This window comes from Chanodichthys erythropterus, chromosome 3 (assembly GCF_024489055.1).
Source record: "Chanodichthys erythropterus isolate Z2021 chromosome 3, ASM2448905v1, whole genome shotgun sequence".
Taxonomy (NCBI): domain Eukaryota; kingdom Metazoa; phylum Chordata; class Actinopteri; order Cypriniformes; family Xenocyprididae; genus Chanodichthys; species Chanodichthys erythropterus.
In genome coordinates, this window is record NC_090223.1 from 21,931,546 (window position 1) to 22,003,634 (window position 72,089).

The 72,089-nt window shown below is 37.6% G+C and overlaps 2 protein-coding genes and 1 pseudogene across 3 annotated transcripts; 1 reads left to right on the forward strand and 2 right to left on the reverse strand.

Moving 5' to 3' along the window:
• Positions 1–36,137: 36,137 nt before the first annotated feature.
• On the reverse strand, positions 36,138–47,676 carry sstr5 (somatostatin receptor 5). Of its 2 annotated transcripts, none has more exons than XM_067381349.1 (3): positions 47,298–47,676; positions 43,000–44,152; positions 36,138–37,616 (listed from the first exon to the last, which is right to left on the reverse strand). In XM_067381349.1, the coding sequence occupies exons 2-3, from the start codon at positions 44,089–44,091 to the stop codon at positions 37,536–37,538; spliced, it is 1,173 nt and encodes a 390-aa protein (XP_067237450.1). In that variant the 5' UTR covers positions 44,092–44,152; positions 47,298–47,676; the 3' UTR covers positions 36,138–37,535. The 2 variants fall into 2 exon arrangements, with proteins under 2 accessions (XP_067237450.1, XP_067237451.1); XM_067381350.1 differs by having other exon boundaries at positions 47,584–47,672.
• A 9,282-nt stretch (positions 47,677–56,958) lies between these two features.
• Positions 56,959–63,874, forward strand: mif4gdb (MIF4G domain containing b). Its single transcript, XM_067371743.1, has 6 exons — positions 56,959–57,030; positions 58,945–59,027; positions 59,121–59,230; positions 59,352–59,507; positions 59,644–59,736; positions 61,634–63,874. Exons 2-6 carry the CDS (start codon positions 58,946–58,948, stop codon positions 61,859–61,861), a joined length of 669 nt encoding a protein of 222 aa, XP_067227844.1. The 5' UTR covers positions 56,959–57,030; position 58,945; the 3' UTR covers positions 61,862–63,874.
• LOC137004134 (uncharacterized) lies at positions 63,691–71,676 on the reverse strand (annotated as a pseudogene).
• Positions 71,677–72,089: the final 413 nt, after the last annotated feature.

Here is a 72,089-nt window from a genome sequence, read left to right on the forward strand (position 1 = left end):
GAGCGAAGACTTTCTCACTCAATATATCTGAGTAATCGCTCAAACACACACGTCTGAACCTGTCAGAATCCCAGAGTACTTGTGCTCTGCTCTGAAACCTAGTAAGCTGTCTATGTAGGCAGCATTTTAAGGCAATATAGGCATGCTGTTGAGACAAAAGTTGTGCCAATAATTTTAATTACACTGCAAATGCTCTTTTGGCCAAATAATAATGCAGCATCACATTTAATTTCATGTGCAATGAAATGCACTGCAACAACTTCAATGAAAATATAAATCCACGATGATCCAAGAGAAATATAATATTATTTAAAAATTATATTAGAAAGATAAATTAAAAACATATTTTTTTTACATATTTTGTTTTTTAACTATGCTTTTTGTCTGGTACATTATACAAAAAATCTGTGATTTTGGCACCCCCTTCATTTGCACCCCGAATCCAGGTGTTACATATGTTGCATGTCCTCTCTCTCTTGAGAGATATGCTCATCATGTTTTCAGTTGTCTCAGCTTGGAGGCGTTTGTATATTGAGCATATTTCAGATGACATTTTTAAATCATAATTTAGAATCACCAAAGACAGGCCTATTCTTAACAAGGCGGTGATTGAAACGTGCGCTTCTGCACACACCTAGCATTCGTCACGCCAATTACTCCAAACTGCAGACTGCAAAAAAAAAAAAAAAAAGATTTGTGATATAAAAATAAATAACGACCGATTTTTGTCAGCCGATCGATACCAAAGTCCCTTTCAAGGAAAGTCTGTTCACTCGGCGGCCATATTTGCAATGCCTCCGGCCAGCTATTCCAGGCATCCAAGACCAATTCCTATCTATTTGAATGGGGGAATTCTGAACTCTCAAAAACTGTTTGGCGAACTCACAATTAAATAACATATTTCAAATCAGCAACAAAATCTGACATGAACTGTCCCATAAGTGTTGTCACTTATGCTCAATTAGCATTAAAAAAGCTTATTTTTCAGGCATGAAGAGTCAACGCGCATGCGCGGTCCTAATCGCGAGTGTTCAGTTTCTATGGGAACCGGAGCCTCTAATGGCAGCTGTAGTGACGCAATGACTTTACCAATCAGCGATTGGCTCTTTTACTTAAAAGGCGGGATGTATTCCGCCATATTGCGAGTTTCTCCCATTCACAACTAATAGTATACTACATAACTACTCAGAGGAATATCATATAAAATTTATTCGATGATTCACTCATGTAGGCTAGACTTACAAAACATGGTAATGCCAAAATGCAACTGACCATTTGCAAAGACCTGCCGCGTTTAGTTACTGTTGCTATGTCCAACAAGCCATACCGATCTCTGGCCACACATCATGTTCTCACGCAGTGAAAAATACATCTCGGAGCAAAGAGGACACTGACAATGCGTCAAGTCTCACATTTCAAATTTTGTCATTTTTAAATAAATTTAAAAAAAATACCGTTTTGTGGCTCTTTAATGTGTCATAACAGATCGCTGTAGCATTTCAGTTCAGGCGGCTCGTGAACTGACCATCTCTTCCTACTAGTTCATTCATAGCATCAAATAAACATGAATTAACATCACAAGGAATGTTGTTTCAATCGCGGAAAGACATAAATACACACCATTTTTCAAGTTCAAGTCCATCTACGTTAATCTGCTAACTCACTTGACTGCTTTGTCGGACAAAATGGTGAATTTGGTGTTATGATTGGTTAGATCATTGCCACAGTTATTTTTAATATGATAAAACTACTTGACATTTCTTTTTACTATTATCATAAAAATATACATACACTGTGTGCAGAATTATTAGGCAAGTTGATTTTCTGATCATATTTTTTTTCCAAGCACATTTTACCAATTCCAATCCACATCAATCTTAATAACTACTATTAATATTGTTTTTAATCATTTATAAGTGATATATAATTGTTCATGAAGGCTGGAAATGAAAAGCCTTATATTCAGATGTGCAGAAATATTAGGCAGGTTTTCTTTTACAGGCAAAATGAACCAAAAAAGAGATTTAACTCAGTCTGAAAAGTCAAAAATGATTAAATACTCATGAGAAGGACGCAATACTAGAAATTGCAAAGTTAAATTATGACCAAGGGACAGCTAAATGCTCATTGGGTCAGCAGGGTCATACAAAAACAGCTGGAAAAGAAAAGACACATGTTAACTGCAAAATAATTAAGAATTAAGTGTGAAGTGTGAAACCATCAGGAACCCTTTAGTCTTCAGCACCACCATTTCCAGAATGGCAACCTACCTGGAGTCTCCAGAAGTGCAAGATGTCAGGATCTCAGAGACAGGTTAGTTAAAGAATCCTAAAAAATGACCCGCTCTTAATAAGAATCACAAGCTGAAGTGTTATAAAATACATGAAGACTGTTAAAAGCATAATGTTGCATCAGTTATGCTTTTTTTGTAATTTGAATATGGAAAGTGTAGGACGTAGCGAAGCGTTTTGAACTGCGAGAGGCATTACACTTTCTTCGTAACTTGAATACAGAAGGCGGTCTGGTGGAAGCTAGTTATTTTAATTTATAACTTGTTAAATATGGATATTTTTCTTACACAAGAGCCATCGCTTCGCTTCAGAAAGCCTTTACAAGTTCATTAAAAATGAACAGAGACTTTTGATTTCATGTTCCTCTTTCTACCACTAGGGCCATTTGGAATTCCTAATGGCACAAGAGGTGCTGATAGTGATCAAGGCCTGTAGGCCAAGATTTGTGTACATCGAGGGTCTGCTAATTGTCAAATATTTACTATGGCGAGGGGAATCTTACATTTGGGTTTCAGTCACAGGGTCAAGGAAGGAATAAAAGACTGTTGCTCTGTCTGTTATTTTCCTCTAGATCCCTTTCTTGGGGCATTCTTTCCTTGCCTCCACTTTTCTTTGTCTCCTCTTCTTGGGGACTTTGCTTTCCCTCACTTTTTTCTTTCACTTGCTACACTTTCTCTCTCACATTACTAGTAAACATTACTAGATATTGTCATTAAACCCTTTCAATTACAAATGTTGTGCTAGGTTTGATTCTGTATTAACTTGTAAGTGCTACCTATTGCTATACAATATATAGACACACTGTGACTATAGCAAAGCTCTCCCACATATTTTGGTATTCTAACGGCACTTATTTCCTTCGTTGGTATCCACCTTATTCCAATGCCCCATGACACTTTGCGTGAATTATGGGTATAACTTCTGTTAAGCTGTAAACAGTCAGTGAAAGGCTCGCTTTATGAACCCAATAATGCGTTTAAAAAAAATAAATAAATAAAAAAAAGGGGTATAATGAGATGCCATTTTTCTTCTCGCCCTTCAACCAACAAACATTAAAAGGACATTTAAAAGTGTAAAAGCATCAACAAGGTTCTTTCAACAGGCCATGAAAAGTGTGATTCTTTCCACAGCAATAACAGACGGGTTAAATATAACTATAGTGATATCTGTATTATGTAATATATATTCCTTAATAAAAAATGTTAATGAACTTCAGCACTGTGATTTCCTTCATTTTTATAGATAATACATTGTATTTACCTGTGAAAATAACCCTGGAAAGAGACGTGAGGTTTTGAGGAGAAAAATGAGAGATTCTTCGTGCATTCCAGTGAAATATTAATGGGATATATTGGAAATTATATCGGGAGAACAGACCACAAATGTGCAGTATATGTTGTCCTTTTTCATACTATTACAGCGGTATGCAAAGAGACAAAAGAAAATAATCACGATAGAAAGCAGCGACTGAAAAGAGCTCCATAGATATTCTTGTTATAACGTTACGTTACAATACCAAGCGTTACGTTTTTTTCGTGATGTGTAAAAAATAAAACATGAAAGAAACATTGACAGCTCATTCAGTCAAACTGACGGTTAAAGGGTTAGTTCACCCAAAAATGAAAATTCTGTCATTTATTACTTACCCTCATGACGTTCCACACCCGTAAGACCTTCATTAATCTTCGGAACACAAATTAAGACATTTTAATTCAAATCCGATGGCTCCGTGAGGCCTTCATAGGGAGCAATGTCATTTCTTCTGTCAAGATCCATAAAGGTACTAAAAACACACCTAAATCAGTTCATGTGCGTACAGTCGTTTAATATTAATATTATAAAGCGACGAGAATATTTTTGCTGCGCCAAAAAAAATCAAAATAACGACTTATTTAGTGATGGCTGGCTTCAAAACACTGCTTCAGAAAGCATCGGATCATAAATGAATCTGTGTATCGAATCTGCAGTTCGGAGCGCCAAAGTCACGTGATTTCAGCCGTTTCGCGGGTTTGAACCGCGATCCGATTCATGATCCGATACACTGATTCTTAACGCTTCGATGCTTCCTGAAGCAGTGTTTTGAAATCGGTCATCACTAAATAAGTCGTTATTTTGTTTTTTTTGGCGCACCAAAAATATTCTCGTCGGTTTATAATATTAATATTGAACAACTGTACTCACATGAACTGATTTAGGTGTGTTTTTAGTACCTTTATGGATCTTGACAGAGGAAGTGACATTACTCCCTATGAAGGCCTCACGGAGCCATCGGATTTGAACAAAAATGTCTTAATTTGTGTTCCGAAGATTAATGAAGGTCTTACGGGTGTGGAACGGCATGAGGGTGAGTAATTTATTACATAATTTTTGGGCGAACTAACCCTTTAAGCTTTATTTTTAGGTCAACCTTATGATTTGAAACGATTCATTTCAGTCTTTAAATTAAGTTCCCCAAACCGGAAGTGCAACCCATAATTCGAAACGCATTAGGCTAGACAGGAACAAGGTGGATAAGTAGGAGTGGGTAGTAATAGATGAGAAATGTACAATTTTACACCATCATACTGCTAATGTTTCTTCGGATAATGTCAAAACCACCCTTACAAAGCATCTGCCAAATGCATAGACATGAATCTAAATAATGAAGGGGTTCGAGCCCCTGCAGGACTACTTAAAGAAGAAATATAAATGGATAGATAATGATAACACAAGGAATTGATTTTTGCTTCACAGTCTGTGATGACCAGCATTATTGCGACTATTTATAATAAGTTGAGTGCATTGCCTGCATTTGTTGCGACTTTGTGTTCTTTGGTATCATTTTTCTTAACCATATTGTCATCATGACAGTGAACAGCACTGACATTTCAAAAGACACTTTTTTCAGACTTTTTTCTTAGCATCCACATGCTTGTGTCGGTGCATATTTAGGGATTTCCAAGGGCTGTTCCTGATTCACATATCAATTTCAAAAGCAGAACACCACATGAATATGCAGAGATAAATTAAGAGCTCTGTTTTGTTCAGACAATGTGTGGAGTCCGTGTGACGTGCACGATGAGCTTTGCACTTCAAACACTTTCCCATCTGCCTCTCTCATTAATACTATTCTTTGAAAAGCATCAAAAACCCAAAGAAAGGTTTGACGGCTTTTATTTCCCTTTATTAAACCTTCAGAAGTGTTTATTAAACCATTCATCTCCTCACATCTCCCTTTATTGCTAGTTAGTGCGTTATTAATGATTGTTTAATGTATTCTGTCTCTCTTGGGCTCTGTGCTGCTCGTCTCTCTCCCCGCAGCCTTGATCTGTCCGAGCTGTTGCTGAATAAACACAGTGTTTTAACACCCCATACAAAAACTGCTTAATCTGAGGATGCATCTACAAAACAACAAAGTCAAGCTGACATGTATTGAACCTGAGTGGAGGCCACTGTGAAACCTTCAAAGAGAGACTGAACCAAGTGCAGCTATTTGTGCATTTGACAGGGTTTTTCATATTTCATTTTACACTGTTTATTAATCCTGGAGATTCAGGTATCCCAAAACTGGACCACTGAAACAAATTTCCAGAGCGTATCCCTTCTTCACTCCAATTAACATGCATGAAATTTTCTGTGATTGTAGAAAGCTCATGAATGAACAACGAACAATGCAAGAGGTGTATAGTTTATGATTGGTCATTTGCTTCCAAACAACTGGCCATTACATTTTAACATGGCATCATTTCACACTATATACCCACTGTGTGGTTGGCATCGCAAAAGCAAGGGTTAAAAATTATGAGGATTAAAAGTGAAGTTTAAAAACAACAACAAGTTCGTATTTGTGAAACTTGAGAACATGTTAATGTAATGAAAATCTGTAAATCAGATCTCAGCAGCAGATATTATCTCTAAATCTACATTATCCCTTAATTACAAGCTGTATTTGCATTCATCTTTGACTAATATCTTTTACTTCTCTTCTATTTGCCATTGTTTTTCACATCAGATCATCCAGTTAAATGGTGTTCAGAGTGAAGCATTAAAGAGGTCAGCGCTGCAAGGTTATAGGAGCAGCTTTGTTTGCTTTTCAGCGCTCGCGTCTGATTATATCTGATTTTCTAACCCTTAAGCTGATCTCTTTTTGGATGGTCAGATTGCCTCAGAATGAATTGGCTGGATGATTTACTACTACCTATTTCTAGTCAGTAGCAGGTGTAATTAGGAGGAGGAACATTAACATTCTTGGAGAGCATTTAATTAGACAAAAATTTAGACAAGCCCTTGAGTGCAGGATGATTCATCAATATTTTTGTTCAATTTTCCAGGAAGAGAAAAATTAAAATCTGCTTGTCATATTTTAGAGTGCATAGCATATAGCGAGATTCACTAATATACACTGACAGGGTGAATGTGATTTCACCAAGTACAACATGCTCCTGTGTCAACATCTTTGTTGATCCTGGAACAACATTTGAAAGTGAAAGTGACATGTGAAAGCCATGGTAACCCATACTCAGATTTTGTCATTTGCATTTAACCCATCCAAGTTAGTGCACACACATGTGGCACCAGCCTGACACTCTAACAATTAGGCCACGTACAATTAGGTTTTCAACCAATTATGTTTCATACAACCAGTTAGATCTGAGGGTTTACATGTCCTTCAAATATCAAGTTTAGGCTTACAACCAGGGTTAGGTGCTTCTACACTGATGTAATTTGCCTATTATTTCCCAGATATAAGGGATACGTTATGGGTTAGGGTTAGGTTTACATTTAAAGGGTTAGTTCACCCAAAAATGAAAATAATGTCATTTATTACTCACCCTCATGTCTTTAGGGTTAGGGTTAGGGTTACACCTGTAAGACCTTCATTCATCTTCGGAACACAAATTAAGATATTTTTGACGAAATTCGATGGCTTCATGAGGCCTGCAAAGGGGGCAATGACATTTCCTCTCTCAAGATCCATTAATGTGCTAAAAACATATTTAAATCAGTTCATGTGAGTACAGTGGTTCAATATTAATATTATAAAGCGCAGAGAATATTTTTGGTGCGCCAAAAAAAAACAAAATAATGACTTATATAGTGATGGCTGATTTCAAAACACTGCTTCAGGAAGCTTCGGAGCGTTATGAATCTTTTCTCTCGAATCATGATTCGGATTGCATGTCAAACTGCCAAACTGCTGAAATCACATGATTTTGGCGCTACGAACCGCTGATTCGACACGCTGATTCATAACGCTCTGGAGCTTCCTGAAGCAGTGTTTTGAAATCAGCCATCACTATATAAGTCATTATTTTGTTTTGTTTTTTGGCGCACCAAAAATATTCTCGTCACTTTATAATATTGATATTGAACCACTGTACTCACATGAACTGATTTAAATATGTTTTTAGTACCTTTATGGATCTTGAGAGAGGAAATGTCATTGCTGGCTATAGAGGCCTCACAGAGCCATCGGATTTCAACAAAGATATCTTAATTTGCATTTTGAGCCTTTTTGGGATGGCACCATAAGGCGCCGTTCACTTGCAGAATGCAAGCTCCTGGAGGGCACATAAGTCTGAAGTAGTGAGTTGAGGTATGGGGTGCAGAGCCAGTGGCAAACATCAGCGCCTGGAATTTGATGCTAGCTGCAATTTTCAACCAGTGCAAATTGATGAAGAGAGGCGTGACATGTGCTCTTTTCGGCTCATTAAAGACCACTCTTGCTAAAAAAGCATTACAGTAGTGCAGTCTGGATAGAACAAGAGCTTGGACAAGGAGTTGTGTATGGGTAGGGATAGGGTTAGGAATGAAATATTGTTCCAGGATCAACAAAATATGTTGATCGAGAATATGTTGACTTTGCAAAGAAAGTTGACTTTGCCAGAAAACTCTCTCTCTCAAGTTTGATTTGAGGCCTTTACAGGAATTCAATGTTTAATATCTAGTGTTTGACCTTGTCATCTTTCGATCACTATTACTATTGCTTACACTCTAAAAAACACTGGGTTAAAAACAACCCAGATTGGGTTGTTTTCAATCCAAGGGCTGGGTAAATATAGGACAGAACACATATTGGGTTAATTTTACCCAGCAAATTGGGTTGTTTATTTAACCCAGCATAATGGGTTGATTTAACCCAGTAATGGCTTGATTCATTTTTAATATAATCCTAGCTTATTTTTTCTTTAACTTCATACATTAATTAAAGGTCCAGTTTTTCGTGTTTTTTTTGAAGCTTTGATTGTGTTTATAGTGTGCAATATAACATGTGTTCATGTTTCGCGTGTAAAAAAACACAGTATTTTTCACATAATTTACTTATCTGTATACCGCTGTTTCCACTGTCATAAAAACGGGCTGATGACTTCCTTGTTCTATGAAGTCCCTCCTTCAGAAATACGTAACGAGTTCTGATTGTGCCAGCGGTTCCTGTGTTGTGATTCGACAGTAGCTTAGTGTTCCTTGCCCGGAAAGGTCACGTCTCTTACCATAACGTGGAGATGCACGCACTCAGTGTTATTGTAAACATGTCTTTAATTTTACCCTATCAATTTCAGCCGGAATCAGACCCGGTGATTGGACTGCGGGATGAAAATAACAGCGTTTCGACGACATAGCGACAAACACACTCTACAAACGCAACTCTTGTGTATTCCTGTGGGCGGAGGTTTTAGTGACGTCATTAAAGAAGGAAGTAGAGGGATGTAGTCCAAACTGGCCGTTCGATGTAGGCGACTTCTGTTAAATAAAATATCTCGCTTGACATTGAACATTGAGCTTTAAAATTTTACAGATTTTATTTATACTCTAACAACAACATTACACACTAACTAAAGTTTGAAACATGGGATTACGAAGAACGGGACCTTTAATGTTTATGGATTAAATTTAATCCTCTAAACCTTTTTTAAATACTCCAGACAAGCACTGGTTTGCTCGATAATTCCTTTATTTTCAATCATATTTTATATATTATAGCATATTTTAAATCGTTTTTAATGCATATTGCCTACATTTAAGCTTGTTTAACAAATATTATAAGTAAAAATTAAACATTTAGAAGTAATTCAAGTGTAATTGACCAGTCTTTGTTGTCCTGTTTCAAACAGCGCTGGATCTCGTGCCGGAGATGGTTCGTGTTCAGTGGGGGAACTGCTAACTTTAGACCGCTGCCTGCATTTCACTCTGAAACCATTACTGGCTCCATAACCTTTCCATAAATAATCACTGTACAATTCTGAGAACATATTTTAACATCTAAATATTCATAATCTGTATCTTTTTGAATAAGATCATAAGATTTTATGGAAAGCATCAGGCGTACATTTCCATCACGCAAAAAGGCCGACACGACACTCGTTTAAGCGATTCACATCGAGCCCCTGTTATGTTGCTTTGCATAAAATTAAATGATATACAGATCATTAACGGATTTTTAGATAAAATAGAATGTACACAAACCTGTACATTACAGAAGACATGCACCAATTTGACGGAGCTGCACTGCTCTCTCGAAGATGATGCAAAAATCCAGTGATAAATAACTCAACCCATGGGTTGTTATGTCTGACCCAGGATCTGGGTAAAACAAAAACTACCCAAAACTGGGTTATTACATCTGACCCAGGAGCTGGGTAATGTAAAATCTACCCAAACACTGGAAAAATAACCCCAAAAATGGCTCAACCCATGACTTGGGTATAAAAAATAGTAAAGAAAAAGATTTTTTAGTGTATGTCCAAATTTTTGGACTTAAGGAGAGTTGTGCTATATCCAAGTGATTAGACTTTGTAAGGAAAACAGACTTAAGTTGAGGTCACATTTACTGTTGCTTGGGTGAAATTTAGCGGACAAATTCCAGGCTTTCCAATAGAAATCCACACAATTGGGAGTGAAGTTCACTACTCAGATTTTGCTTATGTTCATGTTGGTCGTACAAATTTTGAAAGTGACTTCTATGTGAGCAGTGCTTCATTTCTAAGCTATTGACAATGGACACCGAACCGGTTTTTTGCTAATATGACCTCACCTTAAGGCCGTTTGAACCTGGCATGTTTTCTGCCTTTGGATCTTTTCAGCATATGTAAACATGGCAATTTAATTCAGATCCACACCAAAATAATAGGAATAATGGGAATATGATAGATGATTGTTTACTTGGAGTAGTATGCAAGCATCTTAGATGAAACGATATGTATTACTTGTCAGTGACATTGCATGTAAAGTGGAATTGAAATAAAATACATGAGCAGTCAGCATAGATACTTAATTGATAATGTGTATATAAATTAGTAAATACAAACCTAATTCCAAAAAAGTTGGGACACTGTACAAATTGTGAATAAAAACAGAATGTGGAAGTTTCAAATTTCAATATTTTATTCAGAATACAACATAAATGACATATCAAATGTTTAAACTGAGAAAATGTATCATTTTAAGGGGAAAATAAGTAGATTTTAAATTTCATGGCATCAACACATCTCAAAAAAGTTGGGACAAGGCCATGTTTACCACTGTGTGGCATCCCCTCTTCTTTTTATAACAGTCTGCAAACATCTGGGGACCGAGGAGACAAGTTGCTCAAGTTTAGGAATAGGAATGTTGTCCCATTCTTGTCTAATACAGGCTTCTAGTTGCTCAACTGTCTTACGTCTTCTTTGTCACGTCTTCCTCTTTATGATGCACCAAATGTTTTCTATGGGTGAAAGATCTGGACTGCAAGCTGGCCATTTCAGTACCCGGATCCTTCTTCTACACAGCCATGATGCTGTAATTGATGCAGTATGTGGTCTGGCATTGTCATGTTGGAAAATGCAAGGTCTTCCCTGAAAGAGACGACGTCTGGATGGGAGCATATGTTGTTCTAGAACTTGGATCTACCTTTCAGCATTGATGGTGCCTTTCCAGATGTGTAAGCTGCCCATGCCACACGCACTCATGCAACCCCATACCATCAGAGATGCAGGCTTCTGAACTGAGCGCTGATAACAACTTGTGTTGTCCTTGTCCTCTTTAGTCCGGATGACATGGCGTCCTAGTTTTCCAAAAAGAACTTCAAATTTTGATTAATCTGACCACAGAACAGTTTTCAACTTTGCCACAGTCCATTTTAAATGAGCCTTGGCCCAGAGGAAACACCTGCGCTTCTGGATCATGTTTAGATGTGGCTTCTTTTTTGACCTATAGAGTTTTAGCCGGCAACGGTGAATGACACGGTGGATTGTGTTCACCGACAATGTTTTCTGGAAGTATTCCTGAGCCCACGTTGTGATTTCCATTACAGTAGCATTCCTGTATGTGATGCAGTGCCGTCTAAGGGCCCAAAGATCACGGGCATCCAGTATGGTTTTCCGGCCTTGACCCTTACGCACAGAGATTGTTCCAGATTCTCTGAATCTTTGGATGATATTATGCACTGTAGATGATGATAACTTCAAACTTTTTTCAAACAATTTTTCTCTGAGAAACTCCTTTCTGATATTGCTCCACTATTTTTCACCGCAGCATTGGGGGAAATTGGTGATCCTCTGCCCATCTTGACTTCTGAGAGGCACTGCCACTCTGAGAGGCTCTTTTTATACCCAATCATGTTGCCAATTGACCTAATAAGTTGCAAATTGGTCCTCCAGCTGTTCCTTATATGTACATTAAACTTTTCTGGCCTCTTATTGCTACCTGTCCCAACTTTTTTGGAATGTGGAGCTCTCATGAAATCCAAAATGAGCCAATATTTGGCATGACATTTCAAAATGTCTCACTTTCAACATTTGATATTTTATCTATATTCTATTGTGAATAAAATATATGTTTATGAGATTTGTAAATTATTGCATTCCTTTTTTATTCACAATTTGTACAGTGTCCCAACTTTTTTGGAATCGGGTTTGTATAAGCAGAGTTGGTTGGGTCCGGATGTCATTTCAGTCATGCATAATATCTCAGTACAGTACAGTACATATAAAGGTATTAGTATTGTGTGTGTGTTTCATCATGTGGGTGTTGTTTACAGTTGCAGTAGACCTCTGCGTTGCCCCCCTATCCCTCTATGAAAGGAGCAATCTAAAGGTCACTGCCTCCCACATGTGAGGATGTTACAGTTAAAACAGTGCAGCTCCATATGCATCGTTTCATGTCCCCAGGGGGGGTTTCTTTGAGCCGCGGGCCCCTCTGGCCACACGCAAGGCCCTGGCAATGCAACTCTTTGAGGGATGAAATGATGAGGCTTGATTATAGAGTGATTATATCTGACACTAGCCAGGCATGAAAGGTGTTTGTTTTAGAGGAGCCTTGTTTTCGAGGTCCGGTTTAACATCAAAGACGAAGAGGACATGTGATATTTATTAAAAGGGAAAGAGCAATGGCAGGTCACTTTCATTTCCTTACTGTATGTCATTTTCTGTCTCAACTCGCTGCACTTTCTTATCTTCCATAGAAACAAATACAGCTAGACTTTTTACATTTTTCAAAGAGGTGTGAATGTTGCTTCGCAACACAATCTTATGAGAAAATTTAACTGTTTTATGTTTTGTGATTCATATGGAACTGTAATTTTTTACAAAAAAAAAAAACAGAAGTATGAACTGAAGGTCCAACACTAAGCCTGACTGTCTGTGGGGCTTAAGCTCATTGTACACAAATGTACAGATGTCATCATAAAAATTCAAATGAATTAGCCAACAATTTGGCAATACATAAAATAGTTACGAATTTGCATGACAGTGTGCTGGTGATTTCCCATGGAAAACTCATTGCAACTGATGTGTGGTTGCCATGGCATTGCCATGCAATTGCTAGGGTGTTCTGGGTGGTTGCTAGGGCTTTTCTGTGTTGTCATTCACTGGTCAGAAAGAGCTCACCTTTAAGTCTGTCTAATCAACTGTTTGGTTGTGATCTAATAAAATAAAGGTTTTCTGAAGGTTTTCTGTTACAAGTTTTCTGAAATTGTATAAATATTCAAATTAGGTATTATCTAATTAAATATGCTCCACTAATTTGCATACATTTCCAGAATAGGTCTTTAGATAAAGCCAGGTTCAAAATTCTTGTTTTATTTTGATGACATAAAGGTTTTACACTTCTTAGGTTTTGCACAAAAAAAAAAAAAAAATCACTTCAAGAAAACGGCCTATAAAGATATGTATTGTAATTGAAATCTACAGATGCAAATAGATAAAGCGTAATAAATAAACAATTTGGATGTTTTCTTTCCACTAGTCTGAAAGAAGACAAGTTATGGAAGCAAAATAGCCCAAAATTGAAGAGTGCCTGAAAAAACAAAAGAATTGCTTGCAGTGTCTTAAGTTAAAAGGGTGAAATAACTTCATATATTATTTTTTGTTGACATTATAGGTTGTACATCCAATCAAGCTTGGTATATTGGTGTAAAATGCATAATTTCTAAAGGATGTTTTCATATCCTTGCTATGAGCAATAGTAAGGATATGAACACTATGGTTTGCCAAGTTAGTGATGCTTAACTTGGCAAACAACACCACTAATGAAAGATAAATGGGCAATTTTAGCTTTTGTCTTTCCTACAAAGTGAAGGGGTGGTGTGGGGTTTGTCTGACAAATTTGAGGCTCTAAACAGAGCCCTGAAAGTCTCCCCCTCCAGCTTTTCCTTTGATTCATTTTCTGAATCGGGAGACATAAATGGATGTTCATTGACAGGTTATCAGTCAGTGGGACCGCCTCTCCCTTCTGTTCCCTGCGGTGAGCCTGCAGCACCTGTCTGCAGAAGCACACGTGCAGCAGATGCATGGACACCTGTGAGCACGCCCGGAGGAACGTTTACTATGTTCAACTTTCATAGCTCATGAGTCTTAAAGGAATAGTTCACCCAAAAAATTTATTTTTGTATTTTTTATAATTTACCCCCAAGCCATCCTAGGTGTATAAGATTTCTTCTTTCACCCAAACACAATTGGAGTTATATTAAATATCATCCTGGCTCTTTCCAGTAATGGTGTTGAATAGTGTCCAAGTTTTCGAAACTCCAAAAAGCGCATCCATCCATCATAAAAGTAATCCAAAGTACTCAAGTGGGTTAATAAATGCCTTCTGAAACAAAGTGATGGGTTTTTGTAAGAAAAATATCAATATGTAAAACTTTATAAACTATAATCACTGGCTTCTGGCAACAGCCGTACGCGCATTCACAAGAGTCGAGTTGTGGCGCAAGGGTGACTTCTGACCCAATGTATGATGTAGCTCCTCTTCTCTTATATGGAAATCTTCTGACTGTTTTTTTTTTTTAACTTTGCATTTCAGACTTTTAGATTCGACTCTCTCGCGAGACTCTCTCGTTGCCAGAAGAAAGTCGAATACTCCTAGGATGGCTTGAGGGTTATGGTGTGACGAGACAGTTAGCTCATGCGACGAGAAAAGACACAAGATTGAGTTCATTGAGTTCATTTTTCAACAGTATTTTTAAGTAATCCTCAATGACTAAATACATGACTAGAAAAATAGTCTGCAGGTGCATTTGAAATGTTTTAACTAATCATCATGTAATGAATGTCATTTCAGTTCTACTTTCTGTGTATGAATTATCATATGCAGTAAAAGACAACAATTCTCAAGCACTGTAAATGGTTTTGCCACAAACTCAACTGACTGGCTTCTCTCCTGTATGATTTCTCTTCAGTATGATATGAGTCTCTTCAGACCTTAGAACTGTACTTGATTTATGAGCTTTCAACAACACAACTTTTGACCTCCTAGTTGAACTCCTTTCCACAAATTGATCACAGAAATAAAAACCGTATAAATAAAAAATGACCACAGTTTTCTCTTATTAAGTGTAAACAATAAGTGCAACCATAATCAAAGTACTCTCTCAATATTCAAAGTGCAAATAGAGACCAAATTTTCTTCAAGCATGATAATGAGCTGAGAAATGGAAACTACACAACCCAAGATATATTTTATATTGGGAGATATTTGCATGCATCAGGGAGCCACTTTCAAAATGTGGGATATTGAAATAGCTTTGAATGCGTGCTCGCGTTTTACTCTGTTAATAGGGAGCGGCGGTGCTGAGCATGCATTCTGCAATATAAGACATACACTATATTGCCAAAAGTTTTGGGATGTACATTAACTTTAATGACATCCCATTCTTAATCCGTTGGGTTTAATATGCAGTTGGCCCACCCTTTGCAGCTATTACAGCTTCATACAGCTTCTTCTAGGAAGGCGTTCCATGAGGTTTAGGAGTGTGTTTATGGGAAGTTTTGACCATTCTTCTAGAAGCTCATTTGTGAGGTCAGGCAGTGATGTTAGCAAGAAGGCCTGGCTTGCAGTCTCCGCTCTAATTCATCCCAAAAGGTGTTTTATTGGGTTGAGATCAGGACTCTGTGCAGGCCAGTCAAGTTCCTCCACACCAGACCCGCTCATCCATGTGTTTATGGACCTTGCTTTGTGCACTGGTGCAGTCATGTTGAAACAGGAAGGGGCCATCCCCAAACTGTTCCCACAAAGTTGGGATCATGAAATTGTCCAAAATGTCTTGGAATGCTGAAGCATTAAGACTTCCTTTCAGTGGAACTAAGGAGCCAAGCCCAACCCCTGAAAAAAACCCCACACCATAACCCCCCCTCCACCAAACTTTACACTTGGCACAAAACAGTCAGGCAAGTACCGTTCTCCTGGCAACCACCAAACCCAGACTCGTCCATCAGTCTGGCCAGAGAGAGAAGTGTGATTCATCACTCCAGAGAACACGTCTACACTGCTCCAGAGTCCAGTGGTGGTGTGCTTTACACCACTGCATCCGACTCTTTCCATTGCACTTGGTGATGTAAGGCTTGGATGCAGCTGCTCGGCCATGGAAACCCATTCCATAAGGCTCTCTACGCACTGTTCTTGAGCTAATCTGAAGGCCACATGAAGTTTGAAGGTCTGTAGCTATTGACTCTGCAGAAAGATGGCGACTTCTATCACGGTACCACGCTTGAATTCACTGAGCTCCTGAGAGCGACCCATTCTTTCACAAATTTTTGAAGAAGCAGTCTGCATGCCTAGGTGCTCAATTTTATACACCTGTGGGCCATGGAAGTGATTGGAACAGCTGAATTTAATGATTTGGAGGGTGTCCCGATACTTTTGGCAATGTAGTCTATGTCAGATGCTTTTAGGCTCTGTTGTGCAACAAATCCTCTGCCATGGTCTTGTCAGTCATCTTGTCACTTACTCTTATCACGTGATCAGTTAACTCTGATTCCTGCTGCACTACATACGACTCACAGCTTGTGTTGGATGGGATAGAAGCAACCATTATCCAACTGAATTATATGGTTTTTATTTCTATAAAAAACAAAACGACAGTGGAGGCATAATGTAAATGTAGCGGTGGCATATTCTATCCTAATTTCACCCTCACACTCCATCATGGCAGTATCAATAGATAGCTTTTCAACTCGATGAGAAATCTCATCAAATTTTAATCTCATGAGATCTCATGGCATGAGATCTTGTCACCCCCTTACTCAAGGATGATAAATTAGGGGATAATTTTCATTTTTAGGTGAACTATTCCTTTAATGGTTGCGATTCATTTAGGCTCAGATGTTTTGGGGCAGAAACATCTGAACAACACTGTAAAATTGATTTTATTTTACTATTTCAGGCTTCCTACTTCAAAATTTCATATTTAATCCAATGTGTTACTTGCCATTTCTTTGTGATTATATGTTATACTAGCAATTTCTGAGTGAAATTGTAAGTCAAATTTGTGTAGAAATAGATACACAAATGTTTACAAAAAGTGAGAATGTTTACATACAGTAAGATCATATTGCTATAAAATCAATGTGGATAGAAGCTCAGATAATTTGGTCTCAGAACAATATGATGAGGATGTTTTTAAATCACATTCAGATCTCTAACTTTTGATGGCAGACTTTATCATCTTGGCAATTCTGAGCACATTTTGTGATGTATTCTGAAACTCTAGAGGAAACACAATAGATTACTGGGGCTTATTTCACAGAAGAAAATTGCAAAACTCTAGAACAAAATCTCTGAAAGTTTGAGTGGTTGCTGTTGTTTGCTTGAGTAGAACATTTCAAAAAGGTATTTGCCATAGGAAAAACTTGTTGTCCTCCCTTTACTCTTAAAAATAAGTGTTCCAAAAGGGGGGTTGCAGTGGTGAAGAACCATTTTTGGTTCCACAAAAAAACCTTTCATTGAACAGTTCTTTTGTGCAATGAAAAGGTTCCATGCATGTTAAAGGTTCTTCTTGGAACCATCACTGTCAATAAACAGCCTTTATTATTTGGAGTTTCTGAATGTTAAATAAGTTTCAAAAAGGTATTTGCCGTAGGAAAGACTTTGCTGTCCTCCCTTGGGTCATATACCTCATTGAGGGTGTTTAACACTCCTGTTCATCTGATTTAACTCCACCTGCGCTTCATCTTCAGCCCTGTGGTTCATTGGGTTCATGCAGTTCAGCAGTGTTGGCACACTAATCTCTCTCACCTCACGCCTTTCTACACTCTCTGCCTGACACAGTTTGATTAATTAGTATTGCATACAGCAGAGTGGTGGCCACCATTCCCCTTACGGCTCAAACACACACACACACATACACACGGACTCTCCCTGCCATTTCTCCTTTACTCTTTCTATCATAAAGATTTTATGGGGCACCAAAATGGATGATAAAATTTCCCCACGGACTATGCGGAGAAATAATGCAAAAAGGACAGTGATAATGATAAAGACATACTACTTCTTCTTTTTTTAATCATTCTCATAGCTTGTGATTTATTTGGTTTTGTGGACAATTCTACCTTATGTTTTTTAATCAGCTGGTAAAATTCAAAGCTGCTGATATGAAGCTTATCTTTATATAGTCTGTACTAATACAGTTAGTAATACTTCTGAGCCAGTATTGAAATTGTAATCACTTCTTGTCTTATTCTGCAACATGAATTTATTTTTTGGCAGACAGTTGAAATAAAATTATATGTATGTATGTATGTATGTATGTATATGTATATATGTGTGTGTGTTATTTTTTTAATTTTTTTATTAATTAGTAAATTAAATTGTGTTTCCTGTCTGTGTTTCTCAACAGAGGGACTTGCTAATGAAATAGCTTACTACACCATCTATTGGTTCATGGACAGACTGCAGGCAAACATTTGTGGATTTTTTTTTTTTTTTTTTTTTAATATGCTGCAGAATATAGAATACTATATTTCTGACAAATCTTTAAAATAAAAATTACTTTAATCTCAAACAAACCTGCAGATCACAGATCAATAGTACTGGCATGTTATGATTCACTGATTTTAGTACTTACATGGCAGATTATGTAAAATAAATATATTGATTAATGTTTACATATGTACTTTGTTGTTCCAAAATTCCACAGAGCCTGAATACTAATTTTTACACAGATCATTTCAGCCTCTCTTGCCCCTTAAAAATTGGCTTAAGAAACATTTATTAATTTCTGTATGACTGTAAGTTAAGATTTTACATAATTTTTTTGGTGTAATCAAATTATTCAATCATGCTACCCTGTAAATCCCTCTGGGGAAGAGAGTCTAAATTACTAAATTATTCCTTGTTATGAAATGTAGGTCACAATCAACAAAATTACTGTTGATAAAAGTGGTTGGCTTCACACATTCTTTCTGAGAAGAACTCAATATATTTAGTTAGATTTATTTAAAGCATTTTATAACCTTTATTTTATTGATAATAATAGTTGACCTTGAAACCCTTCATTTAAGAGAGGCTAATTGAAAGGTTGAGGGTGTGAGGTGACAATTACAGTAGAACTGGGCATAGCAATACAATTTAACAATTTACAATTTATATATGAATGTAACATTTATATCATTAACCTTAGCTAGCCATGCTGCATAACCTGATATTGCTGAGTTCAACATGTTCCTGGGTCAACATTTTTGTTTATCCTGGAACAACATTCAAATCAACCAATCAGATTTGAGGGACAAGTTTACAGATTATGTCAAGTTTAGGCTTAAAATCATGAATTGGTGTTTCTACATCAGTGTTATTCCTCTATCATTTCCCTCAGATATTATGGGTAGGGTTTAGGGGTAGGAATAGGGTTAAGACTAAATTTTCAGACTGGAATGTTCCAGGATCAACAAAATATGTTGACCAAGGAACACATCTAACTCAGCAATATCAGGACGTGCAGCTATTCTAGTTTACTTTTTTACTTTAAAAGTTCATACTTAAGATTCATTAAAATGACAAAAACACTAAAAGTCATAACTACAATCTACATTTACAGGCAGAATTCAGACAGAAGTTAAATGTAAAGCTTTAAAATAGTTCTTAAATATTCTATTTCATACAATATTTATATTTGCAAGTAATATAAATAATATTTCATACAATGTGAACACTTACCATAGTCTTACTACCTGTAGCTGATGCATTCAGATAAGTGATAAAATTAATTATGTGAAAAGTACTGTGCAATTAAATTAAGATATATCCCTTTTTCATATACCCTTTAATTCCCATTAAATTCAAAGACTAAGTGGGACATGTTTGCATCCAGATTACATTCGCTTGTAGAAAGACAAGATGTTGTTGCAATTGGGGCAGCGATGCTCAACATCTTTACATGAATCCATCCAGAAAGGTGCTAGACAACACGGCCAGCACCTGCAAAACAGACATGAGAATAAATCACTCATCCATCTACGTCTGTCTAATTGACCATACGCACAGTTACTTCCCGGTTTTCGTTAAACCAGCTTGATCTTTTTTGGTGAACTGTACTCGCTGTATATCAAAACAAAACAATGCAGTTATCACACTTGCCTAAGTTTTACTGATTGCAATAAAGATGAAGCCAATGTGAACGTTTGAATAAGTAACACAGCGTCTGTTTTTAGACAAGCAAAAGTTTTCCAGTACTTCAAATATTATTTTTGATGTGATGACCAAAAACATCATTTGTAGAGATTGTCCCCATTTGTAAAACCAAACATTTCAAGATGAAATCTTTATTTATTGTCTCATTTTAGCCATTTTCTGTAATTGTTTTTCCACTCAGTTTCACTTTTGAATAAATATAAAACATTATAAAATTACTAGGTTTAAAAATACATTTTGTCAAGGTGAAGTATGTACTATGAGTACTATAAGTACTCATAAAATCTCAAGAAAAACAATAACTTTTCTTGGAAACGAATTACACAGCGCAAGCACCGTGCAGCGCAAGCTCAATGATTTCGGCACACTTGTGAAAACTCACATTTTATTCAACAAATCTAACTAAAGTGCACAATAAATGTTTAATTTATAGTGTGTTGTTGCTTTTTTCACACAAAAGTCACAAAATGTATACATTTGAATGCCTAAATAACTAGGCCTGACTATTTAAGTGGCTTTATGAAGCAAGTATTACAGTATTGATGCTGTTAAAGCTACAGAGTACCGACACACCAACAAGTGACATTTCACCGGAAGTTTTCCATATTGTTGCAGTAGAGAATGTTCCATGCATATAGTCAGTTGACTTAAACAAACTGCTAAGTATTTTATGGTGTCCCATTATTATTAAAACTTTCGACAAGCCTATTTTATTTAATAAAGGAGACCAAGCACACTCTTAAAAATAAATGTTCCAAAAGGAAGTTTTCTTAGCGATGCAATAGAAGAATCAGTTTGGGTTCCCCAAAGAACCTTTCAGTGATCAGTACTTAAAAAAAGAACCTTTTTCCAATATAAAGAACCTTTTGTTCTTCATGGAACTATTGATGCCAATAAAGAACCTTTATTTTTAAGAGTTCATAGTATGTTCTATGGAATTATCAAGGAGTAAGAAGGTTGAATTTTACCCAATGAGGGCAAGGCAGCCGCAGGCCAGCCAGGTCATGAGTCCGGAGTAGTGATTTGTTATAGTGATCACTTGGTGCTTACAGTGAGGACACATAGTCTGAGCAGGTAATTCACGCAGGCTAGGGAGCATCACTGTGGTTGTTACAGCTGTAATGCACAATAAAGACAATCAACACAATAAACGATCCTCTGTGTTGATAATCGAACAGCTGCTGAGCTAGTTCTAGAATTGCATAGCAGCATTTTTCCTTGTTGCTATAGGAAGTATTTTATTGACAATCAAACAACTTAAATGGTAGCATATGGGTATATTTGGAGATATCAAGTTGAATATTTCACATCTGACTTTGAATGGAGTGTAGGATTACACTGAAAAAAATGCGTTGGATTTACTTTCAAACCATTTTCACTCAAAAATTGCTTGTAAATTTCACAAATAATTACAAAGAAACTGTTACAAGTATCACATTGATTTGAACATGAAGTAGGAAGATTCAAATAGTATTTTCTTGTAAAACATACTCCAATATTCATTAAATGTTAATCATTAAAAGTTTTTGTCTGAGATTGATAGAAACTAAAAGTAACTAAAACTTACTTGTAGTTTGAGGATACATCCCAGGGTTTGGGCCTTTAAAAGATTTTAAAAGGGTGTTATTGCAATAATATCAGTGATTTACAAAAGATAAAATATTATTGATTCATTTGGGGTACTGAAATAACTGTTTGAGATTGAACACTGCAACTTACTGGTAGCTTGAGGGTACATCCCAGGGTTTGGTCCTTTAGAAAAACATAAAAAAAAAAAAAAAAAAAAAAATGTTACTTTGATTGAAAGATTGCTAATGTAGTAACTATAAAGTCATTAAGTTTTCTATTATTTGACAGTTAAAAACTGCAATTTACCGTTCAGTTGAGGATATATTCCCTGTTGTGGACCTTTAGAATAGGATTTTAAAGCAGTAAAAGCTGTCACTGACATGAAATAAATTGTGTTTTACTTAAAAAATGTATATATAAAAAAAACAATAATAAACCAATAACTGATTACATGTAATCTAGATTACATAATCAGATTCCAAATATTAAGTACCTAGAAGGTACTTACCCTGAGGCATTTGACATCCATTTGCATACCCTTAAAACATTGTTTTAAAATACTCGTAATGCAACTACAGTTAATTTTGTATCGATTACATGATTACAATGGCAGTAAATCATTGCTGACTTATTGATTCTTTTTCATGTTTTAAATTTTCCTTTCTCAAGAAGCATATTTCTTAATATATCCATTCAGAAAGTCTTCTAGTTTTATGAAATTGCACACACATGCATCAGGTGGCTTTAAGTACATGGAAATTAGTGTGAAATAGTCTTTAACACCAGTACAGTAACGTGTATATTCTGTTTTGTTTTGGTTCTGTTTCCCTGTGAAGTTGACCTATTTTCCTATTGTGTGCCAGTAAATTACTGATTACATTCACCTGTAGTTCCCTTGTTTACCTCTGTGTATTTAAGTCCTCACTTTCCTTTGTTCAGTTGTCCATTCTACCTTACGTTACGTTGAGTTGTTCTGTTTCCATGTCTCCTGAGTTCTATGCTAAATAAATCAATTACTGCTGCTTATAGATCCTGCTTTCAACTTTTTTGCAACCCAGCTGTGACAGAAGAATGGACCAATTAAGATTGATCTTGCTGCAGAAGACTTTCTGTTATCGCTCTATCAGCAAGGACAGCCACTAAAGGATTATGTCGAGGACTTTATTGAACTGTATCATCAAGTTCGCTGGAATAAGACCACACTAAAAAGCTGCTTTTGGAGTGGGTTGGATGATTACCTCCTCCAAATAATGCCCATGTGGGAGACACAAGGTGCTTGTTATGGCAGTATATTGATTATGCTCTGTGGATGACTGGACCTCCCCTGACCATTCAGGAGATGGAGGAGGATGCCAATTCCACAAATGCCCTGCCCTTTCCATCCATGACAGACCATAATCCTTCAGTGAGTCCCTTGGACCCAGCAACAGTCACTATCCAATGACTGTGAAGCTCAAGCCCACTGTTGACACAGAGCCGGAGCCTACCACGATCAATGCGCCAACAACAAAAACTGAGACGAGGATCATCCCAGAGCCTGAGCCCCATGAGTCTGACTAGTTGTGTGAGCCGTCAACACCATGTGTTCCAGTGGATGTGTTAGTGAAGCTTGAGAGAATAGAGAAGACCCCGTACACACTCCCAGCTGGCAGCTGGCCAACTGATTTTGTAATGATTTGGAAGAGGACTTTTTTCTTATTTCTCCCATCCCAGCTGGTCCTGCCCAGCTCAAAGTCTCCTGTGTCCCCAGAGTTCCCATCCAGCCTCTCTCTTCCACCTCCTCTTCCAAAGTCCGGTATTTCCTCAGCGCCACCTCCGCTGTTTCCCTTCAGTTCCTTGAATTTATGACCCATTCATAAGTACTGCCACTCGCTTCATTACTGAATGAATGAACGACTCGATGACTCAATCATTAAGACAGTGACTTACCACCACCTACTGGCAGTTTTAGTTTAATATTTAAAAGTATCACTTCATTTTTATCATCATTGTAATTTTCTCTGTTAAACACTTATTTAAAACATTTATTTTATAAAGGGGGAAAAATGCACTGGAAAATCAATTTAAGGGAGCAAATATTGTCCCCTAAAAGAAAACAGAAAAGGTGTGACTGCAGTCTAAGTGAATAAGAGCGGGTACGCAAGAGGATGTTAAATGCCTCAGGGGGGTACGCTACTCTAAAAAGCACTGGGCCTAGGCAAGAAGATCCTCTGGCTCCACCTCTAGCATCCGAACCCATCACTCCATCTCAGCCTGTCGACCTATCGAATCCGCCTTGGCTCCTCTTTCCATTGGATCCAACAGAGACCATCGTCCTTATGGCCCCACCGCGCTCCCTTGTCCATCCGGCTCTGCCCTGGTCAGACGTCACAACTGCCTGCATCATGGACTTACGGGCCTTCGGCTATGCTTCATGCCTTCACACCTTCAGCTCTGCCTTGGTCCTCAGTCACACCGGCTCTTCGTCAGTCCCCTGGCACCCTGGCTCGGACGTTCACTCATCCCTGTGGCTCCGCCTCTGTCTCCAGAGCCATCAGTGTTGTGTGGTCCCATCGGCTTTTCAGCTCCACCTGGGTCTCCACTCCCATCGGTTTAGTTTTCATCAGTCGTCGCCCTGCTGTCATCAGCCAAGACTTCACCAAGGCTCCTCCCTCTCTCAACTCCGCCGTGGGCCATTGTTCTGGCTGCGCTTTGGGTCCCACCTGGCTACTGCTGCTTCTGGCTCCTCCCACCACCATCACCTCCCTGGTCTCTCCTCTTTCATTTCCCCTGGTTTGCTGCCCTTTGCTTGCACTGTGTCCTCCACCAGATACCCTGCCCTCCCTCCTCTGTTGGACTTTTTACGGAGCAAGGACACACCTTTCCCCAGGGTTAAGTTAGTTACTGATTACGTTCACCTGTTCATTTAGTTCCCTAGTTTATCTCTGTGTACTTAAGTCCTCTGTTTCCTTTGTTCAGTTGTCCATTCTACATTACGTTATATTATTTTGAGTTGTTGTTTCGATGTCTCCTGAGTTCTATGCCAAATATATCCTTTAACTGCTGCTTGTAGATCCTGCTTTCAACTTTATTTGCAACCCAGCTGTGACAAGTACCGAAAGAGCATGAACGTTCACATGCATCTGAAATGCTCAAGTGGCAGCTTGAGCAGTTGCTTGGCCAAACCGTCTCATGAATAAAATTAGTTTCCACAGATGTATATTTGTTTAAATTTGGTGCAAATCTAATATGTATACATATTCACAACTGGCTTGTACCAACAAGCAACCTATTAAACTGAAGTTTATCAGAAGAAACTTACCTCCCTGATAGTTTGGGTTAACTCCAGGCTCTGGGTATGAGGTGTATCCCATATTAATATTGGGATATGGAGATGAGTGATAACCTGGGATATGGGTCACATCCTTTCCATAATTGACTGGAAGACCTGGGTAGGGTGGAGCAGATTCAACAGCTTCAATGGCTTCCAAAGCTTCTATAGCCTCCAAATCCTCCAGATATTCCACCGTTTCCAAGTCATCCAATGTGCCTTCTTCTGTCTTATCCATATTCTTAGTTCCCTAAACATAACAAAATGACACAGAAAATGAGTTACAAGTGAGGTTCACTGTACTTTTTAGGTGTTTGGACTACTTGCACACCAATGCAAATGCCAACAAATGAATGTTGACAAGACACATTCAAATCTCTACAGTCCAACCAAATTTTGTTCTGACATGGAAATGTTCTGTTTGTAAAGTATTTTGCGCTGCTTTTCCTTTTGGTCATGGAAACATACTTTAGTTTTCCACCACATCATCAAGACCAGGAAGTGGAGACATATGAAGTACAGCTTCATAGTAAACTTTCCTTCTTTATATAGGTGAATTCAGGTTGATTGGGATACTTTCTTCTCAATGGCAAAAAAGTGTTCCAATCACCCTGAATTCACCTACATTATACATGTACATGAAACACTGATTTAGTGACAGACTGGCGAGCTACAAATTTACTAATTGTGAATGTCGAGTGTATGGATCACCAATTCAAGAACGTTGTTGCCCAACAATGAGTCTTTACAGACTGTTTCTCTCATCCTTTGTCAAAGACTTGTCAAATAATTCTCTTTGTCATCATTCACACAAAGGCTGTAAATGGAGCTCTTAGTTTTCTTGTGCAATATATAATATTATAAGGAAATTATATAAGGAATAATTGCACCAATGAATCATTGGAAATTAATCCATATAGCCTGTCATATTTCTTTCTGGCTAACTTATCTGTCACTGTTGTTCATTAGATTATATCTAACTGCACAAGCTCAAAACCAGCCAAAGAAATGTTTCACAGATATCTCTCGTTTGTATATTTCTCTTTATCTATAAAATCTTATATATATATATATATATATATATATATATATATATATATATATATATATATATATTATTATATATATTATTATATATAATTTATAAATAAAATCTGCTTCCAGACCAACTTACCTACAGGAATTAGAGGTTGGCGAAATTTGAGGTTAGATGTTGTATTGTCTTAGAGACCAGAAGAAACTGAGTTCAGGAAAAGGAGAAACTGGTATGTTTGAGTTCTAGAGGAGGGGAAAGAAAGGAAGCAAAAGGGAGGAGACTTTAGTCTGAATCTAGACCATTTTACACTCCAAAATCATAATCAGAATGAGCTTTTTTCGCCAGGTTTGCACAAACACACAAGGAATTTCTTGTGGTTTTCTATCTATCTATCTATCTATCTATCTATCTATCTATCTATCTATCTATCTATCTATCTATCTATCTATCTATATATATATAACTAATTTTTACTCTCTCAAGTACTAAAAGTGAATACTAAAACAGGGGTAATTGCTATGTTAGCTGTTTAAGCTGGAGAAAGCATTGAGCAAAAAACTGTAACACAGTTTGTAAATATGGGAAGAAGGAGGTGGGAACCGGTGAACATTCAACAAATCTTTAATCTCAAAATAAACAAAGAACAAAACAAAAGTAATGCCGGCAGACCCTCGCGGACGTCTGCCGGCCACACAAACATAATAAAACATAAAATAAAGTCCAGGCCTGGTCCTCTCTCGTCCTTCACTAACGTCGCTCCTCCTTTTATGCCTCCGGAGCTCCTCCGTGAGAGACTCGAGGCCGGAGCGCCTCGCAGGTGATGCTCATTATCACTCACGTCACCGGCCTCACGCCGTTCCCTCACGGCTCTCGCCCGCCCTGCTCGTCACATACCCCCATCGCCCCTCGCACGCCGGGGGGGTACTCCCGCGACTGCGCTTACTCCCCCCCGGGGCCTGTCTAGGCGGCCGCAGCACCTGGGGGTAAGGACAGATGAGACAAGAGAAAGGAGACAGAAGCAAGGGGAGCGACAGAACGAGAGAGAGGAGAGAGGAAAAAGAAAAAAAAAATTTCTTGGTCCGGTTCCCAGACACACTGCCGCTCGGTCCTCAGCCTGCCAAGAGGCTCTTCCTCGCGGTGCCATGCGGTGGCACTGGACGCTCGGTGGACGCCCCGATCCTTGACCGCCTCCTGGCGGCCGGCGATGGCTCCTCCGGCTGAGGGCAGCCGGTAGCGAGTCCTCCGTCCCCTGCTCCTCCCCTTTATGGCGGACGGCAGCAGGCTCCGGCCCACGGCGGACGGCGGCGACTCCTCCGCTCCCTCCTGGACGGCAGCCACCCCACCTCATCCCAGGAGCACGGCATCCGGGTCTCCGTCCCACCTTTCACTAGGCTCCAGCACCACCGCCTCGGGCAGCCTCTTGCTGTCTTCCCACTTCCCAACTCTGCAGCACCGCGATCCCTCTCAGCAGCGAGGGCTCTCCGACAGCATGTCCCTCCTTCCTCCCGGGTTTCGGCACCAATGTAACACAGTTCGTAAATATGGGAAGAAGGAGGCCGGAACCGGCGAACATTCAACAAATCTTTAATCTCAAAATAAACAAAGAACAAAACGAAAGTAATGCCGGCAGACCCTCGCGGACGTCTGCCGGCCACACAAACATAATAAAGCATAAAATAAAGTCCAGGCCTGGTCCTCTCTTGTCCTTCACTGACGTCGCTCCTCCTTTTATGCCTCCGGAGCTCCTCCGTGAGAGACTCGAGGCCGGCGCGCCTCGCAGGTGATGCTCATTATCATTCGCGTCACCGGCCTCGCGCCGTTCCCTCATGGCTCTCGCCCGCCCTGCTCGTAACACTGTTCTTATGCCTAGATGTTCTACAGAGATCTGTAACGTCTGCCTGAGGGCAGAAGTGCAAACAGGATGTTACCTGCCCGTTTCTTCACTCAGAAGCTTGACAGAGGGGTCTTTAGAGGTGCAGTCATTTGTGAAGAGGGAGAAGAGCAGTGGGGAGAGCAAACAACCCTGAGGAGCTCCAGTGCTGATGGTGAGGGTCCTGGATGTGAGTTTTCCCAGCCTCACTAGCTGCTGTCTGTCTGTCAGGAAGCTGGTGATCAACTGACAGATGAAGGTGGGTACCGAGAGCTGGTTCAGTTTATTCAGGAGGGTATCCGGGATTATGGTGTTGAAAGCCGAACAGGATCCGTGCATAAGTTCCTGGTTTGTCCAGATGTTGTAGGATATAAAGCAGTCCCATATTGACTGGATCATCCACAGACCTGTTTGCTTGATAAGCAAACTGCAGGGGGTCCAGTGATGTCCTTCAGGTGGGCCAGCACCGGGGCGGGGTGAGACCAGGCTTTTCCGATGATACTTCAGATGACTCCAAGATTGTTTTTTGGTGGCTAAATACTAATTCAATCAACATACTCAATCGGGTGACAGTGGTAAGTATTAGAAATTAATATAGTAGTGAATTTTATCCAAAAGGTCTCATAATAAACATATTTCTTTGTCATCTGCTTTTGTGCTTTTTTGTTGTTATTTATTTTGTTTTCTTCTTCTGTGCTACTGCAGGCTTTATATGATCTGCCTGTGTTCTGCAGTTATTCCTGCTTATATGCATTAGTTTGGCTTTCTTGTGTCTTGCTGTGCCATTTGAATAACTTTGCATTACAGGTTGTTTGACACAATTGCTAAAAGAAGTGAATATAGTGGTTAGGTATGCTGTTAATAATTGTAATAGTGTCTAAGTACAATACAAATTCCAAATATGGTTTACCATACTTGGCTTTCACATCACTTAAAAGATAGCCTACAAATTAGAGACAAGACTGAATTTAATTGTTTCAACCTTCAACCACTAGATGTCACTCTCACCTCCTTTTATATATCAGCATGCAGATGATGTCTGTTAAGCACATAATCAGTCTAACTATTCAGTGTCCCTTACATGATGTATAAAAAATATTGGAGCCCTTAAACACAACGACTAAAACATTTCTTCCGCCTTTGAAATGTAGGCTATGAGCATTTTGTTCATACATTTTATTGTTAGAGTTAGCTCTAGCAGAATGTATGTTCTGTAAAGCCTTTGAAAATCAAGTGATTAATTGATCTTTATGTTGTGAAGTCGGTAGATTCATTGACCCCAGCAGACTTCTTCAAGCTGACACACCAAGCTGACGAAAGCAGACTGCGGGGTTGGCTCACGTTGGCAGCGTCTGGGTCCAAAGTTGCCTTGACACACCAAACCAATGCTCGACACCCGACAGCCAAGAAACACGTCCGTTCTGCACCTGCGTAACAAGAAATGCCTTTCCGTACCAGCAGGTGGCAGTAGCTGAACAGTCAATCAAAATGATCAGATGGCCCGTCTGACCATCGAGCTTCGACACACATTCAACATGTCAAATTGGCCGGAATTTTACAGACTGCCAAAAGCAACCAAAAACAGAAAATGGTTAATGGATAGCTGCAATTCACAGAAACTGGACTCCAGGCAGCAAAAAGTGGATTTGCACTCAGTGTAGTTTGTGTCAATATGATGAATTTTGAGGTAACACAAACTCTTCATTCCTCTTCCTCTCTTATAAGATACAGGTCTCTTATTATTCCAGCACATTTCTGGGCCTTTTTCATTTTCATACATTCCAATGATGGAAATTAATTACAAAAAAATAAGGTTTCGTCTTCATTCATTTGCATTTATGAATGAGAAAGTTTCCAAGAATCAACATTACATTTAAATTTTTTTTTTTTTTTATATTATCATTCCAAACAGCATTCCAAACATAATATGTTTCCTAGCAAAAGTGGGCAGTGAGTGAATCTTTGTCTCCAACCAATAAGAAATATTTGAAAACACACAAGGAAAGAAAAAGATTATCCGGAAAGCACAAAGTGTCCGACCTGACGGCCGTCTCTGTTCTCCTCCCCCGCCTGCAACCAGCAGATCTTGCCAGCTGGTGGGTGGCAGGCTAGTGTAGTTCATCTCAAACAAGCCTAATATCTTTAAACGAACACCTGTGACCTCATTACATCAGTATTACTGCGTGTGTGTTTTGCTGAGTAGGCTATTGGTTGCTTTGCTTTACAACCATTTTGCAGCTAAACATTCCTGACGAACTTCCTTGCTTGGCGGAAGGATTATTATTTTTTGGTCAATAAATTATTAATTTTTTTTTTATTTTATTTTTACTATCGGACTATTGTATTTGCACTGACAACTTACGTATGTACCTTGATCTTGTTCTAGCAGCCACACTTGAACTTTTCACTGTTGCCCACTAGATGTCACTGCCAGATAATTACTGTGAGCTGCCAGGGTTTATTTTTTATTACATGCAGTTTGCAAAGCTCACTTGAAATCCTTAAATTAATTTCATTTCATTTCATTATACACATCATTCAATACTCAGTTTAAATCCTTAAATTAAATTAAACTCATTGTTGTTAATTATAGCTACGACTTAAAATGTTCACTTGAAATCCTTTCAATTAAATTGAATTAAATAATAAAAAAAAAGTAAACACAGCAAAACCCATATATTTATTATAGTAATTTTATAATGATTTTTTTAAAAAAAATTCTTTATTTTCTGCATTTAACATTTGGTTTATATCACTAACAATGCATCACTTTTCTTCCAAGCAGAACAAACACAAAAATTAAAGACATGTTCAGGTCCACAGAGAAGATAGTTATGTTTACATACAACACATTTTTCTGCTTGTCTCATATGCAGTGCAAATAGCAGGTGTGATAAACAGGCACGTATTTTGAATTGCAGTTTCTATGTTAACACATTTGCTTGCTTGAATACATTTTATTTAGGTAAAAACAGTGGCATATTATCTTTCAGTTCTTGTTAAGATGGAAACGGAATTAATCAAAAGCTATTATTCTTGTTTTTCAAGTCAAACTCTTCAGTCTTTTTGACTAAGGTGCACTCACTTCTTTTGCTGTCAGTAATTTAGTTCTTTTTTTGCCTCTCTAATGCTGTTTTTTACCCTTGCAGCCCTGCAGTCATTTTCCATAGCAATTTAATATCTTGAATATAGACCTTGGTGCACTGGTGAAATAGTGTAGGACAAATTATGATTATTTCCTATGAGGGGAAAATTGTTTCCAGGAAGTTCCATGCCATTTGACGGCCATGTTATTGATGTATGACCGCCTGGTATTAGTCACGTTTTATTAATGGGTTCAAGTGCCGCTTGCAAAATATAATTTTCTCAGAATTATTTGCATGAACAGTCCTCAAACCACTTTGATCTTTTGCTTTGATTAGTGGAGTCAAAGACACATCTATCAGATATTATATTCAATACTGAGACAGAAATGTGAGACAAACATACAATCTTCTGCCCTTTAGGTAAAGTTCACAGGTAATCCGTCAGCATGGGAATGAATACCAAATGTGATTTTGGGAAAGGCCAGTTGTGAGCTGCAGGCAACTCAACTGGTTTTCTGATTCAATCCATTCAGGAAAACACAATTTGCTAACAGCTTCCTAAAATAACCTACTATCCCATCTCTATTTAAATGAAATGAGGGGAAAGTAAAATGTCTTATTTGTTGAATAGTAGCTGTAATTGCATTTTTCTTCTCATAAACCCTTATCAATGGGGCTTAACACCACACTAAATTGGCCAATTTAAATACGATGGGACTTAAAGGGCACTGGTCAATGTTATTTTCACTCTCCCATCTATCTGGCTTTGTGTGTGAAAGGGTTTGAATGCAATTTTCTCCTGCAGGGCGTCTCCCTCGTCCACTTTAAAAGAGCTCAAATTTACCAGCCTTATTGTGTATATAAGCTTCAGGTTTCCTAAAAATCAAACATGACAAGTGACACAAGCCACTTCCGTTTGCATTAACTCACAATCCTTAAAGACGTGTATAGTTTAGGTTAACTTTATTGTCCATTCTGTTTGTCACAGAGCAGAAATTTGTCATACATATATACATAAATACATCCACATAAATGCTTATACATTAACAACACAAACACAGAATTAAACAGCATTACACTAACCACATAATTCCTTGACACAATTCCTATTCCACAATAATAAAGGTTCATTGATTAAAATGCTATATGTCAACCATTCTTTTGAATTAGACTAAAAAAAACCAGTGCTGTTTAAAATAATCATTGCAATTGGAACAAACCATTTTGGCAACACTTTACTTAAAGCCCTTATAGTGCATTATAAAGGTATTCTTAATATATGTTTTATAATGCATTATATCTTTTCATATAAAATCTAAAAGTTAAAATTCATTATAATATTTGCCGATTCTAAAGTTGTTTGTTTGTCATGTGTTTTAATATATTAACTGTGGTTAGAATTATTCATGAGACTAATGATATAATGCATTGTATGGTTCTTTACAAGGCATAGAGTGAAGGGGATTAGTATGAATACTGCCTCTTTTTTTTTTTTCATAAAATGAGCAAATATTTATCTTAATAGCCTGGTTATTTACTTTTGAAAGTTTGTTTCATGGTACAGTGATCTAACAGTTAAACAGAAGAACAATGTTATATCTCAGTCACTGATTTATAAACCATGGTTGAATTCTGATCATGATGTTTGTGCGTCGCCAACTGTTTTGCTTCACTCTGCAACACATCAATTGCAAATTACATCACCGCAGGACTAACCAACAACAACACCTCACACAGAGAAATTATGTAAAGAGAAACACTGAATAAATGTACATGTAATTGTAACTGTCTATTCAGAGATATGTTTTACTATGCTATGCACTGGATAAATTGATATTTTGAAGTATTTCGTACATTATTTGATATGTCATTTGACCATCAGCGATTTATGTTGAAAAGTGCAATGACATTGCTGCCTATGTGTGGTTAAAATACCTCTCGGATTTCATCAAAAATATCTTAATTTGTGTTCGGAAGATGAATGGGTGTGGAACGACATTGGGGTGTGACAGAAATTTCATTTTTGGGTGAACTAACCCTTTTAAACACCAGCTTTGGATAGGTCTGGCAAGTAGCTGGGTTGATGCAAAAATTCAATGAAAACAAATGTGACATTTAGCACCAATATATACGTTTTTTTGTTTGTTTTGTTTTGTTTTGTTTTTTTCTGGGTTTTCAGTATAATTAAAGTGAGCCAATGTAACACAATTCTTGAATTTTGTCACATTAAATGGTAACTAATTGCATTGCATGTCATCCGATGAAGTTCAACTTTATCCATGTCTGTACATGAATTAAATTGTTTTTGCACTAACTGAAACTGGGCAGGGGATCCTTAGTTCCCAGCATGACTTGTATAGGACTCAATAGGGACATTGTATCTTGAATGTAAATTCAATGTTGAATTTAAGTGTTATTTTATGTATTTTAGTGAAAGGGGAGACATGAACAGTATGACATTGTCTGACTTAATTGTTGAGAAATGACTATTTAGCATGCTACTGTATGTTATTACTTTTCAAGCCTGTGGAAGCTTGGAATTTAAATATACAAAACGAAATGAATCATGTGAATCACTACTTTGGTCACTTAAAATAATTGTATTATTGTGAACAAATGGTTCAAAGAAAGCTAAGAGGAAAAAATATGTTGATGTATCTTCACTGATATGTATCACTGATGTAAATTATGTCAATTTAAAGCACTTTTGTTCAGTGCATGCTGGGTACTGTCCTCTGCCTTGACATTGAGAGTTTGTATACAGCAAGTTTGGACATAGAAAAAGGACAAGTAACACAACAATCCTGCACCCTGACAGAGGGATTGTCAGTAAACAACATGAAGATAGGGGTAGAGATGGCAAAATTGACAAAGAGATAGAGGGTGGAATGACAGTGTTGAAACTTACAAACTGGTTTGTCAAGGCTGTGGCTGCTGGTAAATGTGTATTTAACAAGTCCACTAACGCTAGTAGCTCCATCTGCAAATGAGTGACTCAAAACAAACACTAGACACTATATGACCAAAAACACAAACAGCCAGAACCTGTTAATGATACGTCAACAACAGTGATTTTAAGCGTCATTGTTCAGCATAATGAAACATTTAAAGAGAAGTAAAAAAAAATAAAAAAAAATGAAAGAGTAAAATGTGCACTTGTAAAGACGGTATGATTTGCAGGAGTCAACTGCGTGTCAGAGAGGGCACAGTATTGCGTGCCTTCAGTAGTCTTATAGAGTCCAAAGTGCAACAGTGACCATTTAATAGAAATGTCTTGAACCCTCTTTCAGGTTATTATGAATCACTTGAGCATATATTTAAGAAAAGCAGTGAAAGAAAACTGGTCTGTGCCTTTTTTTTAGCAAAGCACAATGAATCGTTCTGCCTACTTGATGGTGATGTAATGTAAAACCAGATCTAATCTTGCAGCAGTTTCTTTAGTTGGAGAAAGCACATCATCTGAGTTTCTCATTATCATGTTCAAGGGTCAGTTCACAGAAATTCTGTCATTCCAAACCTGTATGACTTTCTTCTGTGGAACATAAAAGAAGATATTTTGAAAACATGTCTTTCTTTTGTCTATACAATGAAAGTCAGTTTGGTCCAGTGTTGTTTGGCAGCGCCAAACGAATATATTAGAAGGCAGCACAGTTATGCTGCTTACCTTCTGAAACAGACCTTTTGCTCTTATTAAAATGTTAAGCTCAATGCTACTGACCACATCTTACTAACACCATTTGTCTAGGCAGTTTTTCAAAGTTTGTCTACTTCAAAATGTCATGTTTAAAGGGATAGTTCACCCAAAAATGAAAATTTGATGTTTATCTGCTTAGGGCATTCAAGATGTAGGTGACTTTGTTCAGTAGAACAAAAATTATGATTTTTAACTGTTGCCGTCTGTCAGTCATATAATGCATGTCAATGGGAATTCCATCTATAAGGCCCCGTGTCCACCAAAGCGTTTTTATAAATGTAAGGAATTATTCTTAATTATTATTATTAGCCAGCTGAAAACGCTAGGCACTCTGCTTAAAACGCCTATCTGTGAGCGCTTGAGAGCGCTTCAGCTGCGCAGCGGGTTTTTACAGTTGAGGCGCTTTGTTGCTACGATACCGAATATCCGCGTAACTGTTACTTATAACTGATTTTGCAGGTAATTTGTTTTAGACTAAAAATGTTCACACAATGTGGAATTACTTGCTATGTATGTTCGGAGACCAGCAACATTAATTTCTCATCCATTTTGTTTCGTTCTCTGCTTGTTGATGTTGTTGTACAGCAAGAATGTTGTGACAGTTGGTCGGTGTTGTATTTGTCCCGCCCCTCCTCCACTCTGATTGGACGGCTGGCTAAAAATTACAACGATGAGTGCAGCGTTTTACTCAAAGTTGAACATTCTTCAACTCGAGGCGACCAGTAAAAAACATCGAGCTCTCAGCGCTTGAGTGTGAAAAAGACGCTCAGCACCTCGTTACGCTCCTGGCGTTTAAAAAACGTGGCGTTCCCATTGAAAACAATTGAAAAAGTACGCTAGCAGCTGGAAAAACTGCTTTGGTGGACAGACGGCCTAAGAGTCAAAAAAACATGCACAGACAAATCGTGACGACACATTGATGTCCTAAGACACGAAAACGATCGGTTTGTGCGAGAAACCGTAAAAGAATTTTATATAATTTTTTACCTCTCAAACACCACTATGTCCAACTGCGTTCAGCATCCGGTTAGTGAGGTCAAAAAACGCGTTCTGATGACGGAAGTGATGTCTCGCGCTTTGCTTCAATGACTGCAAGAGATCACTGCCGTTGTCAGAGCGCGTTCATACCTCACTAACCGGATGTGGAGGACAGCTGGACATAGTGGTGTTTTAGAGGAAAAAAAGTATATAAATACTGTTCGGTTTCTCGCACAAACCGATCGTTTTGTGTCTTAGGACATCAATGTGCCGTCACGAGCTGCAGGGTTTAATTTGGATTTGTCTGTGCATGTTTTTTTGACTCTTATAGATGGAGTTCCCATTGACACGCATTATTTGACCGACAGACAGCAACAGTTGGAGTTAAAAATCATCATTTGTGTTCTACTGAAGAAACAAAGTCACCTAAATCTTGAATGTCCTGGGGTTAAGCAGATAAACATCAAATTTTCATTTTTGGGTGAACTTTCGCTTTAATCCAATGTTACTTGCCATTTCTTTGTAAGTATTTGTGAAATTTACTAGCAATTTCTGAGTGGAAATTGTTTCTACACAAATTTTGTCTTATCCATATAACATTTTGTCTGTATGCTTCTCGGTTTGAGTATTCTTGCTTCTGCGTGCCCCTCTGTTTTTCGTTGTACCAGCCCAGGGGATATAGTTGAAAATTGTCTAAACTGACCCATTTACAGAAGTGTCTATTAATGTGTACAGTCTCTGTAAATCTAAAGCCAATAAAGTATGGAAAAGTCTGCTAGCCTTTTGGCCCTGGAAGCAAAAATGGAATTGGATGATGTTGAGGTGAGTAATAAAATAAAATCTGTCTGCAATTAAAAAACAGACTAAAACAAGTCATGATATGTTAATGTTTAAACCAATGTTTTTTAATCCTCCTTTTTTTTTTTTTTGAAGGTAAGCAGCTGTTTATATACCTGGAGAACTGTGATTGCATTGTGATTAACAAGATTATACAAGTAAGCCCCTCCTACCTCTATTTAAAGCAATTAACTTTACAGTATTGTTTACAATATACAGCATAATAATCAAATAATATGCATGTCTTTTACTAGAATTACACAAAGTAAGAGATAGTATACGATGCCCATGTTTCGGTCTGAAACGGATTGTAAGTCAGGTTTATTAGCAGTGATACAAACAATTTCAACACAAAGGTAGCATAATACAGGTATACCTTTTCCACCACAATTAAAGAAAACATCTCGATTTCTTCCTGTGCAGCTTCCTACTGCTCTGAGAATGTTTTGGGCATTGATTCTGCTCCAACTAGGGAATTTCTTCATCCATCATAAATAGGTTTGTGTTTATAAATAGGGTATTTGGCATTTCCATCAACTCCTATATAAGCTTATTCTCTTTGTGTATCACTCTGCTTTGAGGAAAATTCCACCAAGAGAGCTTTTTTGAAAGTGAATATTTTCAGAACCGCCACCAAATTATCAATGATCCATCAAAATGTAACAGCAGAAGGCACTTCCCCTCTTAACTGTCCAAACTAGTCCAAAGGTCATGGATGAACAGTTTCCCAGTTTCATTCAGTCATGCTGAACAAAATGATGAGCCATTTCCCATTATAATACATATTTACAGTCACATAATAACATCACAGATATCTTCTCATAGAAGAAATATATTTATATGGAAATGTATCGTTTTTGTGCTCCAGAGAGTGTTTGTTCTAGGCATAGACAACTTTATATATGCAGTTTTGTTTGTATGCAGGAATGACTTCACTTAGACAACATATTTGAACAGAACAAAAAGCATATACAAGTAAAATCCATCCAACTTTCCTGCCACAGAATTTTATATGGACTGGCTGATCACTTGTGGTCCAGGACGGTGGATTTCTGTTTTGGCACAGGGCTCGGCCTCCAAACCAATGGACTGAAAAGGAAAAGGTAGGTGTAGAATTTCAAAAAGCAAAAACAATGTATAGAACAAAGCGTTCTGCCTCGTAGCAGCTATTCTAAGAATTGCATTCTTCGAGTGCAATTCAGATGTAATCTGAGGATTTGTTTTCCTTAAGATGTACTTTTAAGGGCATTTACGTACAGAACAACCAGGTGAATTATTCATGCCTTCAGCAGTTGTAGAGCCCAAAGTGCAATAGTGACCATTTAACAGAAATGTTGTTTATTCAAGCCCCAACAAACACCAACATTTAAAATTCTAAATGGATTCTAATGAGAATGTTTTGAATGTTGGTGCTGCATGTACCTGGTTGTTTTGTGTTTATGGTTCTGAATCACTTCTTTGAGGATAGTGTTACATAATCGGATGACTAAGGTGTGATGGGTCAGACCTGTGTGATTCAAGAAGATTTAGTGATGTTCTACTTGTAATGTTCTCTGCTGTTTGCTCTGATAAGCCTGACATTTATTACTGTAATCAATGAGCATCCTTCCCTCTTTATTTCTCAGTGCTATCAAAGATGAGCGATAAAATGAAAGCTTTTGAAAAAACTGAATGATTCCAACGATTGTTTGCTGGTTTTTCATTGAACGTTACAAATTCTTAAACAGCGGCTGTAAATAATCCACAAGAAAATGTAATTGTTGCATTACACTTTTCTCTACAGACAGCTTTATATGTAATCAATTTGATGTCGCTGAAAGTGTTTTCACACTTTATAGCTTTATTTCAATTAACAAAAATGATTTTTATAGTTTTAGTTTAATTAACAATAGCAACATTGATAGCCGCAAGACCACGTTAAACGCTGACGAAAACACCAGGTATAAACAAGGCCTACCCAGACAGCAAGGTGACATTGACACAATGTTGAGTTTTGATCCAAACCTTTAGTTACGTTCATAGTGTGTTGGTTCAGCATTGAAATTTTGATGAAAGCCAACAAGACAGTGACATTGAACTAACAGTGATTTGTAGTTGATGACCATGAGAACACTAGTAGCTCTTTCCCAATCAGTGGGGTAATTTCAACCTCTTTACCTGATTTGGGGCTTGGTTTAGGCATGGGCCTTCATGATTTTTCGGTGCATTCCGAACGGGATATATCGCCCTCTGAAGGGCACTTCGGAGTGAAAACAATCATGGCCGCCATATTGAAGGGTCGTTCCAAAGCAAAGTGCTCAAAACTGGCCAAAATTATATTGTATTTCAACAAAAATACATTACAGTTCCCTTTATCAGTCCATTCAAATGTTTCAAATACATAGACTCAATATTTTTAACGTAAAAGGGTGGCAGTAGCTTATAATGTTACTATAGTAAATTAATGTGTATTAATAATTAAGAGTACACCAGGGGGAAAAAAAAGAAGGCGCCTCCTTGATTGTCTAGGTAAGATGACACAGAAGTGTGTTCCAAAAAAGTTGTTTTTTTACCCCTACACCCTTCATTCCTTCAAAGCTCTCAATCCAGAGGGTAAACCCTTTGAAGGGATTAGGACATAGGGATGAGACCTTCTAAATGGAATGCAGGATTTAACAAGTCTGTTGAAAAATACCCATTGTAGTTTGTAAATGTCCACTGATTGTTAAACGGCCATTTTGGTTTTGCATGTGCACTTCTCAGTAGTCTAACTGATGCTTCCTTATTAGAGAGATAATATTATTTTAGCTTATTATTTCTCTGTTCCTTTGTTTTGCACACTATTTGCATTTGATGTTTTATTGTTACTGACTGTAATTAGATACATTAATTAAAAAACTTTATTAAAGTGTTTATATAAAGCATACATTTTTCTTGCTTAAGTAATATTTATTAGGAATTTCCTGATTAAAGTTGTAACAACATATAGCAGATTTCTTGAAGTGCAAGAGACATGAGCAAGAATGTCACACTCAAAGCCCACATATCACATCCATTACTCAATGCTTGCAGAGCACACCTTGGCTTCTTTCCATTGATGAAGGAACAATTAAAAAAAATGAGAAGCACTCTCCCGATAATGGTGACATTGATTATACATTGAGTTTTAGTCGACAGCACAGTCATGTGACCTGGATTTGATGCTATCCTGTGCCTTAACTCCTGCTTCCTGATTACTGCATAATCAGGTAATCATTCATATTCCTGAGAAATCTGAGAAATGTAACTGATCTCCTTTCAGTTTAGCCTGTTCCCTCTGAAATGCAATCACAAAAAAACATCTTGCGTTTATGAGAAAGTGACTGACATGGCTATTTTGTGATATATAAAGAGATTTAGGTCTACATAATCATTGAAAAAAACTCTTTTATTCTTAAAGTTAAACTTGTCATTTGAATGCTATGTAGTTTTATGGAAAATTAACCGAGATATAGGGATGAATTCAGGTTGATTGGGACACTTTGTCCATGTCATCTCTATGGCAAAAAATGTCCCAATCACACTGAATTCACCCTAGTTTATTGAAATTTATTCCTTTTCATGAAGAGTTTATCTCATATACACCTGCCTGGAAGTTTTCATTGATTTAATGACCTTGATTAGCTGCTTCAGGTGTGTTTAATAGAGTGGTGCAGGTAGGACGTCACTTTGTAGGCCAACCGGCAGTTAGCATCACACTGGTTCCCTCAACAAAAACCCAATATGATTCTTCCATCGGCTTTTGGTTCATCGCAAAAACCAAGCTCTGTGATCAACAAAAGTTTATGATAATTACAGGTTTTGTCCATCAAGATCATTTTCACAGATGAACACAATTTTTATGAATTTTGAAGCCTAAACGCAGTCAGCAGAAGTAAAAAGCTAAAGGTAGACTATAAGCGAACTACACCATGATCCCTCGACTTCAATGTCACCATCTCTAAGCTACCGACAGCTCTTTAATTTTTTATCTAAGAACACTTTTAAAAACATTTTAAGAACAACTATAAGCACAATGAGGCTGTAAAAGCGGACTGAGCTTGCCTATTTGGCGTAATGACATTTAATGTCCGCAACAGTCTCTGTAGTCCCATTTAGCCACTTGTTAGCAACTGCCTTTTTCAAGACACGTAACAGCTTAAAAAATTCATGAGTGAGGTAATACTGATGTATTTTATGTCGTAGAATAAAACTTGAAAGTGTCTTGAGCATGTGTTTACCACAGACCTTATTTCATCAATTTAACCAAAATCCCATTAAAAAAAAAACAAACAAAAAAACATTGACTTTGGGATGATGGAACCGGAAGTGCTAAAATGTGCTAAAATTTGGCCTACAATGTGATGTCATACCTGCACCACTCTATTAGGGCTGGGATTAAACTCGGCTGGACACCCCTACCATAGTGCTTTCATTTGATATTGAAGCATTAATAGATTTTAGAAAAATAGATTAAATTAAAGCTGCAAGCAGCGATGAAAGGGCCCTCGCACCCAGGGCCACCACCACCCAGTGGCCTTAGGGAAACATTGAATAGTGGGTGACATGCATGTAAGCCAGTGAAAACAGGAGAAATACGCCAAAATCCTTTTGATGTGCCACACTTCCTGCTGCCAACAGGTGGCGCTTTGACTATTACTGAATATTGACATGTAGATGTCTTTAGGCCAGGACTACATATTTAAATGTGTTTCTGGGAGTGAATTGCAATGTAAAGCATGCCATTTCCTGTTGTCAGCAGGTGGCGCTATGACTAACTGAATATTGTCATATAGATGTACTTAGGCCAGGACTCTTATCACACATGTGAAGTTTGGGGCAGGTTGGACATTGTATGACTGAGTTACAACAGCTTCCTCTTTCATGGCGAAACATCAGACTTTGTCAAGCCGCCACGGACACGCCGTCCAACGAAAACTCAAGATCTTTGATATTTAACATTGCGAAGGCCTTAAGATTAGACTGATTATATATGATGTTGATCTGGTTAAATCTCTATTAAGTGGAATTAATGACAGTGTAAAACATGTAATTTCCTGCTACCCACAGGTGGCGCTATGACTGTAACTAAATATCGCATTGTAAATGTCTTCAGGGCAGGACTCTAATAAAACTTGTGAAGTTTGGGGCAGATCGAACATTGTATGCCCAAGTTACAATAACTTCCTGTTTCATGGCGAAACATCGAACTAACCACACCTAATTCCCAAACCCATTTCAGACGTAAATTTTCACCACTTCTGACACGTGTGCAAAGTTTCATGAGTTTTTGAGCATGTTTAGGCCCTCAAAAATTATTCATTTCAGAGAAAAATAATTGACTGAACAATTACATTAGGGTCCTCATTAAAGCTGGGTATTGACACAATTTTCGCAATGCGATTCGATTACCATTCATATGCTTCTGATTAGATTCGATTACGATTTCAATTAGATTCGATATTGATTATTTTGGATTTAGTAGGCCTATTTCAGTTACAGTACAAATTTTCTACAGGAAAAAAATCTCAACTAATGCTGTAAACTATACATGGGAGTCAGTTGGTACTACTATAATACCATTAAAGGTTAAATTAACTTAGATATATACAAACACTTAAATTACACTCAATGAAGATTTTAATAAAGTTTAGAATTAAATAATCATATTTCCACTCCAATTCGGTTTTTTGAAATATAAACATTTAAATCGCGGCTGTCATAACTGATTTATTCAAACGTGCATTAAATATTGAAGAACGTTAAAAGTTGTAATGAATATGTAACGGTGCATAGCTATATTTATCAAAATGTTGCTCTCTAGAGTTCACTTTTCTAGCTGACTAATGAGTTTATGGTCACTGAATATGTTTTTCTGAGGTAAATGTGACGTTACGTGACATTGATTACAAGCTGTTTTAGTGGCGTTTTTCCAAGGTTGAAACACTGATTGAGCGATTACATGAGGCATGATGATACGGATTTTGGTAAGTTGTACTGTATCTTTTAACATACCTTCTGTTTAGTCAAGCAATTTTTTAAAGTAAATTATATTGTTCACCATATTAACTTTCTTGAATGTGACTATGTGTGACAACTGAATTGACTTGTTCTTAAGTATCATCATGCTTTCTTTTTCAGATTTCAGAGAACCCAAAGGAAAAGTAGTCTGATGTAAGACAGAGTTTTAAAATCTGAACTCTTTGACCTCCTGTAGTTATAATGTATAACGTATATAACAATATATGACGTTGATTCAATGGGATTATCATTGATTTTTTGTTTAAATCCCAACATTAATTGTGGTTGACAAAGTGATATTGAACCAACATTAATTCAATTCTATAACGTTAATTCAATGCGATTATCGCTGACGCATTAATATTGACTCAACATTGTTTCAATGATTGCTTGCTATCTGGGTAGGTATTTTAGAAACATAATAATGAAAATATATTGAATGAAAGGAGCTTACTTGATAGCTCTGGACAGGGTCGTTGTAGTCAAAGCTCCTTGGAGGGAAGATGGGCTCATTATGATGGGTCCTGCTGAGGCGTGCGCGACTAGGTTGAGCGTCGCTGATCCCGTTGACCCTGTGGATGCACAGCACTTTCTGGAAGCTCCGCTTGAAGTTGTCCGACAGAAAACCGTAGAGCAGCGGATTGGCGCAGCTGTTGACGTAGGTCAGGATGACGGTGAGAAAATACACGCCGGTGATGATGCCGTTCTCCGGGAGTGTGCTGATCACATTGATGATGTTGAGCATAAAAAACGGCAGCCAGCACAGGACAAACACCACCACGATGATCACCACCATTCTCGTTACTTTTTTCTCAGACGCGCGCCGTTTGGAGAGTCCAGCCCGTGCCCCGGCGGACTTTACCTTGATCACGATGAGCAGATAACACAAGCAGATGACCAGCAGTGGACAGAAGAAACCTAGAATGGCGGTGTAGAGGATGAAGGCAGTCGACCACACATCACGTGGTTCAGGCCAGCTCAGGTTGCAGGTGTTGAGCTCCGGCTGAACGTCACAGTAAATGATGACTGGCAGTGTCAGCAGACAGGCCAGTGCCCATACCATGCTATTTATCACCTTGGCAACACTGGGTCGCCTCCACCTTGCACTGCGGATAGGATGTACCACAGCCATATAGCGATCAATACTCATTACTGTCAGGCAGAATGTGCTAGTAAACTGACTGATGGAGTCTGCCCACATCAGAATACGACAGAGGAAGTTTCCAAATGGCCAGTAGGTGAGAACGTTGTGGGTTGTGAGAAATGGAAGTCCCAGAATGTACAACTCGTCAGCCACTGCCAGGTTCAAGATGTACATATTAGTGACCGTCTTCATTTTTGTGTAGCGCAGAACCACGAAAATGGCCAGAGAGTTTCCCGTCAAACCTACGACAAACACCACGAGGTAGATTACGGCCAGGACCTTTGCGCTGTCTTCCTCGCCCAGCAAGCTATCATTCAGGTGAAGGGAAATATTGGTTATTTCATTGGACTGGTTTGCGTAGTTGAAGATTGACGTGTTGCACATGGGCCCATTGGTTGCCATATTTAGATGCAGGCAAGCAGGCAGGCGCCGATTTGGCAAGGAACGTCTGATTTCTGAGTCACTGAAGGGTTAAAAACAAAATGAGAATGCAAAAATAGGGTTATCTCAGTTGCACAACATTTAACATGAGAAATTAAACTTCAATGTTTGTCTCTCAGCATTCTGGTTGAGCGCATCATGGTTTTTCTAAGGCCCTGTTTACACTAGTGCGTTTTCGTTTTAAAACGCATAAGTTTTGCTATGGTTACGTCTGTCGTTTACACTACGCCAGACTTTCGAAAACGCTGCAGACCCCATTTTAGTTTGAAAACGCCAGGGTTGTGTTTCAGTATAAACGAACCAAAACGAAGACTTTTGAAAATGATGGTGTGGCTGCCCACGTTCGTTCTGCATATCCTCGATGACCATGTAAACAATAACATGGAGACTGAACTGCAATCTTTGCTGGCTTTGTTGTCATTTTTAGCAGCCATTGTGTAGTTAAACTCTGCATTTTTGTAATACTGCAGCTTCCTACTTGCACAAGAGGCAACTGTTTACACTTGTACGCACATGCCCAGTGTGCATGGACAGTCGTGTGACATGCGTTTTCGGTCATGTAATATAAGGTACATGCAACAATATGCTTAAAATGGAAAAGTTTTTCCTTTGAGTTTTCCGCATACAGACTACATTGGCAAAATGATCCCCATTCACACGAATCCATGAAAACGACTAAAAATGTGTATTCTGCTAGCAGGCCATTATATGGCGATGAAATACCATAGACCGAACATAATACGCATGTGCATGATGTCATCGTTTTCACATAACATCATGTTTCTGTTGTTTACACGGAGACCACATTTAAAGAAACACTCCACTTTTTTTAAAAAATAGGCTCATTTTCCAACTCCCCTAGAGTTAAACAGTTGAGTTTTACCGTTTTCGAACCAATTCAGCCGATCTCCGGGTCTGGCGGTACCACTTTTAGCATAGCTTAGCATAGTTCATTGAATCTGATTAGACCGTTAGCATCTCGCTCAAAAATGACCAAAGAGTTTCTATATTTTTCCTATTTAAAACTTGACTCTTCTGTAGTTACATCATGTACTAAGACCGACGGAAAATTAAAAGTTGCAATTTTCTAGGCCGATATGGCTAGGAACTATACTCTCATTCCAGCAAGTGATAAAATAGGAAAAATATCGAAACTCTTTGGTAGTTTTTGAGCGAGATGCTAACGGTCTAATCAGATTCAATGAACTATGCTAAGCTATGCTAAAAGTGTTACCGCCAGACCCGGAGATCGGCTGAATGGGTTCGAAAACGGTAAAACTCAACTGTTTATCTCTAGGGGAGTTGGAAAATGAGCCTATTTTCAAAAAAACACTTTTTTAAAAGTTTGCATTTTCAGGCACCAAAAACGCTGTTGTCATGTAAATGAACAAAAAGCATAAAAAGTTTTCAGTTTTTAGTTGAAACTTGAAAATGGTGTCGTGTAAACAGTCCCATAGATGGAGATTGTTTCTGAAACGCTGTGGAAACGCCAGTGTAGATGAGGATTGTTTTCATTTTTTTAAAACGCCAATTTACAAAGACACACTAGTGTAAACGGGGCCTAAATCTCTAGAGTAGCCTATAAACAGCCTATAAAAACCTATAAAGGTTCTTCTATTTTGGTTATAATTGGAATCTTCATTTTTAAATTTGTAGCCTACCACTGGAAATACAAAACTGCCGTATTAGAAAAAAATGTTGAAACCCTTTTGTTCCCCACACAAACACCATACGTATGCTTCAGCATGTAGTTGGTGTAGCAAGAACTTTGGACAAGTACCCTTTATTCCCATTACTAAAAAAAAAAAAAAAAAAGTCAACTGTTCTTTTTTTCCATTAATTTGTGTAATAGGAAGTCCCTAAAGGGACATGGTGATGGAAAAATATTTCACTGCTTCAGCATTCTCTCTGAAGTGTTTTCATTCCCCCAAGAAACTTTGCCTTCACTTGCAGTTGTTTCAAAAACATGCCTATTCCTACTGAATTGCCATACATGTAGCCGTTGTTTAAACTGTTAAGCAAAACTCTGAGTGTAGCTATTGTATGACCTTGACTTTAAGTGGCACTCGTGCTAGATATGAGGCGTGTAAAGTGAGCAGCGACACAATGTGTTGCACAAATAAAGCACTGCCTCAGAAATGCGCTGGACCGTAAATCGAAACAAAGGGTAACGATGTCACTGTTATGAGTACAAACAGTCCAGTGGACACTAGTTCAGAACCGTCTGCATTTCCACCGCACCGGTGAATATTTAACTCGCCTTCTATGCCACACGCTCTCATTAAGCAAGTGCATGACCGTGACAAAAGGTCGTGTTGATGTGCCACACATCCATTTATTTTCCATTCCCTGTATGACAGAGCAGTGCTATACAGACGGTTTATTTGATCAGGAGCCCTTGTTCTGTCTTGCTTAGCTTATGAATCCTCTCGGTGAGCAAAATCTTATATATACGCCTACTGCTTCTAAAGTTTCAAATACAAAATACAAAAATTAAAGGGTGCGAGTTTTCACATTGACATTGAATCGCGTTAGCTGAACTAGTAACCATAGCAACAATGCGCGGCTCGAGCGCGTGCTGTCAGGAGCCTATTCGGGCGTAACGACAAAAACAAAGTATTGTCACTTTATAGTTTTGCATATGCCAAATGCATTCTTTATCACGTTAAAAAAAAAAAAAAAACTAATTGTACTTTTTTCCCCCAAATGACAACTTGCTCGAGACATTGATCCACAAAAATAACCCAGAGAAATTCCTATAGAAAGTCTGTAAGGAATTATATAAATATAAATATAAGCCTATAAAATAATATCTTTATATAGCTTATGGAAATCTATCTATAGAGAAAGTCACTCAATTTCTCAATTCTATACAATTCACAAATAACTCATGGGCAAACTATCTAAATATTTGTAATATTTTACACTAACAAAATGTAGATTTGACTACCAGTTATATGCAATAAGATGCTTTGCAAAACCGCGTACGTGTTTCTGATGCAATAGCTAAAGTTTTCAGGGAAAAAGACTTGGCATTTGAAAGATTGCAAGTAAAGTTGATATATGGCATTTGGTGGAAATGATCGTGTTAAGTAATAATCAGCAACAGAATTAAGCTGGTAAAATGTTTTCTCCACTGTTTAGTTATATAGTGTATTCAACCTTACCTCAAACGCAACGCATCGTCCTCTGGGTTTCAGGAGCGCTTCCACTAATTAATCAGACTCTTCCCAGTTTTTAGTGATCAATAAGGATTTAATGACTGAATGTCTCTTTGTCTAAGATCCAACATCAAGATCCAGCACATCACCGTCATCCCCGATTCCAGTTTTAATTTGTTCACAAGGCGTTATATTGCGGCGCACACATAATTTTTCTTTGAAAACCACAACTTTGAATGGCTAAACATTCACATACGGCAAATCATTTAAGCAGCTATTTGTTCCCAAGTACCTAATAAATGTAAAACTATGCTTGTCGTGTTTTCCTCACTATGAAGGTTGAATTATTCAGCTCGGTTCAGGTGGAGAGGTGCTGCTCTCTCCGTGCGCGCGCGGTGTATGGGTTTGGCTGGTCATCCGCGCGTAACAGGACCAGAGCAGAGGACTTCATACGTCACAGGCACATACGACTTTCTGTTTTTCTGACCTACACAATATCCTTCTTGTCGTGCATTGATCTGCCCGCTTCACGAGGTCCTAATGGTGGATTTATTGATGAGATTGTAGTATATTAATGCGTCAGTATCATTCCCAGCTGAAGCAGGTGACAGATCATAAAACTGTCTTGCACAAAAACGTAGCAGTGTAAAATTTTATTGTCTTTTTATGGTTCCTACGCCTTTGAAAACACACTACTGTACATGTATACTGTGTGCCTTTATAGGCTTGCAGTGTTGTATTCATAAAAAAATGCACACTCTCCTAAATTGCATCTGAAATGAGTTACTCTGGACAATATGCACTCAAAATGAAAACTTAAGTCATTATTTTGGTTTCTCACACCTTTTTGGGTGCATCAAATATCAAACTGTGTACTTAAGAGACTTTAATATTTGTTTAATTTATTAAGTTCCTCAAAGTCTTTCTTTTATGATGGAGTCTTTAGAGTTCTTGCAGGGTTCAGGGTTTTGTAAGTTCTTCAATGATTTGTTCTTTTTGAAAGGGTGAATGTCTCAGTAAATCTTTACTGCCAGGGTGAATGGCCCCGGTATACAAAACCAGTGAAAAACTCCATTGTCTGAGAACTTCAGGGGAATATTTTACTGGTGTAATGAAATGACAAGGGTGTGTATGTCTGCATTCCAGTTTCACAATATAGACCTGCATCTATATGAAGTTTACTAAACAGTAAAAAAAAGAAATGCTTTGTTTTTTGTTGGTGTACGAAGCTCTGATCTCAGTTAAGTTCATAAAGAAGGCAACTAAAGTTTTTCAATTGCATTTTTTTTTTTTTTTTTTACCTGATGCAGAACCTGCATCTCCATTAATAGCCCAAGACCATATTAAAGGGGACCTATAATGCTTTCACAAGATGTAATATAAGTCTCTGGTGTCCCCAGAATGTGTCTGTGAAGCTCAAAATACCCCACAGATCATTTATTATAGCTTGTCAAATTTGCCCTATTTGGGTGTGAGCAAAAACACGCTGTTTTTGTGTGTGTCCCTTTAAATGCAAATGAGTTTCTGCTCCCAGCCCCCTTTCCAAAGCATCTACCAATGCATTTTTTTCCAGCAGCTAGCAGACTTTTCCAATTGTTTTCAATGGGAGTGCCTAATTTTTTAAACCCCAGGAGCATAAAAGGCACTGAGTGTGTTTTTCACTCTCAAGTGCTGTACGCTCAGCGTTTTTTAGCGGTCGCCCCGAGTTGAAGACTGTTCAACTTTGAGTAAAACGCTGCGCTCATCACTGTCACTTTTAAGCCAGCTGTCCAATCAGAGTGGAGGAGGGGCGGGAAAAATACAACATCGACCAACTGTTATTCTTGCTGTACAACAACATCAACAAGGAGAGAACGGGAAAACAAATGGATGGGAAATTAATACTGCTGGTCTCTGAGCATACATAGCAAGTACTCTACATTGTGTCAACATTTTTAGTTTGAAGCAAATTATCTACAAAATACTGAAAAAAAGTCTCGACTGAAAAAAACAAAAAGGTGTGCTGCCGAAGTGCTCTGAAGCGCTCACAGCTAGGCGTTTTCAGCAAAGCACCTAGTATTTTCACCTGGCTGAAAACGCTTTGGTGGACACACAGCTTAAAAGCTCGCTCTACGGTTGCTCAACAACAAAGCTGGAGAATCTCACGCAGCCTTACATTGTTCAAACCGGAGTCGGACACTGATAGAGAGATGGAAAGAACTTTTAGAATGAAACTGGACGGTTCTGAACGGTTAGTGGATAAATTTATGTAGTTGCTGTGGAGTCTTTTGTGCAAATCCAGCATTGAATTGACCCTCATTTGTGAAGCAGTCCGGTGTAAAATGACGGCATGACAACAACACTCTAATACAACAACTCTTCCTCTTCTCTAAAGCAGCCCAACATGTCCTCAACCCCTTGGTTGAGTGTTTTCGGGGGGTGGGGTTTATGTAAATTTTAGGGTTTGTGATGTCACTAACCCGGGAAGGAACTCGTTGTAGTCCCTACCAGCCGTTTGTTGTAGTCCTTAAAAAGCAATTCCTGTAAGAGAAAATATCTCTCTTTTGCATTGAACTTTGAGCGTCGTAACTGTCATAAATGTTGTATATCCTTTTACAGCAACATTAAACTAAAGTTAAAAAAGTGAAATCATAATCAATCACCCCTTTAAAACTCAGTCTCAGTTCAGCCATGCAATTGCATCTGCAGTTTAGACATTTTTAGTTTCATTGAAACTCTACAGGTATACCTATAATGTTGCCTTAAATACACATTAAAATGCCAATTTTCTTCTTGTAACTGACTGATAGCGTAATATTTTCCACTTCAGACTTGTTTCTTCTTTTTTTGGTTCGAACAGGTTAATATGTGGTGTATGTGACTGGCAGGCCTTTTAAGACCATGTTCCTCACTAACGTTCAGTTTGAACCCCATGATGTCTATGCATCCATGGATTTGACAATCTGAAAGCACAGTTTCATCAGTGATCCTTGCAGACTCCTTCTTATCAGACTTGCATGAAACTGCACAAATTAGGGCAGGTAGCTATAGTAATAAAAGTCACACGCTGAGTTTAAATCCCAGAAGGCAAGACACATCTGTGAGGCAGAGAACATTTTACACCACAAGTGATTATAATATGTCCATCAGAGGTGATTTTCAGTTAACTGGACATGTTAAAGGACGTATTCTTAGACATTTGGCAAATATCCATGTGCTGATTTATCTAGGAATCACTCACACTGCTTTCCTTCTTTCATTTTTTATCATTTATATAATTTATATAAACATGTATGGAAGCCAATTTCTGTCACATAAGAAAAATAGTGCTTTGGTGAATCATACGTATGATATTAAAAAGTCTAATTATAAGATTGAAAAGTTAAAAATTATGAGATAAAAAGCAGAAAACATAAGATAAAAAGTCAAAATTATAACAAATGTCAATTATGAAATAAAGTCAAAAGAATGAGGAAAAAAGTTGAAATTATGTCAGTCATTATGTGAAAAGTTGTAATACTAAAACATTAAGTCATAATTTAAAAATGTTCTTATAGCTATGACTTATAAATGTCACGGGTGGTCCAACAATAAGACAAAGAGAGTAGCAGTAGTTCAAAATTGAAAAATATTTTTATAAAAAAAACAGATGAGTCAAAGTAACAACACCAGACCAGAGCTTACACAGGATAACGAACTAAATACAAACAGGTGGGATCTAATTACTGAGTAACCAAGGAGACAAACTAGTGGCGGGAAACTAACTAGATACCAAAAGGCAGACGCAACAAGATCTGAATACAATGAAAATGAAACCAAAACTAAGCATAACTGTGACAGAACGCCTCCTTTTGGCAAGTCGTGTACTCACCCTGTAAAAGTCCAACTTGGAAGGGAGCGTGGAGGCTTGGGAGGTGGATGAGGGGGCAGTGAAGGTGGAACCAGGGTGGCGAAGATGGTGGGAGCCAGAGGTAGCCAAGTGACGACCCACGAAGGAGTCGAGCGAGGGAGGAGCCATGGTAGACACCCAGGGTACATCTGACAGAAGAACACAATTTTAGTGGACCCCTGGGAGCAGTCGGGGAGGAGATGGTCGTGGAAGCCGAGGCTGAGCCACATCAACGAGCATCTGAGGTGGAGCCAGAGGGAAGACAGATCCAAAGGGAGGAGAGATGGAGCGCAGCTGTTGACTCATAAGTCTGTGGCACAGGCATGGTGATTTCTGACCAAGGAGAAGCCAGAGGAAGGGGAACCCAGTAGAGGCGTGATGGTGATGGTATCTGGTGGGAGGGAGGAGCCAGAATGTCGACTGGTTTTCAGCTCCTCCCCGACTGCAAGGGGCAACTCTCACCGATCGGTTGCATCCAGCCGCAGCCAATGTCGAGCACACCTGGTAGTGAAGCCATGAGCACAGATGGAGAGCAGATGGGACCGGGCGACACCAATGGTCCTGGTGGCCGAGGCAGAGCCACAGCAAGGAGTGTCCGAGGTGGAGCAAGAGTGCCTGAAGCGAAGCCAGAGGGGGTTGAGAGACGGAGCGCAGCAGATGGCTCATAAATCTGTGGCATAAGCTGGGTGATGTCTGCCCATGGCTGAACCTGGAGGGAGGGGAACCCAGTGGAGCCGTGAAGACGATGGTATCTTGTGGAGCCGAGGGATGGAGGAGACAAGGTGGAGGTGACAGGTGGACGGGCCGAGGTGGAGGGACGGGATCAGCAGCTGGAGGTGGAGCTGGGGGATCCACTTGCCTAGACGGTGATGGAGACCCAAAGACCTGAGGCTTATCTACACAACAGAATGGTGTTAGAGGAGAAGTTGATGGGCTGAAGGGAACCAGTGGAAGTAGGGCTGATGGACAGGCTGTATCAGGATATGGAGGTGGGAGAGGGAGGCTGGGTGGGATTAATGATGATGACATACTAATTAATGAGTAACCTATGAGACAAACTGTGGTGGGAAACTGAGAACAAACTAACTAGATAACAAAGGCAGACACAACAGGAACAGAATACAATGAAAATGAAACTAACTAACTGTGAAAATAATTATGACATATCAAGTTATGTCACAATTTTGACAATTTTATGACTTAATATGTCATAATTTACATAGTGAGTCATAATTGACTTTTCTCATAGTTATGCCTTTTTATCTCACAAATATGACATACTAGGTCATAATTATTAGATAGAAATTTTAAATGATTACTTAAAAGTAGAAATTTTGTTATTTCTGTCAATTTCAGCTTTTTATCTCATAATTATGACTTATAAGTCTTAATTTTGACCTTTTTGTTCTTTTCGTTCCTAATGTCATATTTATGATTGTTTTATATCATAATTTTAAGTATAAGTCGTGAGTCATTTTATGAGTTACCCATCTCTTATGTTGCATAAATGGGTTAAAAAGTGGTAGTTCTCTTGAGTCCTAAAAGCAGAAAGTTGGAAAGTATAGCAGGCAGTTAAGGAGGAAAAGGAAGTTTCATATCATCCATATTTTGGTATTACTGTGGTTTCTAATCAGTTGGCACTTGACTTGAAGTCTTAAAGGGATAGTTCACCCAAAAATAAAAATTCTCTCATAATTTACTTTCTTTAAAGAATATAGTTTTGGAAAGACATGACAAGGGTAGTTTATTTTACGAGAGAACTGTCCCATCAGAGCTGCATTATCAAAGTAAAATGTTCCTTTTATTATGTTCGTACAAGGTCTATAAATGTTCATAGATCTGTAGAGTATGTTTTTAATATAAAACAGAAAGACAGACACATCTTTGAACTTTCCACAAATCAATGGAGAAAGGGGATCATAAAGATGGTAAAATAAAAGGCAGAATGGTCTGGAAAGAAGGGAAGTACAGATACAGGAAGAAGAGGAGCAGCTTCCTTCCTACAGCATGAAGCTTAGAGAAAGGTCAAACACACAAATCATCCTGCATATAAGTGTTTGGCTGCATGTATGATCACAACACAGTCCCTCGTAGTTGAGCCACATTGATTTGTGTAGTGCTTTTCACAATACGCATTGTTTTAAAGCAGCAGTTTTACAATGTATTTTAGACAAACAATCAAGCAGTACACTGAATGCATAATGTAAGTATATAAACATCAGCCAAATGCATGAATTCTGTTTAAAAAAAATAATAATCTGTTTTTCATCTTATATTGCTAAATGTAAATAGTTTGTGTCATGGTAAATTATACACATATTTGAAAAGTGTTTTCAGATTAAAACCAAATAGTCTAAACAGCAGGTGTTATCCGTCATTCAGTAGCACACTTGCACCAATATAAAGGTTTGTGAACTGCAGAATGAGGAATGTTATAGGGATGTGAAATGGCTGAAAATCCATCCAGTGTCTTATTTCTCCTCACCTCCTCATCAGCCTTTATATTCCTCTAGTGAAGGACATCATGAAACTCTTTCCTGTATCTCTCTACTACTCAGATGTGACAACCGGCTAGTTTTTGACCATGTTGACACAAGCATAAAAACATCATTAGAGCCATTCTGAGCTTATCAGGGTTTTTTTTATGGCATTGTTCCACGTTCTCATTGGATGCTGCACTGTTTTTGTCCTGCATCATTCCAAACTCTGGACTCTGGCTGCTGCTAATGTTGGTTAAATAAATCCAATCCCGCCTTGAGAAACCTAAGTGACATTATAAGGTATGACAGAAGACATCTAGGTTATTTTTTTACTTCAGCTGATAAGATACTGATATGATTCAGGGCCCAGTTAAATATTTGAAATCAGTTAAAATGGAATGTATTAAATAGAATTGCATATACCTGTCAAAAGTTTGAAAACATTACACATTTTTAATGTTTTTGAAAGAAGTCTTACCTTGGCTGCATTTATTGAATCAGAAATGCAGTAAAAACAGTAATATTGTGAAATATTAAAATGTTTCTATTTAAATATATTTTAAAATGTAATTAATTCCTGTGACAGTAAAGCTGTATTTTCAACATCATTACTCCAGTCTTCAGTGTCACATGATCCCCAGAAATCATTCTAATATGCTGATTTGATACTCAAGAAACATTTCTGATTATTATTATCAATGTTGTCTTATTTCCTCCCAAAACTTTCAGACTAGTTCCACTCTGAATTCCTCTATTAACCACTAGATGACGCTATAAGACCACTCTCTATGAGTGCAATATCGTCCAGAGATGTGCTGTATCCCAATTCGACTACTACTCAAAAAAAAAAAAAAAACGATTTTTTGATGCTGTTCAGTTTATTTAAACAATTTATTTTGATTCATCACCATTGTATCAGGTTTCTGGTTTAAATGTGATTGATTCATGTTTAATTGACTTGAAACGATCACTCTTTGACTTAACTTGATGTTTTCATATTGAAATAACATGTTTTAATCAAGTAAACCCAACCAGGACTCAATCAAACAGGATTTTCACTTCCCATCATGCAAAGGGGCTGAACTAGGAGTGTAAATGTTGAAATAAAGTATTATTTTAAGCAGTTTTTAGGAAGATGAGAAAATGGAAAGACTTTTTAATATTTACTGTTCTATTATGTTGGTATTTAAAAGTTTCTGTTAATGAATAGTTTTAGGGTTACCATTGTGGTGAAGTGTTGCACTTGTGCTTGGGTTGAGGACCTGCTGACAAACTTTCAAATTATTTTAATAAGAAAGTAATCATTGTAGTAGTGCTCTGGGTTGTATTTCCCAAAAGCATTGTAATCTTATGTTGATTGCAAAGCTATTGCCACCAATGGACATATGATCAATTTAGACTTTACGTTTTTGGTTGAGGCAATTTAGGATGAATCCAGTATCACATCTAGATTTCTAACACATCACAAAAGTTATGTAAATCACAAAATTAAAGACGAATTGTAAAAATCAATGTATATGAAAACAATTTATTTTTATTTATTTTTTATTGCTTTTTATTTATTTTCCAAAATATTGCAAATTAGTTGGGCTGACACTATTAAATTAAGCTGTGTCCAACCATAGAAAATAAGTTGAATCAAGCTTAATAAATTAAGTTGACCCAATGTAAGTACATTAAATTGGAATAACAGAATTGCACAATGCTGAAATAAAGCAACTTAATCATGTAGAAATCCTTTCCATGATTTTTTTTTATGTTCGTTCAAAGAGTTGTTGTTTTTTTAGTGTACTTTCTAAATGTATGCAGTGTTTTGTTTTGTTTTTGTTTGTTTGTTTGTTTGATTTGTTTGTTTTTTGAAGAAAAAGTACATACTTTTAAGTGTGTAGCAGATAGGCAAGTTACTACTTCATCACAATTGCATCTTTAACACTTAGTTACCGTTTAAACTGTTCAGTCATCTTGTCACAGTAAAAATCCTCCACATTCAATATAATTTCCTACTGTTTCGGAAAGAAATGTAGAAGCATGTTGGCCTGCCAGTTGTGGGTCTTACATGCGGAGTACTCTCGTCACGCCTTCTGAATTTGCATAATGATGCATTTAAAAGTTAATGACCAGACGTATCTTTACAAAAGTTCATTATGCTTTTGCAGATGAAATTCTTCAGATTACCACAGCACTGTTGAAAATCAAGATGTGCAGTCACAATGCTGCTACTATCATCATCATCAACGAGGTGATTTTCATAAAACAGCACCTATAAAATCAGAGATTAGACATTTAATGAATGAGACTGCAGTGATTACATTTTTATCATCAATAAGTTGCCAACATCATCTTATTACATTTTGTCTGGCTAACAAACACAGTTACAGCAACCAGAGAAAAACTAACATAAAAAAGCAATAGTTAAACCTCCCAACTAAAGCAAACCAAAATGGTGACTTAAAACTCAACAATTATATTCCATAAAACATCAACATCTAAACCTCTGTTAATTCTCAGTAATTCTTATCTGGTTAGTAATAAGTGATGCTGTTAATGCTGTTTTTAGACTTGTTTAATCATCCTCTGCTGAGATCTTGAGAGATTTAATGTCTTTTATTTGCAGTCGGGTTGTTGCTGGAAGTCACTTAATTGGTGTGTCTCAATCAGCTCCCTAGTTCAGTAGTCAGGGCACTGATCAGTGATCAGGGAATCAGCCACATTCATTTCATGATATACTAATTCACGAGCTATGGGAGCTGATTGAGGTGCAGGGTAGTTTCACTTTTCTTCAGTGTTTCTGCTCGTTATCATCAGGTGTCTTTAATAATCAAACATCATTACTCAAGTAATCACTTAATTGTCTAATTAACTCTAACACCGCTTCAGTGTTACTTCTAACACTCTGCTGGCAATTCCCATGTGAATACAGAGTGGTGTTAATTTAACACTGGACATTTTGCTTTGTCCACTGTTAGTGATGGTATTTCATCAGAACTACTTTATCTACAATCTATTATAGTTAATCCACCATACAAATTAATTCAGCTCTGCCTAAAATGCATCTCTTTATTGAACAAAAACAAATGTGGTGATATATATATATATAATATGCTTAATTAGAATTGTATTTTATATATATATATATATATATATATATATATATATAATTTTGAGCATGTTATCAACTGGATTATAGCTGCACAAAAGCCTCCAAAGCGGCAGACCTCTTAATAAATATTAAAGTAAATTTCAGCCAATCAGTTAGGTCAACCGAGACAACGTCACGTTACGTAATTAATATTCATAAGATTCGTTCACGGGACAGAGACAGACCGCAGGAAAAGAACCGAGGATTAAGATATGTGAAAACATTTGCGTGTTTGCTTCTGGGGTTTTTAAAGTAAGTGTTTTCTTGTCCTTCTAAACATGCAGTGTTACCCTCCTCCCCCAAGTCACACGTTTAATAGTATGAAAATGTGCATTACTAGTATTGTTTACTGTTTGATATCCGTTTGTAGCGTGGCACACTGTTTAAATCGTTGAATGAATGCTCGCGACGTTAGTGTGAAGGAGTGTATGTTTGTTTGTTGTTGTCTTTAAACGAAGGGTTTTCTGTCTTTTTGAGTGCTTTCATGAGTTTTGAGCAGTACATTGTCTTATCTTGATAATGATAACTAACGAAAATAGTAAAGCATTCCTTCACTGATGACCTCTTTGGCACGTGGGAGTAAATTACAGTTGTAAATGATTGGTTATTTTGACCATTAATAATTAGCAGATGTAGTCGTTTATCATTAAGTTGTTGCTTGTTGAAAGAGTCGAGTCGATGCTGTCTGCCCGGTTGACCTAATCCGTTTATCCCTTTAACACACGAGCTGCTCTGATTCCCTTTGAAAGACGGATTGATGACAGTCAGCACATATTTCACACATGATCCGTTTCACCAGAGCACACTGACAGTATGGCAATAACCTGTTATTGGTCTCAGACAATATTCAAAGGGTCAATATTTGGACTCAGGAATTGATTTTAAGGGTTATTGTAATCGTTCTCATGGAAATGTGTTCTGACATTTTAGCACAACATATTTCTCATAAAATGACTTCATATTAGTTTCACATTAACATAGGTTAGTCGCTAAGGTTTTTAAACCCACCATAACTAGAATTATATCTAAACATTATCAAATGATCAAAAGATAAAATAAGAAATTCACTACGGGACATTCCCTCCTCATCTGGGGCATTTTTCATTGGCAGTCACTTTGCCAGATGTTATTAGGCTCTAAAAACTAGAGAAAAGGAGGCAACAATAACATTATATAATATATATATATATATATATATATATATATATATATATATAGCATCTTTTGTAGCATCATTTGATAAAGAATTTCTAATAAACCTAAAGTTTACCAAGTTAAATTTTATGTTTTTGCAAACTTTTTTTATGTGGGTTGAAAAGAAGACCAGATGATTCTGGATGAATCAGATGATTTTACATTCTGAAAAATACTTCTAATCTCACGCAGGAAATGAAAACAATTTGCTTTATATCAACACTATATCCTTTAGAAGGAAACCTACAGACTGTTTTTGTGTTGTGTACACACCTATAGGTGCATGTTACTAATGCGCCCTTTAAATTACAAAAAAAAAAAAAAAAAAACACTGCGCCATTGACTTTAGACCAGGTTTTTGTTGGTCAATGGCTCAGTCATTTTCATTTGCCTCAAAATAGCAACACGCCAACAGTGCGCCTGAACACACCTCGTTTTCAGACATGGGCGTGAGTGCATTTGCTATTTAAACAATGTGGGCACTGGATGTGGAAATAACTGCATCTTGCTGAAACTAGCAAAAAACACTTGCATCACGCCTGTCGTCGCATTGTGCAGGGTGTATGAGAGGGCCCCATGTGTGAAAATAACTGTATCGTCGTCCGCTTACGTTAGGATATTACATTAGTGACACACCATGGGTAAATCATTGTACATACTAAAGAGAATTGGGCCCAATATGGACCCTTGTGGAACACCGGTTGATAGACATAAGTTAGATTTATAATTATCAGTTTTTACTAATTGAGAACTAGAGGAAAGATCAAATTTGATTAAATTTACAAACTGCATTGAAAAATTAAAATTGAATAATTTATTGTAGCTCAACTTTAATTAAGTCATAGCAAATATCTGAAGCAATGCACATTTTGCCTGAAACAGGGAGGGAGAACAAATAAAGTGATCTCATGTGTCTGAAGGTCGCATATTGATTGACTGATCGGTTGATTGACTCTCTTTCCACCCTATCAGAATGGAGAACTCATCTAAAGAAGATTACAAGATCCAGTCATTTGATTTGGAGACTCAGAAACTCCTCAAAACTGCTTTGAAAGGTTATTATGTCTGCAGAAGATTTGGATGACCTGTTTTACTGTTAGGCTTAAACGTTATTGAATTACTTTAAAATGCCTATTTTTACTCAACAGACCCAGGTTCAGTTGACCTGGAGAAAGTGTCCAATGTAATAGTGGATCAGTCTCTGAAGGACCAGGTCTTCAGCAGGGAGGCCGGACGCATCTGTTACACAATTGTGCAAGTAAACAAATGCAACACATGCAAATTTTAATAGAGAACGCTTATCATTTTACATGTTCCATTGGTTTATTCTAGCATTTGTCTAGTAGTTTGTTTGTAAGCAATTTACTTGCTTGATTCAGGCAGAAGTCAAACAGACCAACGGGAGCGTGTTTCGGCGTAACCTGCTGAACCGCCTGCAGCAGGAGTTTAAAGCCAGAGAAGAGACGCGGAAGAGGTCCACTGAGGAGTGGGTTTGCCTCGTGTGCTTCATCTGCAACATCTTTGACTACCTCAAGGTGAAGAGTTGTCTTCTGTTTTAATGATTAAGTTCACAGAATCACAATCAGGAAGGTAACTATTATTTAAAGAAATCCATATTATAAGTTCATATGAAGTGCTTACTAACTTTGAACTTTATTCTGTTGACTGCAGGTGAACAACATGCCCATGATGGCTCTGTTGCATCCCGTCTATGACTGTTTGTTCAGACTGGCCCAATCTGACGCCCTGAAGAATGAAGAAGAGGTGAATCTTGAACAACTAAATAAGAAAATAGAAATGCATTGACTTTCAGCAACCCAAGATATTCTAATCAAATTGCAAAAAAAATAAATAGTCTTAATAGTTTTGGAGAGTCATATCATAAACAGTGACACTTAATTAGTGCTTCTTCGATGACACACTTTGAACGTGTCTATTTCATAATAAATATGTCAGCAGTATGGACAATATATTTAAAATATATTTCAATTTGTAAAATTTGTTCGACTGAAATATCAAGAAGCGACCAAGTATATCTTCAGCTAGTTGCTGAAGAACTTCTGGTTTATCACCTGAGAACACAATATGAACAACATAGTTCAATTACCTAAATTATTTTTTTCCCTGTTTTCACAAAATGAAAACTTTAATTTTAATTTTCGGTGTTTCATTATAAAAATTCATTTTGGTGCATCACTAAAATTAATTAAAGTTCACTATTAGTTGTTTTTAAGAGTTTCATGCATAGCTACAATTTATTTGTATGCAAAAGGATTTGTGTATTTTAACCCTTTAAATGTCTGGAAAATTTTACTTTTTTTTTTTTTTTTCTTCATCGGTATGGGACGTATGGGCACATTAGCTATGTGAACACTCAAAAATCATGGACATGATTCAGATATGTTAAAGTGTCAAAAAAAGTCACATTTAGCTCGTTCACGGTCAAAAATAACGACCTAGGAAATTAATGGTATATAGGGAAAATGAATGAAGGGGTGACACTCTAAAATGTCAAAAGTGCAAAATAGACACATACACCCCACTCCTCCCCACACACATATATGAACTAGCACGACTATAACACAGAGCAAGTTTTTGCAAACGTGTGAAATAAAATCAAAAATTCGGCCTCAATGCAGTAAAAAAGGAACAACACAAGAGTTACACTAGTACAAAAGAGACACACAGAAACACACACAACACACTATTATACACACAAATGAACTGGTGGCTGTAACAATATGGTAAAATTGAACCAAAAGACTCGAATAAGAGGTTGAAATCAGATCAGACCCAGATTTATTAAGCTGTGATAAAGCAAACCTGTTCATTTTTGTTACAATTTTATTGAATTTTGATGTTAGGTGTAACAAAATGTCCTTCTCTGTGTTCAGGTTTTACTGTAGTAAAATTAATGCAAAAACTGACACTTCAAATCAACATTTCCAAAAAACTAAGAATTTATGTCTAAAAACCACTAAAGAATTTATAAGCCACTTTATATAGAACTATATAGGAATCTAGTGGTTACACCATGGCATTACAAAAGTTCTTTTTTTTACTTCCACCAGATGGCACTAATATACCTTCAAAAATTGGATTTTAAATGCCTTTTTCTCTATTTTACCATGGAATACTGCTTTAATTGAAAAATAATAAATTAGGGAAAAAAAAATATTTTCAATGGGGAAATAACTAATAATAATTGTTTGTATCATAAAATAAAATATTTTAAATAATAATCAAAAAATATTATTGAACAAAAATATATTACATATGGGGAAAAAAAGTTACATTTTAAGGCTTCTGTCATTTTTGACCACGAAGGAGTTAAGTGTGACCTAAACGAATAGGACCAGAGGGTTAAGCATATGCTGTTGGATCAAAATATTTAGTTTTTAAGGCATGTAAATTCAAACTTTTGACTGTTGTGCTTCGCTGATATATTGTTCTTTCGCCAATGATTACTTTGAGGTTTCTCATACATTTCTTCTCTCACCAGAGCACACTGATGTTTTTTCTTTTAATATCCATATTATTTAATTGTTCAGATACCAGAATTAATTATCGGTTCTTCATCATTTTTCTGTTGGTTTTTAGCAATGCTTGGCCTTACTCAAATGTTGAAGTTCTCTCTGTATGTCATCTCTGCCTCTCTCAGGTGGACTGTCTGGTGTTGCAGTTGCATCGTATTGGAGATCAGCTGGAGAAGATGAACATGCAGCTGATGGATGAGCTGTTCAATCTGCTGAGGGATGGGTTTCTCCTGCAGGAGGACCTGAGCTCCATGGGTCGCCTGCTCCTGCTGGAGATCCTGGAGTTTCGTGCGGGAGGCTGGACTCTCAGCGACACGGCTCAGAAATACTACTACAGCGAAGTGACGGACTGAGGCCTCCACCAATCAGGAGAGAGAAACACAGGAGGATTGCATTTATATGGAACCAAAAGTGGAGGTTTTATTTTTATAATTACCTTTAATGAAGGCTGGGTGATTTGCTAGGTTTGAGGATTGACATGAAGTAGAAGACTGGTCAAAGTTATATGTAGTTCTGGGTTTTGGTGTTTTCACTTGGTTAGGGGTGTTTGTGGTCATCAAAACATCAAAGTCAACGTGAATTTAAAATTCATCTTATTTACTTTTATATTTTTGTTCTTCCTTGTGTTAATTATCCACATTATTAAAAAAAGTCTTCCTAATTTCTTTTGAACTTTTATATCTTTATTCACTTCTGAAATGACTGTTACCAAGAACCTTTGTGGTTCAACTAATGGCAGTTTCCCCAATTACAAAATCATGCCTTTTTTTATGCACAACACTTTCTGATGGGTTTTTTTTTTTTTTTTTTTTTCTGGTCGAATACCCTTTTTTTCTTGTAAATGTCAAATTACAGAAATAAGATGTGATTTTTGTTTCATGTTGACTTTAAATCCTGATGTGAGGGAGCCAGACAACATGACCTGTCTGCAAATTGTGGTCCATGTTGTAATTTTACAGAGATATGTTAATGTCCCTGCATTCCCTTGGGCAAACTATTAATATGTGCAATAATGCAGTGCATTCATGGTTAAGCAACACTCCTACTTCAAACCCAGCTTCTGGAAAAAAAATTGTCGTAGCCAAAAGTGATTTATTTTTTTTATTTTTTTTTTGCTACAAATATGGTACCTTTAGTTATCATTGGTCACAGATCTTCCAACATTAGTTTGGTTATGGAGTTTAAAAGTGAATGAAGTTTAAGTACATCTCTATTTGATTTAATTTTAGATGTTTGATTTTCTAACAGATTATTACTAACAAATTAGATTTGCATCAGTAGGCGGAAAAGCTATTTTTATTGTATAGTGCAGGATTAATTTATACAACTATATATTTATGTTCTATATTAGATCTTATTTTAAATCAGTGAAAAAAAAAAAAATTATATAATGCACCAAAAACTGTTTACAAGAGTCACAACATTCAAATACAAGGTTCCCTTTTAAGAATAATATTTTTATACTATGAAAAGAAGAGTGGATGTACAGTCAAACCAAAATGTATTCAGACACCTTGAACATTTCATTCATTAATAGTTTATTCATTATAGTTGTAAAAACATTGTAAAAAAAAAAAAAAAGACAAAATCTCAGTTAAACTGTCAGATAACACTGAAGCAAAACATGGTCAGGTCAAAGTGTCTGAATTTTTGGTTCCAAATTTTTATTGGTCCACTGTATGAAGAATTTTTGTGTATAATATGCCACAGTTTACTTTATTTTGCTATCCTCACTTCCATAAATGCATGACAACTATAGTGTCCTGCAACCACGTGTGTGTGTGTGCTTTTGTTTATATTACATTGTGGGGACCATCCAGCCACCGGTCCCCACAATGTAAATGAATTAATAAAAATACTAAATGATGTTTTTGTGAGAAAATAAAGGTGTGCACAGTTTCCTGTGATGGTTAGGTTTAGGGTTAGGGGTAGGGCAGGGGGATAGAAAGTACGGTTTGTACAGTAAAATATGCATTGCGGCCTATGGAAAGTCCCCACAATTCACAAAAGCAAACGTGTGTGTGTGTCTGAAAATTATTCAGACATTTGTGATGTATACATCACAAATGTCTGAATAATTTTTGATTTGACTCCATATCTGACACAACTTAAACAGGTGTGGGATGAAGAAATAAAGCGTTGCAGTAAATTTGTACAGTTACAATAATATTTTTATTTTGTATCATTTCGATCTGATGATGATCCACTGTATAGAAATGTTAACATGGAGTCATGTGATATGTCAAAGATTTGTATTTGCTCTTGTCCAGCTGTTTTTGGCCTAATCGATTTTTCAGGCTCTTGAAGATTAAACCGTTTCAAATAAAGACATATTTTTGTGAAAATCTTTACAAAAACTATGGTATAAAACCAAAATCAGGTGTTTTTTCATATTTTAATTGTTAGTTAATGTTAAGTTGTTCTCACTGTTCAATATATATATATATATATATATATATATATATATATATCTGTGTTGCCGATTTAAAAACCCATCAGTTGATCACTGATTCTGAATATGAACTGTTACGTTTATAAACTTACAACACCTGGGCCCGGTTTTTCAAAAGTAATCCACTAGGATTTTGGATAACGGATTGGATAAAATCTTGAAAATGTGTTTTTCAGAAGAAAAAACAGATTACATAATCGGATTAGATCACGTAATCCAATCTTGGTTTTGATCTGGATCAAACCTTTAGTTTGGGTTTTTCAGAACTTTTTTGTAGGATTGGATCACTTTGATCCAAAAAAACATGATTATCCTGATCCCAACAGGGGGTAGGATTTCAAGGTGGATTCCAGGAGGAAAATGTAGTAAAACTTTAAAACTAGTCAAAAAATACAACATTTTTATCATGTAATATACATACACATTTTTATCTTGCTCTTGATTAGTTTAACTGTTAAAGTAATAAATTAAATGCAGACATTAGTGTACATATTTAGCCTTTCGGTAACCTACTCTAAAGTAAAAAGAAAATTTGGTGCCATAAAACAATCCCTAAACAGCTGTAAATATCCAACAAAAATATATTTAATTCAAAACCCATATTCTTTCTATCAACATGTCCCTTTAGGGCCTCCGTAGAGCACTGGACATCCAGATTTAGTGATCCTGAAAAGTTCCTATCTGGATCAGATCAATCCAATGTTGCTTTAAAAAACTGGCTCCAAAAGTAAGCTGGATTACGTGATCACGGATCGCAAAAAAAGGATTACTAAATCCGTATCAATTTTATCCGGATTAAACCTTTTGAAAAACCGGGCCCTGGTCATGTCATCTTAAAGTCATAAATGAATTATAATGTTCACTGACCTGGTAAAATTTCCCTCCTTTCTGAACACTGGCCAGACCGATGATGGGTTTGAAGTTCTCTAGAGCCTGATGGAAGATGGCGTACGGATTACATTCGACCTCTTCTCTCTTAGCTGCAGGAGATTTGTGGTATTTCTCCACCTGTCTCCTCTTTATGGTCTCCAGCGTCTAAACAGCCACAAAACATCCAAACAGAAATTATGTGCAGACTCATTTCAGGTAATGTACCAGGGGATTTCATTCAAACCTGTCTGTAAATTAACCAAGTCGGATGTTTTATTTTTTTTTTTTAAGTATAATGCAATTAATGACAAATGTATGACAAAAGTAATAATTTTTTGTTTTGTTTTTTTATACAGAAAAATTACTGTATTTATAGCTTTTTTTTTTATTTTCTTACATTATATATACATGTATGTAAAATTACAAAAATGGTTTGAAACCACCAACAGATGGTGCAAAGGGACAGTTGGCAGTGGCACCATTGCAAAACAAACAAACAAACAAACAAAAAATGGTCATGGCAAAATGCCCTAATTTAAATTAAATTAAGTGCAAAAACCTTACAGAAAGTTTCATTAAATGTTTTACAGAAAAAGTTATTTTACAGGTATTTCCTGAATTATTATGATTAAACACCTGTAAAACGCACTGTAAAAAATCAGAGAGAAAAAAAGTAAAGTGACTGGCAGCAACAGGACATTAAACTATCTCAAGATCACAGCATCTTCACTTATTACAAACCAGTTTGTCTTTATTTCACAGAAAAGTTCTTGTTAAGAATTAACAGAGGTTTAGATGTTGATGTTTGTATTTAAAATTATAAAAATTGTCACCATTAGTGTGATCAGTGTTTACTTTAGTTGGCCTCTTCACCCTTGACTTTTTGACATTAGTTTTTCTCTGGCTGCTTTAACTGTGTGTTTCTAAAACATGTTTGTTATGGCGAACATGCAAGAGAAAATCTGATGAGGTCGATTTGGCTACTTATTGATGATGTAATCGTCATAATTCACTGATATTGTCTTGAGTATTGTGGCTGTTAATTTCACATTACTTACAGTAGCCTTGTGATTATGGAATGACAAACAAATATTCTGATTTTTTAAAGTCATTATACAGGAAATGTTTTGAGACTCACAGACATCAAGAATTTGCATATGAATGTTAACAATGGTGACAATCAACAAAAAGCTTTTTTGTGACTTTCAGATTTGATCTGTAGATCTAAAAAAAATGTTATTGTCACCATTGTTGAGATTTATGCTCTGATTCTTGATGTCTGTGAGTCTACATGATCCTGGCATAATGATATAAGATCTTTCAAAATATACAATACCACTGCATAAAAAAACTGCAGTGTTTTGAGTATCTCTCTTATGTTGAACACAAAAGATGTCTTATTGAAAACATTTTCAATAAGACATCAACATTTAAACCTGTTAATTCTCAGTAAGAACTTCTGTAGATTTCTGACAGAAATAAAGTCAGTCTGGTTAGTAATAAGTGAAGCTGGTAATGCGATTTGTGAAGTTGTTTAATCAGATCTTCAGCGATTTATTGTATTTTATCTTCAGTTCATCTAAGGCTGTGGCTGAAGAAATTTGTAGTTACTTTCAGTGCTTGATCACAGAAAGTGTTTGAATGTTTGGAAGAATGTTTTCTACTAATATTAAGGAAACTGGACATTTTTATGTTCTTTGAATGTTACAAATCAACGTTCCTATAATGCTGAATTCTTAATTAAAATTAAGTTGAAAGAATATCATACCTTTTCTTGTGGTTACGTCCTTGAATACGTGAACACGATATAAACGAACAGTGCTTATGGTTTTGTGCTTATTGCAACATGATCCACCCATCTTGTATGTTCCGTATCAACCAGGGATGCCTGAGGAAGCCCGAAGGGTCATATGTTTTCAGGCTGAAAACGAGCAACATCCAAACACAGCCGACAAAGGCATCTTGGACGTTTGTGAAAACATTGGCGCATCTCCTTTGACAAAGGAGCTAGTGATGACATATGTTGACGTAATGGTGTAGTAGCGGTGTCCCACTTTCACCCCTACTCATTGCCACAGTGGGAAGGGGTAGGTGAAGGGGTATAAATACATTTGGGATTGGAGCATTGGGCCTTTAAAATGTATGGTGCAATAGAGAGATGCAAATATATACATCTCTCGAGTTTCCTTGTTTACATGCAATGTGAGTCTATAACATGACTACTGCTGATGATGTTGATGTCAAACAAAGCTGAGATCAGAAGATCTGTTTCAGTCATAGGGAATATTCTTCTCATTCAATACATTCCCAGTTACCTCAAAAATGTCAGGGGAATGACTCTTCACTTCTAATGAAGACGTTTGAAGAAAATTTCCTTATAAGTAAGTCTGGATTCTTTCCATTTGGCCTAAAGGGTAAACAGATCTATAGAATGCTGTGTCCTTTGGCTTTCACTTCATGGGCCTTCACTTTAAATTTTCCTGTTTGGCGAGATTTAAAAATGTATCAGTACTGAAATAATTCTCAAAGCCAAACAGTTCTAGCACCAACTAGTCATCATGACTGTATTTGAAAGAAATACATGGAGATTTGTACGATATGTAAGATATTGATTTGAAATACTGAAATGAATTTTGTTGACTTATGTACTTACAGTACATTATCCCAAATGTTTCCAACATTTAACTCTACTAAACTACACAATTTAACCAGTGTAATGGCCCATGTCATTGCATCACATGTCAGTGACGTCATATCCGTATTATCCTCGATTTCCTGTTTTATGATGCATTTATCCCATGTTGTAATTACCGTAAATATCTCTTATTTGTCATCTGATGACATGTGACACTGTACTCGGAGCTGTTCATGTCCTCAGACATTTCTATTGGCATGTTCGATGTCGGCTGTGGCTGGATGCAACTGATCGGCAAGAGTTGCCGTTTGCAGTTGGCGACACTTTCTGCTTCCCTTAGTGACTCTCGCACTGTGTTTACATACTTTATCACAGCTGAAGTGAAATAAATGCAATATTTGACAAATACACCAACATTTCAAATATATATATTTTTTTATTCAATAGCTATCTTATGTACTGCTTACTGCGCCTGTTTGTACAAGAGTAAATTTTAACATAAGCCTGTACTGTTTAGATACCAAGCGTGGTCAACGTTTTGTATCACTTTTATTTTGATAAACGTGACACAATATAACATCACGAAAAGAGCTTTAACTGTTTTAAAAATACAGATTTTTTTGTGAGAATGAAGGTGTGAGAATTGTAATGGTCTAAACATTACCAGTATTTTTTTTATTGTATTTTATTTTTTTTATTATTGCATTAAGAGGTATATCTGGGTCAAGGGTAATTCCACTAGGAGCCGCTTGAGGGCGGTAATTCCTGTAGTTATGACATTCCTGCTTGTAAAAAGCATTCGCGTTCTCGTAGAGTTCGTAATTACAGCTTGTAAGCTGGGAGTTTTCTGAAAGCTCCCAGATGTACCACGTGACCGCTGTACCACCTGACCGCTGTAGATTCATTTAGGCGTTGAAAGTGTGGTGCCATGGAAACGCATAATTCCCAATTCAAGGACTAAAAGGATGTGAACCGCTCCGAATATAACGTCACGTGTTCTTATCTCAAGATTCCGGTAAATACAAGGTGGAGTGAATGCAGCATTACTTACGAGCAAGTCAGGTCGTTTGGTAGAGAGAAACCGCATTGGATGGTTGAACTGACGCTATCCAATTCTGCTCATGCTAATGTCCTGTTTTGAGAACTCGTTGAGAGTTTACGCTCAATATGAGTATTTGCCAACCATGACTTGTTGTATTTGTAAAAACATTTGACTGATGTGAACTCTTTTGCTTTCTTTTGTAGAAAGGACTTTTTGTTTGTTCTACCTCATGTTTCTATTAATTGCTGTCACGATAATACTCGTGCACGTCTCCAGGGTAGCACGAGCAGGTGAAAGGGAGAAGACCACGCGATAGCGAGGCTACGGCACGAGGCCTAATCAACTCAGCGTTCAGCTCAGTGAGTCGCCAAGTGCCGTTGACTGTCTTAATTCCTCACTCATTGGATTATTTCATTGCATCGCTCTCAAAATACATCGTGGATTTACACTCATCTCATCACTCATCATTCCAGCTCATCTACAGTTGATCATTGACGATAAGTTTCATTCGTTGACTTTCGAGTTTTTTGCTTATGGTTTGTTTTTGTGGCAATTATATGCACTGGTGTGAATGAAAAAAAGTAAAACGTCTATTTGTTTGGTGAAGTGGTTTTAAATTTTGAATTTTTGTTGAACCCCCTCAGCGTAATATCTTTTAAAAAGGGGAGGTATTACAGAATAAACACGAAACACACATGATCATTGTCGTGGTGAATCTGACCAATCTTGAAACGGCTGTGCCGTCAACAGAGCTCGTGCAGCCACTCTTGAGTGGCATGACTTGAATCTTCTACTCAATCGCACAGTGCCGCTGAAACAGAAGAGACTCCGATTGGGTGATTCATTACAGGGCTGCTGAACTGATCTGGGGTGTGTTTCCCAAAGCAAACTATGGTCCATCGTTACCAATAGAGTTCAATGGGACTTACGACCATAGCTGGCTAACTTTAGGTTACTTACGTAACCCCGGTTCTCTGATAACATGACTGAAGTATCTCACACTGGGAACGCATCTAGGTGTGACAGATTCTGGAAGCACCAATTGCACCACGTCTATCAGTTGACAGACCAATCATGACAGTGATGTGGGAGTTCCTCCTCCCTAATATATACCTCTGCCATTGGTCCCTACTTCATTCTTAGCATATCTCTTCTCCGTGCACTGCAAGGAGGGAAGTGCGGTGAGATACTTCACTCATGTTATCAGAGTTACGTAAGTAACCTAAAGTTCTCTTTCAAACATTCGCTCAGTATCTCACACTGGGATCTAGACAACTCCCGTATTGCAGATATGCTGTCCGAAGCAGGCATGTTAACCAACTCAGTGATGTAGGCTATAACATAACACAACACCCGTAACTATTCACAAATAGAACAGAAATGTATCTGAACAAAAATAGAAAAACACCTTAAAAGAGTGTTTTTATTTATTTATTTTATTATATACATAGGATGGAATGAGCCAGCGATGGCTCAGTGACATCCAGTCTATTAAATCGGACAAATGTGTGAGGTGATGCCCAACTCGCTGCTGTACAAATGTCCTGAACTGAAACGCCCTTAAACAGTGCCCATGAGGTGGCCATACCTCAGGTAGAATGAGCCTTCAGCCCCTCCGGAGGACAGAGACCCATGCTATTATGCTATTATAACTTAGTATAATAGCTTCCACTACCCAGTGGGACAAGCGCTGACGTGAAATAGGTTTACCCATATGAGAATCAGCCCAAGAAACAAATAACTGATTACTGTTCCTTAGTGCTTTCGTTCTGTCCACATAGTGACACAACGCATGGACAGGGCACAGGCAATGAAGCTGCTCATCCTCTTACGAGGAAAAAGGCTGCGGATGGAAAGCCAGTAAATCCACCTGTTTACAAGTGAGAGCTGACTCACTCACCTTAGGCACAACCGCTGGATTAGTTTTCAGAGTTACTCTTGAGTAATCCATAGCGAACTGCATACAGTTATGAGCTGATAAAGCGTAAAGTTCACTAACCTGCTTCACGATCGAAAGAGCCAATAATAAAGCAGCCTTTAGCGAAAGGAGCTTTAATTCAATACTGCCTATAGGCTCAAAAGGGGGCTGAGATAGTGCATTAAGGACCACAGACAGATCCCACGGCGGAATCAGTGGCTTTGAAACCCTGTGCAAACGCTGCGCACCTCTCATAAACCTACATACAAGCGGGTGTTGACCGATAGTATTTTTGTAAATCCCCACATGACACGCAGAAATTGCGGCAAGATAAACCTTAATGGTTGAAAAGGGTCTGTCCTTATCCAAAGATTCCTGCAGAAAACATAACATATCTGTGACTGAACAGAGAAAATGGACGATGTGTCTGCTAGCGCACCATTGCTCAGACACTCTCCACTTCATATACAGAGTGCGTTGAAGCTACTCGTGCATTCTGAATAGTCTCAATCACCCTCACAGGAAAACCCGTAACGCTTAAGTTTAACCTCTCACGGGCCAGTCCCAGAGTGCCACTTTGTTCGGGGATGGGTGAAAAATCTCTCCGCGTGCTCAAGAGTGGAGGTCCCTGCGCAACGGGAGCGGCCAGGGCTGGTCGCACAGGAGTTGAATTATCTCCATCAGCCACAACTTCCCTGGCCAATTCGGGGTGATTAGTATAACTGAGTGACCGCATTCCTTTACTCTTTGTAATGTTGGTATGATCAGACTCAGTGGAGGAAATGCGTAAAGTAGTGCGTTTGGCCACGGGTGTGGCATCCACACCCATATGTGCACTGTCTCTCACCAGAGAGAAGAATAGAGGGCAATGAGTGTTTTCGTGTGAGGCGAATAGATCTACAGCAGCTCGGCCGAACCTCTCCCACATCTGGCTCACTACCTGAGGGTGCATAGTCCCTTCTCCATACAGTGGATTTCCTTCACTCCCACATTCATTATTCGCGGAACATGCATTGCCCGTAGTGAATGTAAATTCACTACGAGCAACACATGATCAGTTTCTGTGCCAGACTGTGAAGCTGAGGGGAGCATGTGCCACCCTGGTGATTTATGCATGTCACCACCGTTGTGTTGTCTGATCTGATCAAAATGTGGTGGTTCTTTAGAAACGGCACAAAATGTTTCAATGCTAGAAACACCGTTAACAGTTCCAGGAAGTTTATGTGTGTGTTCTGTAGTGAGACGGGCCATTACCCTTTTGCTATTCTGCCCTCGCACACTGCACCCCAACCTGTGAGCAACGTATCTGTTATGACCACCTTTCTCAGAGAAACTGCTCCTAGCGGAGTCCCTGACTCGAGAAAAAGACGATCTCTCCAGTGACGGAGGGAGAGCGCTCATGCAAAGTGATGTTACTGCTTAAGTGGTGCCCCCGACTAAGCCTGGTTTCTCCCAAAAAAATGTTCTCTCCTATTTGCCATCTGTTTGCCACCTGATGTCACCTGTTGGAGTTTGGGTTCCTTGTCGATGTTGCCTTTGACTTGCTTAGTTGGGGACACTTGACATTTGACTTGACATTTGATATTCAACAGTATTCTTGACATTTATTCAACAGTGCTTTGATCTGCCTGCATTGACACTATTATTTAAGAGCTGCTGTGCAG

Coding starts and splice junctions, on each gene's coding strand:
- sstr5 (XM_067381349.1), bottom strand. CDS start 44,091: ATGGCAACCAATGGGCCCATGTGCAACACGTCAATCTTCAACTACGCA. Junction 37,617..42,999: donor ACCCTGTCCAGAGCTATCAA/GTAAGCTCCTTT, acceptor TTTCCTTTTCAG/TCCATTGGTTTGGAGGCCGA.
- mif4gdb (XM_067371743.1), top strand. CDS start 58,946: ATGGAGAACTCATCTAAAGAAGATTACAAGATCCAGTCATTTGATTTG. Junction 59,028..59,120: donor CCTCAAAACTGCTTTGAAAG/GTTATTATGTCT, acceptor TTTACTCAACAG/ACCCAGGTTCAGTTGACCTG. Junction 59,231..59,351: donor TCTGTTACACAATTGTGCAA/GTAAACAAATGC, acceptor TGCTTGATTCAG/GCAGAAGTCAAACAGACCAA.